Below are 72,089 nucleotides of genomic sequence, written 5' to 3' on the forward strand. Positions count from 1 at the left end.
TTAAATCGAGATGCTTTAGGGGAGAAGAAGAGGAAGACATTATATTCAAGGAAAGTCTTAGAAAAGCTAAATTTTCAGAAAATGAAAGGGAGTTAAGTTGAAACGCAGTTACTCCAATCCGGCCTTGTATAGGTAATATCTATATACATAAATGTGGCATCGTTTTCAGGATCCCAATATTTTCTCGGATCCCCATATTCTTTTTCTTTTTCAAATTCCAAAACTTCACGCGGCCTCCATTAATGTCTATTGGCACTTTAGGGGTTTCAAAGATTATTTTCGTCAAAGCCGATCTTGCTTTGCGGATTTCACGGAGTAACTTTTTCAAAAGCATCTCGAGAACCTCACAAATTTCAGTGGTTAATTTGAAATTCACCAGTTCTACCTATTCCTCTAATTTGTGTATAAATATGTTACTAACAAAATCTTCTTTGCAAAATACATCAATTTTTCTCCAGTTTTCTCCATATTTAGTGATGCAATATTCACTTGTTTTTCCTATCAGTGAGCACTTGATGTGCTTGAGAAGCGAGACTATCCCTGATCATCCATTCAAGAAGTGGGACTATCCTTGATCATGTTTCAGCGATTTGGGGAGCTATAGGGACGGCCATATGCTTTAATCTCCTGAAGTTCTTCTATGCTAGGAGAAATGAGAGTTTGTGGTCTGTTATCTCACTAGTTTCCTTCCCTGATTGCTTACCTACTCTGCAATCAATATCACAATTCTTTGTATCTTTTCTTTATTTTATAACTCTTTTTTCAGAAGGGATTTTATTTTTTTTAGAACGAACATTTGAATAAAGAATCCATGTAGTGATCCTAACACTGAGGGTTATTTTTTTATAGAGACAGAAGAATTGTGATTTTTGATCTTGCAGGATATAACTAGAACATTAAGCATTACATTGTATTTGCTGAGCCATATGAGCTTGAATGATATTTGAGCAAAGTTTCTCCCACCTAAGGATGTAAGCAATACTTGTGTTATTTCATGCTTGTACTCTTATTTTGATATTTGTACGACATCCTTAAAGGTAACCAAATGGGGAGATAAGGCCGTTCCAGAAGAACGCCATGCAAAGGATCATTCCAGAAGAATGACTTGCATTACAGATAGTTCCAGAAGAATGACTTGTATTATGACCATTCCAGAAGAATGGCTTGTATCATTCTGATATGTATTCATGAATTATTAATGCAAATTTCACAGATTGCAAGTTGAATACATTGATAATTCACCACATTGATTAAAGTCCCATAAGAACAGAACATGGGTATACCAGTGATTAATATGATGCACGCATGTTGAGTAGCAAATGATATGTATTGAAGTCCCGGAAAGACAATCCATTATCATGTCAATTCTAATACGGTGCACGCCTAATGGGTAGCAAATTATATGGTTTAAAGTCCCAGAAGGACAATTAATTGACATGTATGTATTAATCTGTGGCATGCCTGCAACATGACAGATATATGGGTTCTAAATGTTTCAACTCCCTGAATGGAGATTATCTACCCCCTACTGTAAAATAATGCTCCATTGGAGGTTAAGATCCACATTCTCAGATAATTCATCCTATAAGAGATGTCTGTCTGGAAAGAGACAATAAAATCCCCTTGAATGGCTTGGGTATCCAAAAGCAAAGAAATGCTTATAATTAATGCATGTGTATGCACATGAGAATGGTGGGATCATAAATTGATGAATGACAATTTTTAATTTTGGAGTAGCTATTCAAATCACCAATGGGTTGTGTTGATTGGAACCACGTTCTATTATTAAATGTCAACAACATCATTGGCCAAAAATGGAAAGAGGCAATTCCATTACATATGAGAACGAAAGTGAAAGAATAAACCCATAGTACGAACCCCAAAAGATGTTAACCCTGAAAGTTATACTTGGATGTTCGGAATAAAAGAGGAATATACTCAATTTATATGACACAATGTTTCTGGTAGAATGTTGAGGTTCTCCATATTTACAGATGCAATCGTGCATTCTTATTGCACATTTACAGAGACCAACGTGTTATCTTTAGGGGTTATTAAATGCACGGAGCATATCGCCAGAAGCGATTCCCTAAGAGATGTTCAAGCAGAACAAATAGCTGGATATAAAGCTATATAATGTGTCATGAAGTGTAATCTCTTAAATAAAATCCTTGAAGGATTGTAATTGCATGAAGCAAGTCTCTGAAGGGCATGTGCCTGGAGCACAAATTTTGTACTTAATATTAATATGTATAAATTGCCTCAGTGAGTACATTAATTATAATATGGTTACAATACATTACAACTCCTGAAGAGTTAATTGATTAAAACTCCTGAAGAGTTCAAGAAATATTTGTCTTGGCCTGAAGATCGAGACATTTTTATGTGGATTATCCGTTGGGCACTTAAATGATTTTTTTTGAAAATATACTGGACTGGACATTGCTTTTTCCAAATAGAGCTCAACTCCATCACCACCACTTTGGGATGATGTGAGACATATTTGATACTATCTCCGCATAAAACCATATACAGACATATTCTTTTCAAGTGAACTTACAAATAGCCCAGGTTTTGTTTGATTCGCGGACTCTGGAAATTTCTATGGTTTACATAGAAATAGCTCACTGGAAATATATTTGCTTACTCAATTACATGAATTGTTGATGGCTACATCATTCCCTCAGTACGAAAGATCTTGCCTCTAGAAAGACAGTCATGAAGATATCAGAGGGAGATATTGTTCAAGGACAGCATCCAATAGTGTTACAAGATTGACTCATAGTAGTAGTATCAGCTACTACATTCAGAAAGATGATCAACAGTATGGCTTAAAAGATATTTTGCCAAGCAATCAAATTAGAGCATGCAAAATCAAGGGGAGCATTCATAAGTCCTCTAACACAGGACATATGCACGTTGTACTATTTTTCCTTCTACTAAGATTTTTCCCACTGGGTTTTTCCTAGCAAGGTTTTAACGAGGCAACATGAGCCCATTTACATTACCCTTATGTCCCAAATAAAGTTGTACTTTTTTTCATTCGCTTAGGTTTTTTCCCACTAGGTTTTTCCAAGCAAGGTTTTAATGGGGCAACCAATCTAGGGACATGTGGTCTCTAAGGGGGAGTGTTGTAATGAAAGTGGTGAAGCCCACATAAAGGAAAAGAAGGAAATAATAGTCAAAAGCTTAATGATGATGTTGGAAGATTAGTCAAGAGCTTAATGATGATGTTGGGTAAAGAAGCCATCCAATTTGCCTATAAATATGCTTTCTCATTCAATTGTAGAACACACCAAAGGAGAAGAGAGGAAAGAAAGGAAGAGTGAGAGGAACAAAAGAGAGTGAGTCCTATCTGAGAGGAAATTCTGTCAGTGTAAACATCACAAGAGCAAATACAATTCTACTCCCAATATTCAGTGGTACTTTTTATACTCTATTATTTTATTTTTATAACAACCTATTATTTTCATGAAACACATGAAGACACCCAAACAAAGAAAAAGTAAAAGAAAGTAGGAATAAAGTAGGGGTTCGAAATGGGGCAAGCTTGAAGCAATCCCAAAAAAAGATGAAGATTCTTCAAAGCAAATTAGGCATTTCAATCTAAGTGATAACACACACAAAATTAAACGTTGTTATTTGTCTTCTTATGGTATCCCAAACCTTTTTTGGCTCTCAATAACTTACGCAGCTTCATCTATATTCAATTTCGAATCCATCTTTAGTCTATTGTTCCTTGTGAACGACTAAAAGGATTGACTCACAAGTAGAATCCATCTTCAATCACCTACAGCCCTTTCCTTTATTTTTTGATTTAAAATACCCAATTTTTTCAAATAAAAACTTATGACTAGGATCTAAGTAAGCAAGTTACCTAATTCGGATTCTAAAACTACCCCTATTTACAAGTTTATGTGTTATGTGGGTTGGGGGGGGTGGGGGGTGATGGTGTGGGAGAGGAGGGTGTGGGGGTTGGGTTGTAACTAATGACACAAGTTGAATTTGGAAAGATCTCCAAATGGTTGTAATGGATGTAGGAATTAATTTAGAAACTTATTTGAAATTAAATATTAAATTCAACATTAGCGTATTAGTAATCTATAGGTGATTAACGTTTTGGTTTATTTAAAAAAAAATTATGTTGTTTTCTTTTGATGAATTATACAACTAGTAATCTATTTTATTATAGTTTTATGAATTAGGGATTTGATTCTTATTGAAATTTCTAATTGACTCAATCTCTCCATTTAAGGGAAAGAATAGTTTCCTTATAGGGATTGTTCTTTGAAAAACCCTAGATGGACAAGAAAACTATAAATACATGCCTACATCACACTTACAAGATTCTTCTCACACCCAAAAAACCCTACACAAACACCTCTCTCTCTCTCTCTCTCTCTCTCTCTCTCTCTCTCTCTCTCTCTCTCATACTCAAGCCACCACCCACGGCTCCGGCCACCCGGCTCTCCCCGTGAGAGAAAACTCTGTCTACTTAGCTATTGTCGTATATTTTTCAAGATCCAATTGAATTAACTTAGGCATTGGAGGGCTTTGGCCAACATCCCTTGGGTGTGATCCGTGACCTAAATTTATTTTACAGGAACCAAGGGAGAATAAAGAGAAGGAAGTTCGAGAGTGGAAGAATCTACACACGAATATTCTCCCGTGAGAAATTTGCACAAACACAAATCATGAAGACATTGAGATAGGACGAAAGTGATTCAGAAGATGATGAAGGAGGTCCCATATTTGCTGTTTTTGGAGAGTTGACTAACAAGAGAATGGAGGCTGAAAAAGATGAGGGCGGAGATGGTGCTGCTGCGACCAAGGACGGTGACAGCCAACTTGGCACCCTTGAGAGAATAAAAACGCTAAAACGAGGCGGTTGATTTAAGAACATTTTGATGCAAATGTCGACTAAGTACTAACTGTTGAGCCTCCTGTATACAAGACGAAGATACATACAACAAAAAACTTACATAGATTAAAGTTTCTTCCTTTACAACCAATAAGAGAGTGAGAGAGAAGAAAAAAGCTTTCTTCCTTTAAAGACTGACATATATATTTCCTTCCTTTTCTAGATGGCTATAACTTTGTTACATGAAAGCTTTCTTCCTTTAAAGACTGACATATATATTTCCTTCCTTTTCTAGATGGCTATAACTTTGTTACATGAATAGAATGGAACTTTGAAAAACAGAAACAATCTGAAAAACAATAATTGTAAATAAAATGAATTACTTCTTGTAATACGAGGGGTCGTTTGGTACGGAGGACTATTATGGATTGGACTAAATTCTGGGACTGTTTTGAATGGATTGGCCTAAGCTGGATTAAATACAAACCTACATTTGGTGGTATGTCGAACTAAGAAGCTGGATTGTAAAAATAGTGAAGACCTATATTTGGTGTTGAGTCGGACTAAAAAATAATTATTTTAATATTTAAATTTAATAATTTTTAGATAATTAAATGTAATTTAATAAGATCTTAAAACTATGAACATACTTTCTAGATACCAAATTTACATGTAGATGTCAAAGTCAGAATTTCTCCAAAAAGTCATAACAAATCAACAAAGATAGCATTCCAAAAATGCCATGAAGCCCATTCATAGCGATTTACGAATGCCACTATATATGTAAATTTCAACACCCATTCAAGAATAAATAATAAAAATCAATACTCATGTAGGAAAATTTCATTTCACAATATAAGTGTGTTAGTATGAAAATTGTCTTGGTATTTCTAAGACTCTAGCATAGGTCGGGAATTAGTGTGTGAATATCTATTACTGGAAGTTTTGGAGCAACACATTCAATCTCGGATTTTCAAAGTGTGACTTGACTGATATCAGAAAACTGATTTCAGGTAAATCATGATATAATCACGCATTCATTATAGGATTCCTAGTTAGAGTTATTTTAACTCAAGTACTTTTTTGTTAGTCCTATTTTTAATAGGATTAGATTTTATCTCTTGAGATTACTTTCCTAGTTGGACCTTATTTTGGTTTATGTTAAAATATCCTTTTTCATCTTTGACTTGGAGAGCACGTTCTATTTGGTTTAATTATTTCATTATGTCTGCTCAGTTGGGAGGATGAATAGTCTCAAGTCATTCATGTAGAGACACTGAGACAGATGTGTAGGTGCTCTATAGAAGATGAAGTCCATTGAATGTGATCAACTCTAGAATTCTTGTATGGAAGTCTTACTCACAAGTGTCAAACAAAGAATTATAAGTTGTGATAATGCAAATTAATCCTTAGACCTGAGACATCACAGTTGTCTTGTGTACATGTTGTTTTTCTTTGAGAGTACTATACGGTCGTATCAAAATGATGTGACACAAAGGTGTTCTTCAGGATTCTCAGCGTGTACGCAGAGACAAGTGAATGTACAACAATGAATCTCTGCTCATAGTAAGAAGAGATAATACTCTAAAGATATGATTCGTGAATCTTTGGCTAAAGTATTGGATGGAAATTGAAACAAGAATGTTTGCAATTTCATCAAATTGAATCATATAATCAAGAGATGTCATTTTAGGGATTTTGACACAAGTTTACCATATCTCGAGAATATAACATAGAGTATTGAATTAGAGAAGGATCGAATTGCATTGTAATCACAAACTGACTAAGTTCTCTAAATGAATTCTTTTTAGCTTGGGTTGCCATGACATACTGCTAGGTGTCACTCATGGCTTGTGGAAGCCCTGTAAGAACTAATTATAATAGCCTTCGCCAATAGGGAGAATTGTATGGAGGGATACAATTCACACTTGATTCAGAGTGAATCATTCATACCTACTGCCTCGCTAATTAGAACCTATAAGATCGCACGCCGAAAAGGAATCGATTGGGAAATTATGAAGAGAATGAATGATTTTGTGACTTGGTCAAAGTCAATGTGAAAGTCAAAGGTCAAAGTCAAAAGTCAATGGTCAAAGGTCAAACGATTGACCCGACACTTGACATGGTCAACTAAGAATGACCAGGACCAACACACTCGTTAGACAAGTGAGTGATTGAATTAGTCAAGTCACTAGAGTAATTAAATTGATTAGATTAATTTAATTATTCAATTAAAGTTATGAAACTTTAATTAAAGGTCCCATATGACTTGAAATTCAAAAGGGATTTGACCATATGGACTTAGGCATATATGTGACACATTATAGGATTTGGACCAAGATAGCAAAAGATGACACACAAAAGGGGGGGTGTGGCTACACTAGGGCTTGGGGGCATTTTTGTCACTCTTGTGACATTTTTGATCCTAAGTGTGTAGCTATGGAATCCTATCATTCTAGGGTTTTTCAAGTTGGTGAAATTGGAAGAGAGAAAACATCAAGTTCTCTCTCCCTAACCCCTTGAATCTATCACATCAAGTGAAGGTGCTAGCACCACTCTTCACTTGTTGTATACTCATTCTCTCATCCCATTCAATTCTTGGTGAAGAGCTTTGGGGAGGTGCATATCTTTGTACCTATTTGGAGAGCTACAAGGCGGAGAATCAACATCAAAGGGACCACTCCCTCTACTTGAACACCATTCTTGGTTTTAAGATTCGCTCCAAGGGTATGAACATCTTATCCTTCTCTCATATAGGATTTAGAGAGTCTTTGGTGCACACTTTCATAGACTTATAAAGATTGGGACCAAATGAGACTTGCACGAATCCCTAATTTATTTAATGCTTCCGCTGTTACTTTGATTTCATATTAGATATGGCATGCTAGGTGATTTCTACTCTCAAAGTTTGGTTGTAGAGTTTTTACAAATCTCTACACAACACCATTCCTAGAATATTCCTTTCGCCAAGACCATGGTAGCGGTTTTCCTCCGGCGAGCTTGAAGCAATTGTGACCAGTATTGCATTCAATATAAAGAGTGTCGAAAGATCATCCCGTGACAAAAGTTAAGTTACGAAGAAGTCGGTAAACATTATCTAGAATGTGTCTAGAATAAGTGTGTGAGTACTTCTTGTAATCATCGTTCTATAGTAGATTTGTGTTGAACTGAGGAGTCCTGTGGATTTTCTCCAGATGTGGGGTTTTCCCACGTAAAATAATTCTTTGCGTGTTCTTTTATTTTATGCTCATTGCATTTTAGTATTGATAAGCCATATCAATCCTGCTACCCAAGTTTATTTTTTGTTTATTGATTATAATTATGCACCCCCTCTAGGCATTCTTAATCATCCTACAGTTAATTTCAAAGTGAAATACATATTTACTCATTTGCCCTTACAAACTACTAATGCTTGGGCGTAATTGTAACTAGCATAAGTCTAGTATTTTGCTAGTTCTCTTCAGAAGTCGTGATCCAAAAGTTCCATTCATTGTCAAAATATAAGTGCAAGCAATGTAAGCCCTTGATGTCTTCTTCAGTCACCAAAAGCCAACTACCAATGTGAAAGAAAAAAAAATCTATCTTAAGTATGTGATTACATTTCATCAGGAAAGCTCACAATATAAGTTAGAAACCTAGTCAATTATGATCGTCCATGGAAAGTAATTGAATACTGAACATAACAAGATAAAACTTTACTTCTTATTGCTTTGATTTTCAGTGAGGTCTGCATTTCTTTGGATTTTCACTCCATCTAAAAGTACCTGAATCCGGATTGTAAGAGACCAAACAATCAAAATCAACAAACTCATGTAAGGCTTAAAAGTCAATGTCAATTGCAGACATACAAAAAAATCTATCTCAATTTGAATGTTAAGCACAAAGTGTATGATTCATATCACATATATGACTAATGTAATGTGACGAACCTCTTTGCAGAGCATTTGATGACACCACATCTTGCAACTGAGCCAATTATAAGAGGCACTTCCAGCATCCAACAGAAAAGGGATTTACACTGAAGCAAGCACTAAGCTAACCAACTATGATTACACCATCAGCTTAAACTGTGAAATTATGCATGGTTGCCTACACAAATTGTTTTGACCTCCAAACATGGGAAAATCTCTCAAGCATGCAAGTACACATATAACATCTCAAGTCTCGTAAAATAGAACTTTGCAGCTAAACGAATAATGTAATATGTTTTTCTTTGCATTAGAGATGACAAAAATAAATTAAATTGTTGGATGTTTTTCTTTGCATTAGAGATGACAAAAATAAATTAAATTGTTGGATGTTTTTCTTCAAACATCCAATTGTTGGATAAATTAAATTAAATTAAATTTGGACCATGAAATAAAATTTGGCACCATATGAGATACATGAAAAATTCAAAAATTTGGTCTTGCATCTATTTATTACAAAACAGGGGACAAGTTATTTAAAAGATAAGCTAGACTACTCAACACAACCACAAAAAAGACTAAAATTTGGCATGTTTTGGTGCCAAACCCATGACTAAGCATGTCATTAGACCTCCAATGAAGCAACTCTTGAGAAACTCACCACTACCTTTGTCTCGAATGCCCATGTGGTAGCCAAGATCAAAATCAAGAATTGCATTACCACCCCATTGCATAACCCAACTGAGTGCCACATTTTAGCAAACAGTTGGAGTGCATGTTGTGCTCTGGACTCTTCAAAGATTGAAACCTATTAATCTTATGAACAAAACCAATGGACTCTGACCCAGCAATAATGACAACAAATTAAGACAAAGAAACAAGCAAATCTTATGTGCATTTGGGTTCAGGAATATGCGATGTCGCTGATATCCACAATTGAAAACCCACAAAGCCCACTTCATGTACAAACAGAGTCGTTCAATTGGTTGACGACCATGTTGTTCACATCATTCATAGACTCTGTAATTTCAGGTGGTCTGAAAACATCATTAGAAACAAGAAATTCACTCTTGCAATCAATTGTCGATATCTAGATTTGAATTGAGAGAATGCGATAATTTATTGAATGGAAAGTGGCTTTTAAATAGCCTTACAGAACAGAAAGCAGAAAAACACGATCCCATGACTAACAGTCCCTGAAGTCAAGGGATCCTCCTAAAGAAAAACTCAAACATTATCTACTTCCTTAAAACAAGGTTTATTGCAACTAAAACTAAACAACTTTAACAAATAGTAAATAACAACTTTTTGTTAAAATATGAATATGGTTTGAATGCATTAGGTTTAAATTATATTCTTCTCCATAAGGAGGTATATATAAAAGTTTACATGAGTGCTGTACAAGGAAATAGATACAGTAATCAATTGGGATAGTACCTCATAATTATACAAAGATTTGTCAACTAAATAAAATGGGAAAATAAATCCCTTAATTAATCAAGGAAATAAATCTCCTTGATTAATTAGGAGACTCACGTCAACACCCCTCCTCAAGTTAGTGCATATATGTCACCAATGCCCAATTTGGTAAGTGAGTCATGAAATATTCTGCCAGTTGATCTTCTGATTTTACGAATGGTAGGTGGATGATCTTCTTCTCAATCTTCTCTTTGATAAAATGTGTATTCACTTCAACATGTTTGGTTCGATCATATTGAACTGGATTATAGGTAATGTCAATGGCTGACTTGTTATCACAATGTAACTCAATTGGCTTTCCTGGCTTGAAACCCAATTTTGTCAACAGTCTTCTGTTCTATAGTAGTTCACAAACTCCGTGAGCCATTCCTCGATACTCTGCTTCTGCACTAGACCGAGAAATCACATTTTATTTTTTCACTTCGCTAAGTGACTAGATTACCTCCTATGAAGGTAAAGTAACCTGAAGTAAAGCATCTATCAGTAATGGAGCCAGCCCAATCAGCATCTGTACATCCAACAACTTCGAGATCTCTATTTTTTGAGAACATTAATCCTTTCCTAGGTGCTGACTTTAAGTATCTTAAGATCCGATCAATTGCTTTCCTATGGGACACACTGGGTGATTCATCTCGATGGGTGTATCAGCGGGTTTGCATCCAAACATTTCTGTTTCAGTAAGCAGATCTAATACATACTTCATTTGAGATAGAAATATACTAGTTGTGGACCTGGCTACTTTAATTCCTATAAAGTACTTCAGATCACCTAAATCCTTCATCTCAAATTCTTGAGACAAATACTTCTGCAGTTTCAGTGACTCTTATGTGTCGTTTTCAGTTACGACTATGTCATCCACATAAACAATCAATGCAGTAAGTCTTATTCCATCACGCTTCAAGAACAAAGTGTGATCTGCATTACTCTATATATATCCAAAATTCTTCATGGATTTAGTGAATCTGCCAAATCATGCCCTGGGGGATTGCTTTAACCCATATAATGATTTTCTGAGTTTGCAAACTTGACTCTCCTTGTCACGAGCTAATTTACATCCTGGTGGTAAGTCCATATATACTTCTTCTTCTAAGTCTCCAGGACTCTGATAGTTGTAATCTTGGCTACTGGGGCAAAGGTCTCTTGGTAGTCTATCCCATATCTTTGTGTGTACTCATTTGCCACCAATCTAGCTTTATATCTTTCAATGGATCCATCTACTTTGAGTTTCATAGTATAAATCCACCTGCATCCCATTGTTTTCTTTCCATGAGGTAATTGCATGAGTTTCCATGTACCATTCTTTTGGAGAGCTCGCATTTCTTCATTTATGGCTTCTTTCCATTTTGGGTCTTCCAGTGCTTCAGTTACACTGTTGGGAACATGTATGTCGACCAACTGTTTCACAAAGTGTACCTGTGACTCTGATAATCTGCTGATGGATATATAATTGTTGATGAGATATTTTCCTTTGGCATTAAGATCTGCTTCGTAGTGTACTGGAGGTTTGCCACGGTTCTTCCGTTTTGGAATCTGATATGCAGGCTTTGTGCCTTATGAAATCAAATTATCATGGGATATTTCATTAATGTTATCAGTTTCAGGACAAGATGTTACATGAATGACATTCTCAGCAGGTGAATGGTGTGGTACCGGAGCTAAAGAAGTCTCTGGAGTGGGCAAAATCTCATCAGTTTCCTCCTCCTGAGTTGGACAACAAGGAGACAACAGATTAGGTTGAGGCTGGTTTTCGGGGAGCGATCGGTCGCTTCCAAGCTGCGACTAGTCATTTTCTGGTACAGTTAGAAACGACCAGTCCTTATCAGGCTACGACTGGTTGCTTTCAACATGTGATCGGTTCTTTCAGGTTGGGACGATTCTGGAGAAAAAACATCGAAAATTTGAGAAGTGTTGGTGTCGCAATTTTCCTCATATTCAGCTGAAAAATATATGTTGTTTTCTCGAAACACAACATCCATAGAAGTATAGATTTTCTAAGTAGGAGGATGATAACACCGGTATCCTTTTTGATGAGGTGCATAGCCAATGAAAACATACTTTTCGGCTCGAGGATCCAATTTGCTTCATTGGTGATCATGTAAGTGGACAAATACAACACAACCAAAAATTCAGGGTTCTAGATTTGGGGTGGGAGGTGTTTGGATATGGTGGTGAAGTGTTTGAAGTGGTGTTTGATAATTTAAGATACTGGTGGGAATCCGATTGATAAGGTATGTTGTAGAGACAACTCTTCGCCCTAAAATTATTGTGGCATATTGGCACCAAAGAGAGAGGCACGAATGACTTCCAATAAGTGTCTGTTCTTTCTTTCAGCCACCCCATTTTGTTGGGGAGTGTAAGGGCATGAGCTTTGATGTATGATGCCCTGATCTTGTAAGAACTGGTTAAGATCATGGTTAAGAAATTCTCTGCTATTTTCAGAACGAAGAACCTGAATTCTGGTATGAAACTGAGTATCCACCATTTGATAAAATTGTTGAAACCTGGAACTGACTTCCCTTTTTTTTTTAGAAGGGAAACCCAAGTCATGCGTGTGTAATCATCTATAAATGTGACAAACCATTGCGCCCTTGCCGGAGTGGCAATTTTACCAGGTCCCCAAACATCAGAATGAACAAAGGAAAATGGAACCAAATGTAACACCCCGACTCCAAATTTAATTAACTATTTAATTTATTAAGTGAAATTACAAATTTACCCATAGGGTAAGGGTAATTTGGTCTTTTTTAAATCCCGAAGGATTTTGCGACATCGAGTGATATAGTGGCGTAGGTCATACTGAGATGAGTCCATAGACATGCGGTAGGCTTGAATCGGAGTTGTAACGAAGAAATGGCGACCAAAAGAAGTCCAGTGACAAACTTGTAAATATTTCAAATTTGGGAGTAGAAAAATCAGAAACCTTTTTTCTCTCTCCTCCATGCGTCTTCTCTCTCTCTCTCTCTCTCTCTCTCTCTCTCTCTTCAGCCTCTCTCTTTCTCCGACGTCCTCTCCCTTTCTCTTCGATTGTCTCAACTCAGGTCACGACAAGGGCTGGCGCTAGTCTTGTTCGAACCGGCTCGACCTCACCGTTCAAACCCACCCGTTTTCCTGACTGGAAAAACTTGAATCCTGCCGGCAATATCGACTAGTTCAATCAGAGATTTTTCCTGTTGTTGCGCCGCTGCCTCCGCCGCTCGATCTCGGTGAAAAAGGTGAGGGTTCTTCCTCTTTTTACTTGCTCTAGCTGTTTCTGGGGTAGGATTGGATCGATTTTTCGTGTAGGAGAATGATTTCGAAAACATAGGTTTTGGCTGAATTTCAAAGGGAAATTACAGCCGGTTGCCTTCCGAATTGGACCTCCTCGTAGTTGAATAAATTGATCCTCGCCTCGAGTAGTATCTAGGGTAGAAAGGGAGAATCACAGTATGGAGTTTTTCCGTCGTCGAAAATTACTCTACACACCCATACGCTGGCGGCGCTTGGGCAAGGTGATGAGGCCACATTTTTATCTTGTTGTAATCCTTGTGTTGTCACGAGAGCGTAGGTGTGCTCGGATTTCAATTTGGACGTCGTTTAACTAACGAAAGAATTTCGCATATTGTGCGTTATCCGGGTTCAATAGGTTTTGACCGTTGGATCGCTTCCAAATTAAAATATGTTAATTTAGGCTCTCCTAGAATCGTGTAGGATTTCGTGGATCGTGAATCGGAACCCCGGATGTTCCGTTTCAATAATTCAAAGTTGTGGTTTATGATAACCGTCATTTTCTGATTAAACTTTCAAGACGTAATTCCTAACTCGTAGTCAGACCTTAGAATACTTCGTTCGACGTGCACGCACTGGGAACATGGAGAAATTAGTATTTAATTTGTGGATTCTATTTCAAAGTGATTTTATATTAATTGAGGGTTCGTATCTCAAAATAGGTGCTCCAACCTCTCGTACCTAGCAGGCGGGACCCTCCCAGGGTCGGGCAGCTTGGGACTATTTGTGAGTGGGCTTTGTTTTCAATCATACGCATGGTTTTATTGATGAAATATTTATGCATATGTTTTAAATGGTATATGGGATATAATATATATTTGGTTGTTGAATTTGATGTTCTTATAAGCTTTGGTTATATATTTTGGGTTTCAACATATTTGGGTATCATGAGTATGTTTTTATGGATTTTTGGGAAATTCTATCTATATTGAATATGTGTGGGGTACTTGGGTTGTTGAGGTTAGATTGTGGAAGAATTTGAGTATGAGGGGTTGTTGAGAGGAGATGTATGATTACACCATGTAAGTACCATCCCTTAATTATTAGTCTCACAAGTGGCATTGGTAGTTCCGGCGTGTGAGACACTTCCCATATGTAGCGTTGGTAGTTCCGGCGTATGGGAACACTATGTACATTGCTTGGAATCATCACACATGGCATTGGAAGTTCCGGTGTGTGATGATGTAGTCTGTGCACGTAGGACTTAGTCATGGAGCTACACGTGGCGTTGGTATTTCCAACGTGTGAGTTATGGAGTTTCATCCCCTGGTTGGACCACTCATCCCTAGGCATAGGATAGCACCTGAAAATCCTGCGGGCTAGCCAAACAATCCCCCGGTTGGATTGTTTCCCCGGTACCTAGGTAGTGTGATAAGTATATTGTATATTTATATTTATATATTTATATCTGTATATAGGTGTGAGTGTAAAGCAATTAGAGTATATGTAGTGGGTTGGGAAGAGCAGTATAATTTTGGGAATGAAGTTTATGGATTGAGTTTTGTGGTTTTAAAAGGGTTTCAAAGATTAATGGTTTTGAATATTAAATATGAGTTATGAATCTGCATGCTTTGGGTATTATTTTTACACGGTGGGGTTATTATGTTGTTTTAAATGCAAACTTTGTTTTTGTTCACTCACATGTTTTCTGTTTTGGGCCCCCCAGACAGTAGTCGCTTAGAGGAGAATTTCAAGCCGTGTTCAAGACCTCGAATCGTGATCACCACTAGATTAGACTTCGAGTAATTTCTTTTTACTCAGCTGGTTGTCCTTGTAAACTAAATTCAGTAGATGCTCTGTTATTGCCCATGTTAGGTTTTATTTGTGAGGGCGGAGGCCATTTGGGGTTTATTGTAAAATGTTGAATGCATGCTGCTGGTTGAGATTATTTTGTGATTGTTATGTAGGTTTAATTTTGTTGGGTTTGTTCAATTTAGAGGGAAGACTCTACCAAAATTTTGGTAGAATGTCTCGGGTTTTTAGTAAGTGGGCTTGGCATCGGGGTGATGTCGGAATTAAGACGGGATTCATCCCAATTTCTGAGAAAATTCGTGGCGGGTCCTGTTAAGCTTGGTATTAGGGCCACTCTGTTGTGTGGTGCGAGTGTATCGACGAGGACGTCGGGCCCCTAAGGGGGTGGAATATAACATCCCACATCGACCAACGGAGAGGGGGTGATATGCCTTATATGTACATGCCCACCTCCATCTAGCACAAGGCCTTTTGGGAGCTCACTGGCTTCGGAGTCATGGGAACTCCGAAGTAAGTGAGTTGGGGCTAGGGTAATCCCAGGATAGGTGACCTATTGGGAAGTTGTTCGTGAGTTCCCAAAGACAAAACCGTGAGGGCAGAGAGGGCGGTCCAAAGAGAACAATATCGTGCTACAGCAGAGCCGATCTCGGGATGTGACATGAGATGTGATATGAGAAGGTGAGGAATTTGATGTATGAATTGGATTTAAGAGGTATGTGTATAAGATTTGAGGGTAGGGATTTGGATAAAAGGATTTGAGGACGTTAGATTTGAGGGATTTGGATTTGGGGAAAATTATGAGGAATTTGATTTAGGGTTTTGGATTTGAATATGAGAAATTTGACATAAGATCGATTGCTCTAACACCATGCTAAAATATGAATATGGTTTGAATGTATTAGGTTTAAATTATATTCTTCTCCATAAGGAGGTATATATAAGATTTTACATGAGTGCTTTACAAGGAAACCGATACTGTAATCAATTAGGATAGTATCTCCTTGATTAATTAGGAGACTTACATCAACAGTTTTCACCCTCCCTTAAATTGAAAAGCAATTAAGTTTTGAATTTAAAGACAAACTTCAACAGATCCTCAGCAATGTCCACATCTTTACGAATGCCTCCAACTTTAATGGCTTAGGATATTAGCAACCTGCATATTGCTTGGACAGTGCTCTAACTCAATTACTTCATTTTTGACAAGATCTCAAAGGAAATGGAATCTGACATCAATGTGCTTGCTCCTCCCATGCATTACTGGATTTCTGGATAGCTTAGTAATAGAGCTCTTGTCACAAAAAATTCACAGTAGGCCTATCTTGATTAAAACACAATTCTACGAGCAACCTTCTTAGCCAAACAACTTGACAGGCACTTGAAGTTGCAGCTATGAATTCAGCTTCTGTTGTAGAGAGAGTGACAACTTGCTATTTTTTCACTGACCAAGAGACAACTGTTGAACTTAGCATGAATACATATCCAGATGTACTTTTCCTATCATCAAGATTACCTGCATAATCACTATTGCTGAATCCAATTAGCTCACCCCCAGCTTTCTTCTTGTTTCTAGTTTCCTTCTTGTAGAATAGACCAAGGTCTGCTGTTCCTTTCAAATAGTGAAGCACTCTTTTAGCTGTCTGATAATGAAGTTCACTAGGTGATTCCATGTACCTGCTAATAAGGTTCACATCAAACATCAAATTAGGTCTGATAGCAGTTAAGTACATTAGGCTTCCTACTATCTGCTTGAAGTGAGTGCTATCGACTCTTTCTCCTCCCACATCCTTGTTAAGCTTTGTTCCTGGAACTATAGGAATTTGGACAAAATTGCAATCTTCCATGTGAAATCTTTTTGAGAATTTCCTCAGCATATTTCTTCTGTCCAATAAAGACCCCATTGCTTGTTTGCTTCACTTCAATTCCAAGAAAATAGTGCATTTTTCTAAAGTCTGTCATCTCAAATTCTTCCATCATGGACCTCTTGAATTCTTTGAACATATCTTCATTATTTCCTGCGAAAATTAGATCATCCACATATTACAATAAGAATCACACATTCTTTACCATGCTTGAGAAACAAAATGTGCTCGTATGGGCACTTGGTGAATCCAGCTTTCAAGAAGTGTGACTCTATACGACTATACCTGTAACAACCCGACCCAAATTTAATTTCTATTTTAATTTATTTAAAGTGAAATTACGAATTTACCCTTGGGGTAGGGGTAAATTGGTCATTTTTTTATCCGGAAGGATTTTGGGATCACGATTGGTATTTTGGGTAGGTTGTACTGAGACGAATTCGTAGACATGCGGTAGGCTTGAAACGGAGTTGGAACGAAGATTTGGCGATCAAAAGTAATTCAGTGGCAAACTTGTAATTATTTCGAAAAGGGTTAGACTAAAAATCTGATTTTTTTTCACTTTTACCTCACACACACTCTCTCTCTCTCTCTCTCTCCCGATTCTCCCTCTGCGCGCGACCTCCCCCTCCCCCGTTACTGTTCACTGAGACAGAAACCACCACATCGCCGCCACATCTGACCACCCCAGCCCTCGAGACCGGTCCCGTTCGACTCGTCGTGAAGCCACGAACTTGAACCACCCAAAGTCCCCGCCGAAAAACGCTAGAATCGTCGACAGCATCGACTGGTTCAAACCCGATTGTTCTCGACGTTGCGCCGTCGTCTCCGCCTTCCTATCCCAGTGAAAAAGGTGAGGTTCTTCCTCTTTTTCCTTGGTCTAGCTGACTGTTGTATAGGTTTGGATCGATTTGCTGTGTAGGAAATCGATTTGAAAACCTAGGTTTTGGCCGGATTTCAAAGTGAAATTCCGGCCAGTTGCCGTCCGAATTGGACCTCTCTGTAGTTGAATGATGTGATCCTGACCTCGAGTAGAAGCTAGGGTAGGAAGGGTGAGCTCGGGTGTAGAGTTTTTCCGTTGTCGGAATTTACTCTATACACCCACGCGCTGCCGGCGCTTGTGGCGGCGCGTGGGTGAGGTGGTGAAGTTGTACTTTGTCCCGATGAGATCCTTAGGTTATCACGAGTGCGTAGGATTTCGCGGATCTCAATTCGGACGTCGTTTGACTATCGAACGAATTTTCGCATATTGTGCGTTATCCGGGTTCGATAGGTTCTGACCGTTGGATCGTTTTTCAATTAAAATATGTCGTTCTAGGTATTCTTAGGACTTCACGGATTGTGAATCGGAGCCCCGGATGTTCTGATTCAATAATTCAAAGTTTGTGGGTTAGTGATAACCGTCCAATCGTGAGCGATTCCTAAACCTGCAACCGGACCTTAGGACACCTCATACAACGTACACGTACTGGGAACTTAGGGATTTAAGTATTTAATTTATGTTTTCCGTTTCGAAGTAATTTTATGTTAATTAAGGGTTCGTATCTCGAAATAGGTGCTCCGACTGCACATACTCAGTAGGCAGGACCCTCTCGTGGTCAAGCAGCGTGGGAATACTTGTGAGCGGACTTTGTTTTCAATCATATGCATGGTTTATTGATGAAAGATTTATGCATAATGATTTTAATGGTTTATTGAATATATTATATTCATGGGTTGAATTTGATGTTTGTATAACGCTTTGGCCTTATATTATAGGTTTGGCATATTTGGGTATCGAGAAAATGTTTTATATGTATTTTGGGGAAGTTATATATATATATATATATATATATATTGTCTATAGGTGGGATACTTGGGTTGTTGAGGTGAGTTTGTGGAAGAACTTGAATATGAGGGGTTGTTGAGAGAAGTTGTATGATTACACTATGTAAGTACCTTCCCCGGTTATTAGGCTTCCTACACGTGGCGTTGGATGTTCCGGCATGTGGGAAGAATAGGTTATCAGTCTCACACATGGCGTTGGATGTTCCGGCGTGTGAGACACTTTCCATACGCGGCGTTGGATGTTCGGGCGTATGGGAAGACTTTGTATATTGTTTGGGATCATCACACATGACGTTGGATGTTCCGGTGTGTGATGATCCAGTCTGCGCGCGTAGGACTTAGTATTAGAGCTACACATGGCATTGGATGTTTCGATGTTTGAGCTATAGAGTTTCGTCCCCCGGTTGGACCGCTCATCCCTAGACACAAGATAGCACCTGAAAATTCTGCGGGCTAGTCAAACGAGATTTGTTTTTGAATATTTAATTATGAATTGTAAACCTGCATGTCTTGAGCATTATTTTTACACAGTGGGGTTACTATGTTGTTTTAACTGCAAATCTTATTTTTGTCCACTCACATGTTTTCTGTTTTGCTCCCTCCCAGTCAGTAGTCGCCCCAGGAAGGTTGCAAGCAATGTTCGAAGGCCGAATCATTTACATCAGTGGATTAGGCTTCGAGTAATTTCCTTTTACTCCACTGTTCTTGTAAACTAAATTCAATAGATGCTCTGTTATCGCCCATGTTAGATGTTGCTTGTGAGGCCGGGGGCCATTTTGTATGTTTTGTTGTATGATGAAAGCATGCTGCTGGTTGAGATTATTTTTATGTTTGTTGCAGGGTGATATTTTTGCTGGGTTTGCTCAATTACAGGGGAGACTCTACCAAAATTTTAGTAGAAAGTCTCAATTTTTAGTAAGTGGGACGGGAATCGGGTGATGTCAGAACAACAAAAGGGTCCACTGCAGTTTCAGGGAAATTCCGAGGCAGGTCTTGTCAATACCAAGCTCTTGGAGCCTACTTTAGTCCATATAAAGCCCTTTTTAATATGTAGACCTTCTGTTCTTTCCCTCTTTGCACATATCCAGGGGGTTGATCGATGAACACTCTTTCATTGAGCTCTCCATATAAAAATGCAGACTTTACATCAAGTTGATAGATTGACCAATCATTTTGTGCAGCTAAGGATATAACCAAGCGTATGGTATCATGACGAATCATAGGGGCAAATACTTCTGAATAATCAATACAATATTCTTGAGTATAACCTTTAGTTACTACCTTGGCCTTGTATTTGTCAATCTCTCCATTTTCTTTGAATTTGGTCTTGAATATCCACTTCACTCCCATTGTTTTTTCTCCTTCAGGTAAGTCAATCAACTCCCACGTATCATTTCTTTCAATAGCTTGTATCTCCAAGTCCATGGCTTTTCTCCACTTTGAACTCTTCACAGCATCATCAAAAGTAGTGGGATCATTCCTACCAGTCAAAGCAATTTGAGCAATGTTCTCATTATCTGAGAGCTCATTACCGCTCACATAATCTGTTGTCCAGCCAGGGGGTCTTCTCTGCCTTGATACATTTGGTGAAGCTTCATTAATTCTTGGTGAATTGTGTCCATCAGGTTCATCTTCTACTTCCCTAGATGTGACTTCTTCAACACCATTCACTGTTTCAATTTCTTCAAGATCAACACCAGCTCTCTTTTCTTGTTTATTGTTCTAGTCCCAACCATTAGCTTCATCAAATACCACATCTCTACTGATTATGATTTTTTGAGTCTCTGGATTGTATAGTCTGTAGGCCTTTGACTCTTCACTGACTTCGAGCATCACACATTTTTTGCTCTTATCATCAAGCTTGGTTCTTAGATTGTCTGGAATGTGAACATAAGCCAGACAACCAAAAACCTTAAAATAATTCACTTGAGGTTTTTTGCCACTCCATGCCTCCTCTGGTGTTACACTCTTCACAGCATGAGTAGGACATCTGTTTAGGATGTGTGAGCTCCAATTCACAGATTCGGGCCAAAATTTCCTTGGCACCTTCATTCTTGCTAGCATGCTCCTTACCATGTTCATAATGGTACGATTTTTCCTCTCGGCCACACTATTTTGTTGTGGTGAGTAAGTTGCAGTTAATTGCCTGTGTATACTATTCTTCTCACAGAAATGAACAAAATCATTGGAAGTAAATTCTCCACCCCTGTTAGTTTGAAGAGCTTTAATAAACACACCAGTTTCTTTTTCAACAGAGGCTTTAAATTTCTTGAAAACTACTAGAGCTTCAGACTTCTCAGTAAGGAAATATATCCATGTTTTCCTACTAAAATCATCAGTAAAGGTTATGAAATACCTTTTGTTGCTGTTGGAGATTGGGTTGACAGGTCCACATATGTCAGAATGAACCAATCCAAGTATTTGTGTGGCTCTCCAATTGCTCTCCTTAAGAAATGGCTCACGATGTTGCTTTCCCACCATACATTCTTCACAAACTTTTGAAGGAACTTGCAGTGGAGGAAGACCTTTCACCATATTTTTTTGTTGGAGTGCTTTAAGACCATTGAAGTTTAGATGTCCAAATCTGTAGTGCCACAACCACATGTCCTCTTCTACTGTAGATTTGAAACACATTTGCTTCTCAGCTACTGATTCAGTTTTGAGTAAAAACATGCAATTGGAGGTCATATCAGCTTGAATGATCAAACCCTTTATTAGGATGATGAATCTAACAAGAGTTCTTTTGAATCAAAATGACAATTCCTTTCTCTTGCAACTGACCAAGACTGATCATATTGCTTTTTAATTCTGGAACATAAAATACCTCAGTTATACAGTGCTTCACTCCATTGACTTCAATCCTTATGTTGCCTCCCATTACACTAAGACTGGAGTTGTTTCCAAGCTTCACATTATCCCTGAAAGATTCATCCATTTTCGAAAACAACTTCTTACTCCCACTCATGTGATTGCTGCATCCAGAATCCAAGTACCAAGTGCTACTCATTTAATCACCTTCATCTTCAACATATGCCATCAGCAACATTTGTTCCTCAGTCTCTGCCACATTAGCCTTGTACTCCTTCTCCTTCTGAGGACATTCATACTGAAAATGTCCAAGTTCATGCAGTGGTAGCACTCCACAGTTGATTTGTCAAATGAAACTTGTCGGCCTCTCCCTCCTCCACGACCTCTGAAACTGCCTCAACCTCTTCCTCTTCTTGGTGAATAAGTCTCTTGACTAACCTTCAAGGTTTGCTCTTCCATTTCATGACAGTTCATGTACCAGCAGACTACTTTGCACTTCATCAATTGAAAGGGCATTAATATCCTTTGACTCTTCAATTGAATATACATCATAGTTATACTTAGGTGTCATAGACCTGAGAATCTTCTCAATCACAGTTACATCTTCCATTTTATCTCCATGTATCCTCATTTTACTTGCAACAGTTAATGTTCGAGCAAAATAGTTAGTGACTGTTTCTCCATTCTTCATTTGAAACATCTCGAACTCTTTGCGAAGAGCTTGCAGTTGTGCACGTTTGACTCTAGCCGTGCCTTGATACTTTTTCTTCAAGGAATCCCAGATATCCTTTGCCGTGTCCTTCTTCAGAATTATCTCCAAAATAGCTCGATCAATGGCTTGAAACAAGTATTTCTTGGCCTTTGAGTCTTTGAGCTTTTGATCTTTTAAGGTTTTGAGTTGAGCTTCTATCAACACCGTTCCTCCTGCATATGCTGTGATTCCATTCTCCCCGAGACTCCAGTATTCTTTATATCTCAAAAAATTCTCCATTAACATACTCCAATGGTCATAGTGACCATCGAAGCGTGGGATTGATGGTTGAATAAAGCTACTTCTTTCAGTTGACATTGATACTTGATACGACAAGAGTTGCTGCTTTTCTTTGCTCTTCAGGCCCCAATTTGGAGCTCTAATACCAATTGTCGATATCTAACTTTGAATTGAGAGAATGCAATAGTTTATTGAATGGAAAGTGGCTTTTAAATAGCCTTACATAACAGAAAGCAGAAGAACACGATCCCATGACTAACAGTCCCTGAAGTCAAGGGATCCTCCTAAAGAAAAATTCAAACCTTATCTACTTCCTTAAAACAAGGTTTATTTCAACTAAAACTAAACAACTTTAACAAATAGTAAATAACAACTTTTCAAGACCCACATGGATTGACAGGACCCGACCCAAATTTCATTTTGGAATCCGAGCCGAACCCTGCGCGTGTCCAACACCTGGGGAGTGCCGAGCAAAAATGACATGTTTGCCCTTCTATTCAAAATTCAATTTATTTCAGGTTTAACTTCTGCCGAAAATTCGGCAGAGTCTCCCCTGTAAATTGAACATTTCCCAAAATTTTCACATGTCAACAAACATTTAGATATCCCAATCATTCAGCATGCATAAAGTATACCCAAGCAAATCAAGCATCATATTATTCTGGCCTCAGGCCGCAACAACTCAAATAAATCAATTTGCTAATAAAATTCATCTCAACTTTCAGAACAACAATAATACATTAGCAATCTCAAACATTCTAACTCGTGGCTGTACCTTTTAACCATAGGCTGCCTACATACCCTTACTGAGGGATCAAGCCACACGTAGTTCTCATATTTCACACAGCTTCATGTTCCTAACTTCTTAGCATTACTCACTTGGCAATATATAATTAAATGAATGAATAAAAGTATTTGGATTCAGGTAATCGCACTTTGGTAGCCATAACTATCCATTTTCTCGTGACACCATTGGTGACACATCCTGCCCAGTAATCCTCGCTGGACTCAGGAGACAGCTGGTCAACCTGATCCGCAATCCTCGCTCCTACGGTCCAGATAACTCTAAGACTCGTGGGGCAAAATGCTAGAAAAACTCGAGCTATTTAATACTATATCAAATAATAAAAGATAAAGATAAATAAACATAAGAAAATAAAATAACATACAACAAGTTAAAAATTAACAAACTCCGAAGACCCTTGTATCCTTGTATTGAAACTCACATAAGGTTTATAAATAAATATATATATATATATATACATATTTACATATCAACAACTTAATTAGGATCTATATATATATATTTATTTCCATTCGTCACTAGTAAAACAAATGTAACACTTAATAAAATAATGGTAGCTGTATAAAATCCTGAATTTAGTTTAAAAGCATCTCAGAACTTAAATTATCTCCACCTAGGCGTACCCCCCATTTCTGATCCGTCAATTCCTTTAATACTGTCAATTCTATCCTCGCAGGTCTCGGAAATATAGAGTTAACCGAGCCTCATTCCTCGCAGGTCTCAGAGAGAACACTTCAATCTGAGCCGCAATCCTCGCAGGTCTCAAAGATAACACTTCAATCTGAGCCGCAATCCTCACACCACACGGTTCAAGAGTCCCTGAAACTCGTGGGGCACTATCAAAATAACCAAACTGTTTCAAAGTAACTAGGGGGCACCCTCATGGTGAGTTTGAAAATCATAACCCGTCATTTATATCAACTTTCAATAAACTTGTTCTCAACTAAACTTAAAATATATATACATTTATATGCCACAATCTGATGAAAGCCAAGTGCTATGATTCATCCTTTTCAACTAATGAATACACATATATTAAACACTTAGCTAGTATGTTAGCCATACCGATCTCTGATTAACAAACCGTTCAAATATTATATGAATAATCTTATGACATAATTAACCATATGAATATATAAGCATGTGATAAATTAATAGATAATTAAATACTCATCCTGAATTCACATAAAATCAAGAAATTTAGACCATAAATAAACCAATTGAACACTCGCACGCACATGAACTTTCTAAAAGCTTAAACATATTCTATGGAGCTCATCCTCAATATTTAATCCAAAATCCTAGCCCTGGGCTCCTAAAAGTGCGTGTATTGAATTGAAGGTCATTCTCAAGCCTATGTAAGCTTTTCCACTTATTAGGATGATCTATAAGTGCCTCGGGACTCAAAAAGCCATAAGTCCCAAAAAGTCAACCCTGGACCCCGTGGGGTCCACAACCTCAAAATTTGGATTCGAGAGTTCCTAGAGGTTCTAACATGCCTAGGACATATGTCTCGAGAGTCTGGTCTCGATCGGACGGTCGGACTACTCACGATCGCACGATCGGACGGTTATTGTAAACCTAGCCCTAGGGTTGGCCTTTTCGGATTATCCGGGATGCCGATTTACAATCCATCGAATCCTACACGATCCTAGAATTGTCTAGATCAACATATAAGAAATTGATTGAGATCCAATGGTTCAAACGTATCGAACCCAGAAATCGCACAATATGTGAGATCCGTTTGGGGTTCAAACGTTGTCTGAATTGAGATCCGTGAATTCCTAGGCGCTCGTGACAACAAAAGGATAATTTTAGAACATAATGTCGAACCATTACCCTGTCCACACGCCGCCACACGCGGCGGCAGCACGTGGGTGTCTAGATAAATTTTGGTGACCAGAAAACTTCAAGGTTGAAGGCCAAGCTTCCTACCTTACGTAAAACACCTTATTTGAAACCACTTTTGTTCGGACTTACCCCAAAAAGCGGCCGGAATCGAAGGCCGAAACTGGCCAAAAGTTCAATCGCTTAATCAACCAATTAAACGTAGAATTTTTTCAAAAATATCAAAATCAGAAGCTAGAACACGTTGAAAGGATAGAAAAACATACCAAAATTCGAAAGATTTGGTGGCCGGAGGCGTCCGAACGAGTTCCCGAAAGTTCATTAAAAAACTGACCAACACCGCTTGTTTCGGGGCTGATTCCGGCGACCACGCCAGTGGATCAAGGCTGGGACCGGTCGGGAATTGAATAGGGAAGTGAGGTGGTTCTAGCGGGACCGGTGCTGCCAAGAGTGGAGGTGTGCACTGGCGGTGGTGGAGGAGAGAAGTTGGTTGGTCGTGAAGCTTCCGAGGGGAGGAGAAAATCTGGGTTTTAAAACTGAACTTTGAAATATTTACAATTATGACACTGAGCTTCTTTTGATCGTAACTTCTTCGTTACAACTCTGATTTGAGCCCATTGTGTATCTAATGGACTCATCTCGACGTGCTCTATGCAACGGTACAACTGAAATTTCCAAATTCCTTCCCAGTCAAAAAGTCAACTTTTTCCCTAATAATTAATTCTATGGGCAAAATTGTATTTTTCTCTAATAATTTAATAATTAAAAATTAATTAAGGACCGGGTTGTTACATGGATGGCGCCTTCAGAGTGGAGAAATATTTCAAGTGCTTCTCACTCCTGCAATCAAATCCATAGTGAAGGTCAATGGCAGAATTGTGTGACAGAGTTGATACACGATGCACCAAGATATCACGACGCAGGTGAAGAAGAAGAAGAAACTGGTTTGCACTGTGTTGGACTCACTTGTTCTATTCAGCGAGAGTGCTATTTTGCGAACCAATTTTCAACCTCACTATATTAGAAAAGCGAGTGAGCCCATTTTTTAACCATTGGACTATACAATCCCATTGAAGTTAGTCCATTCTCAAATCAAACATGGATTTAAGTATTAGGCTAAATTGTAGCTATGGTCCCTGGACTAAACCCCAACTTTATTTTTCGTCCCTTACATTGTTAAATTGTTACTGTGGTACTTTAATTAGATCTCATATTGCATTATTGGTCTTTCTGTCAATTGAGTTAAATTTTCTGTCAAAATTAAGGGCAAATTGGAAAATTCATAATTTCTCTCTCTCTCTCTCTCTCTCTCTCCCTCTCTCTCTCTCTTTCCTCTGCGCTCTCCCACTTCCCCCTGATGATTTCTTCTTCCCCCAACCCTTGCACTCACGAATTGGGGAATTGAAACAGATAAATGGCATTGCCTTGCGATTAGGTCCAAGCTAGACGGCATTGCGTTGTATTTAGGGCTAGAGCCATTGTTGATGATGAACTCGGCTGATTTAACAAATATGGGGTTGATTGAGATCGCTAGAGGGTGCTGCAAATCACTTCCCCCCGATGATTTCTTCTTCCCCCAACCCAGCACCCACGAACCCAGAACCCTCAACCCTAGCCCGGGGCTGGAAAGAGAGAGAGAGAGAGAGAGAGAGAGAGAGAGAGATTTGATTTATTTTTATAATTTTTTGAGTGAAAGGAAATTTTTGCCCATGCCAAGTAGGTGTTGTCATTGCCATGTTATTATTTTTAACGGAAAAGTTGACAGAGATGACTGTTTCTGAAATTGGAGGCATAATTAAAGTACCACGGTAATAATTTAAGGCCCGTCTGGTAACGTTTTCGAAGAATGTTTTATGAGAATATTTTCAGAGAATGAAAACAAGAAAATAAATTTGCATTTTCAAGAAATGAAAATGCGTCTAGTAGATTAATTAGAAAACAAAAACAATGAAAACGTGTCTGGTAGTACAATTGTTTTTCAAGTGTATTTTTGCTAATTTCAGTTCTAAATATTTTTAAAATTTTGATATTTTTAGAGGCTAAAATTATTATAAACAATGAAAAACATTACAATGAAAATATGTCTGGTAGTACAAGTTGATAACAATATTATGTTAGTTATTTTTCAAGGGTATTTTTGCTAATTTATATTTTGAAAAAATATTTTTAAAAATGTATAATTTAACAAATAAAAAATTCTATTATTTTTTAAAAGATAAAACTATCTTTTATCTCCAGTCCCGATCAAGAGATTGTGGTCACTCACCGTTGGATATTAATCCAATGGTTCAAAAAAGTTTTCTAAAAGGAGTGCAAGAGTGAGTGAACCGTTGAATTTACATCCAACGGTGAGTGACCACAAATCTCTTGGACCCCTGTAGTCCAAGAGATCAGTACTGCTTTTATCTCCGTTCTTTTTTCATTTTTCTTTTCTCCTTTTTCTCATTTTCTTTCTTTCTTCCTCTTTTCTTCTTCTTTCCTTCCCAGACCCGTTCCTTTTTCTTTCCTTCTTCCTATTCTCTACTTTCTCTTTTCTTCTTCCTTCCCTCTTTTTCACTCTCACTCCTCCTTCCTTCCATGACATGAATCCCATCAACCCACCTCTCTGGTTCCACTAATTAATGGTTGTGGTGGTTAGATTGGGTGGTGATGGTGGTTGAGCTGGGTATGTGGTGGCTGGTTTCTCTCATCTCTCACTCTGCAACTCTCTCTCTCTCTTTTCCCTTTCTCTTCTTCTCCCTCTTTCTGATTCTTTCTCTTCTTCTTCCTTTTTTTTTTCCCTTTTCTTCTTCCTCTCTGTCTTTTTTTCTTGGTTGCAGATTTGTGTGACTATGAGTTTTTTTTTTTCTAGAAATTTTGGGGCTGATTATGGTTGGTTGGAGGAGATTTGATTGTTTTGGATATAATTTGATTGGATTGTTTGCTCATTTGATGGAGAAGAGTTGGCTTTGATTCAGATAGACTGAAAACAAAAACGCCGAAAACGAAAACGACTTTCTAGCGTTTTCAACATTTATTCATACTTTTATTTTCATTCTCAAAAAATAATTTCAGCTTGTTTCTCAAAATAACCCACTGAACACGTTTTCACGTGACAATAGAAAACAAAACAGAAAATGTCCCTTGAAAATGATACCGAATGGGCCCTTAATAATGTAAGGGACAAAAAGTAAAGTTGAGACTTAGTCTAGGGACCATTGCTACAATTTAACCTCAGTATTATTTAGCCCAATCAAATCCTGTAAGGCCTACCAAACATGGCCTGAGAGTTCTGGTCAAGCATTGGACGCCCATTGTTTAATTTTTGAGTTTGGCATGTTCACATGCCCAACTGTCATACGAAGAATGGGCATCGTCCAAGTCATTTGCCAAGTATTTTTCTTTTCCTCTTCTATACAACAAACTTTGAAAGAAAAGAAAAGAAAAAAAAAGCTTAGTAATATAACAATATTGGGCTGAGAGCCAACATTGTGATGGGCTACCATGGAATTTCTCAACAGAGCTTGTTATTTGTAGAAATGGCCCCCTCACCCACAACCCCTCAATTATAGTATGTCCGATTTAGGTTTGGATATTGGCTAACATTTTGTTGGTGAAAAGTTAAGAATTTGTATGTGAGTGAGAATCAGGATGTTCATTTTTCTTTCTTCTTGTGATACTTTTCGTGAGAAACATATTTGGTGGTTACTTGGTCAACATTACCAGAAGACAGTTTTTTGAAAATAGAAACTGGGACTTGGGTTTGCTCTTTATCATCATTATCACTATTTCATGATTTCAATGAACCACAAGTGTTTTTTTTTTTTTGGGGGTGGGGGGGTTAAAAGGGACTGGCGTTCCAAAGAGCCTATAAGAAAGGAATGGTTCTTTGGATTTCCTTTGCTTTCTCCTGCAGCAATGTTGAGAATTAAAGAGAGCCTACTGTTTTCGTGAAAGATGAAGACACCCAACAAAGAAAAAGTAAACGAAAATAGGAATAAAGTAGAGGCCCGAGATGAAGAAGGCTTGAAGCAACCTCAAAAAAAAAGATGAAGGTTCTTCAAAACAAACTAGGCATTTCGATCTAACACACACAAAATTAAGGGTGCATTTTTGCTCACCACTTTAACTCTAGGTGTACTCTCACCATCTCTCCAAAAAGTTGACACATGTCCATGGGTTTAACTATAGTTAATTCTTTATTTTTTATTTATTTGATGACATTATTATGAGAGAGAAACAATACTTCAATAAAAAATTTCCTAATTTACTCTTGTTCTAACCTAGCAAACTTTCCACTTTTCTAAATTAATTAACAACAACCCAAATAAATAATTGACACTTTCCACTTTGGTAGAAACATTAAGGAAACAAAAAATAAGGGTCTCAAATGCAACTAAAACCAATATCATATGTAAAAGTAAATAAGCCGAGCACTCAAAAGAAGCAGCTAAAAGTTACCATCTTTTGCAGATTTCTCTTCCAACCAAAATAAAGGTTTCAAACAAAGGCCAGTCAAAACCGTCTCTTGTAAACAAAATGAGACAAAACAAAGTGGTTAGAAAAGTGGAAAGTTTGCTAGGTTAGAATAAGAGTAAATCAGGAAAAATCTTATTGAAGTATTGTTTCTCTTTCATAATAATGTCATCAAATAAATAACAAATAAAGAATTAACTATAGTTAAACCCATGGACATGTGTCAACTTTTGAAATAGGTGGTGAGGGTACACCTAAGGTTAAAGTGGTGAGCAAAAATGCGCCCCAAAATTAAACGTTCTCTGGCTTCTTCTAGTATTGGTCCCAAATATTTTTGTCTCCCCAAACATTTTTGTCTCCCAATTTACATTAAATTTAGAGCTTCATCTATATACAATTTCGAATGGATGTCTATTGTTCCTTGTGAACGACTGAAAGGATTTATTCACAAGCAGAATCCTATGGAAAGGTCCTTAGTTTCTCCTTATACAATAATTAAAAAGAAAAAAAAAATCTTTCTAAATGGTAATGGTATCTGTAATTAATGGTGACGATAACTTGGATTCTTAAGGGGCTAGCTTATTTTAAGCCCATTTAATATTTTATATATTTTTAGAGAAAAATAAAATAAAATAAAAATATTTATATCTTAAATTATGTTTAATTATTTCATTTTTGTAATTATATATTTTAAAAATCAGTTTTTTGTTTATAAAAATGCTAAACAAATAAAAGGAAGTGTCATGAGCGCATGCAACAATCTTTGAAGTGTGCTTATTATTTACACCAAAGCATTGAAGATGCTCTAAACTCGACGAAATTTCCTGCACTCGAACTCTCTTTACTTCGTTACTTTTTTGGTAAATGTCTTTAATTACTATGTTAACACATGCCAGAAGGGCATCGTCGGGGTTTGCCTATATATAGTGTAAGCTAGCTCCAGCTCCGCAGATTGAACATGGCAGCTTCATTAGTTTCCTCGATTGCTAATCATCTTAACATGCTAAAGCCGTCTCCTGAAGAAGGTATATACTCTAATACTGGATTTTATGTTTTTGTTCTTTTTCAATTCAAAAATCGTGATTTACAAAATTCGACATATATAAATCTAAACACTGAAATTTTCATTTGCCAAAAATTGAAATGAGAGAAATCTACGTTCTGTCATTTTAGAATTCTATATAATTTTCAATTCCTTCATCCAAATAGAGGGCTAAGAACTTAGGAAAAAAAACCTTAAACTCAAATAATCAGGAAAAAGAAAAAATAATAATAAAATATATATTTTGTCATACCCACATTCTACCCTTTCTCTTCCAGCCACAACCTCCATTTCCCACCATAGTCACCAGCGTCGTCATCAAGGTTGGCACCTGCGTCCCTCTCCCCCTCCTACATCGTGGTGGTCATTTTTTTTTTCCCCTTTTCCCCCTTTTTTTTTCCCCCCCCCCCCCCCCCCCTCTCTCTCTCTCTCTCTCTCTCTGTGTCCTCAAAGGCGGGGGACATAGAGGAGCTGCTGAGGTGAAGTTTTTTTTTTTGAGCCTCAAATTTATTGACAGATGTCCATAGGTGATATTAGGTGGAGAATTTACTTGAATTAATAATTAAAGGATATTTTAGGAATAGAGGTGGGTGGAAAGATAGGATTGTTGTTTTTCAAATTTACATAGTGAGTGGGAAAATTAACCAGGACCACAAAATAGGTATAATATTGAGAGATATTTATTTTATTTTAATTGTTTGGGTAAATAGGTTCTGTTATTGATGGTGTAGCATTATTTTTCTCTTTAGTTTCAGAGTATATATCTGGGCATTTACTGGGGGTGGTGTTTTTCCATTTATTCTTTGTCAAGTTTATTTGTTGTCGCATGCAAGTAAAGTCCAGCTGTGAAACAGGGCATAATAATAATAAGAATGATGAGAGCGTTGTGAATGTGAAGTATGATCCTTTGTAGGGGATGTTAGATACGGAGAATTAGTATATATACATGTAATGTAAGCAAACGGGAAAAGGGTCTTTTTATTTTATGTTATAGAAATATGTTTTGATATATTTAATTTAAACAGGACGGCATAATTGTTATTTTTATGTTTGGTATGAAACAGGATTGCATAATAATAAAGATGAGAGCGATGTGAAGTATGATCCTTTGTACGATAGTTTGAAGCGTGGTGATTGGAATGCTGCAAAGGAGTTTATTGATCGACACCCCGGTGCACTAACATATAGAGGTTCATCAAGCGGTGGGACAGCTCTTCACGAGGCAATCGAGAGGAAGCAGTTACACATTGTGGAAGAGTTGTTGAAGCTGATGACAGAAAAGGACTTGGAAATTGAAGATGGCGATGGTTTCACAGCTTTTTTCTATGCTTTGCTAAAAGGAATGGCCGCAATAGTTGCCAAAATGGTTAAAAAGAACAAGAATTTAGTTACCAAGCGTTTTACCAACTCAAAAGATAGGACTCCAGTTTTAGTCGCTTGTGGTTGGGGCCACTGGGAAATAGCTCGCTTTCTCTATTCTCGCACTCCAATCCATGTTTTGACTCAAGATAAGAACGGCCGCGATGGTGCTCAACTTATTTCCTATTGCCTTGTCCACAGAAATAAATCGGGTAATTTTGACATCATTTTGAAATATATATATATATATATAACCAATTATAGCATATGTTGATTTGTGGTTGCTTATATGATGAACCAACTATAATATAGATATTGGATGGGATTTGCTTCAGAAGTATCCAAAATTGGCCCTTACTGAAAATTACTCGCTGGGGCACTCTCCTCTAAATACACTGGCTGGTTTGCATTCCGCATTTCCAAGTGAAGTTCCCCTAAGTTGTTGGCAGCGTTTGATCTATAACAGTTAGTATTTTGTATTCTATTCTCTCTTCTCTTTGTAGATCAAACTAAATTTTTCATGTTAAAGTTATATATAGTGAGATGTAGCAACAAAATATATATGTCTGATTTGATTTATTTTGTATTGCAAGAATAATCGATTTGAGACTGAAAAAAAAAAGTATATATTAATTACATTAATACGAAATGAACCTTACAAGAGTTTTCTATTTTTTCTCTATATATATTCATTAGATTTCATTAGATTTATTATGTATATATGAAGGAGTGCAAGTCTGAATATTCATTGGCTTTCATTGTTCACAAGACAGTGTCTTCACACACACACAAATATTCAGACAAGTAGGAAAATGTATTGATTGGATTGTGTTGCTTTCTCTTTAGATATACACGTACAACAACCTCAACCTGTTCCTATCAACTCTGATGTTTGTGTAAATTTTGAAGAACTAGAAGATGACAAAAGAAATCGAAGGTATCTCATTTCCTCAGGTACATACACTGTGTTCAAAGTGTTCATCATACAAAACATTTTTTTATTTTTTTATACAAAACATTTTCTTCTTGGTTTTTTATTTTGGTTTTCAATATTGCATCCTTTGTTATATTTTATATATATAAAAAAAGCACATGTAAAGTGTTCATCATACACGTACACATTTTTGTATGTTTTTGTTTTGCCAACATCTTTGGATTTCGCAATACAGTTACGGGTTTCTTCCAAGGAGTTGTTAAGAATCTTCTCAAACTGTTAGGTACGCTAGCTACATCCAACATTATTGATTCTTGATTTAATTCTCACTTTTGTAATACGTTGTAGATTAATATTTTTTTCACTGTTAACCTAGGAGTCCATGACTTGCATGAAATGAGATTGCACCATGTCGGAATGCTTGAATTTCTACGGCTCATGGGTGACGTGGTAAAAAGTAGAGATCTTGACTCGAAGCAAACTGACTTCGTGCTAAAGGCAATCTTCCGAGCTGTAGAACGAGGACAAGTGGAGTTCATTAAGGAGATGTGTAAGGCAATCCCACTAATGACGAGGGATGAAAGAGGCAGATCAATATTTCATTATGCCGTTGAATGTCGTCGAGAAAAAGTTTTTAATCTTATATATGGGCTCAGTGAATATGATAGGAATGCTATCTTAACGAGTGCAGATGACTTTAACAATACTATCCTACATGCAGCAGGGAGTTTATCTGCACATCTTAATCATATTCAAGGTGCAGCTTTGCAAATGCAAAGAGAGCTACAATGGTTCAAGGTCAGATTTTCTCACTTTATAACATATACGTAACCTTAGACAATTACTTTGTTACATATATACCTATAGGCTATTATTGTGATGTGAGTTTTCTTAATGAAATGTAGGAGGTGGAGAGTATTGTACCCCTGCCGGCCTTAGAAACTATAAATTTTACTGAGAAAATGACAGCACGAGAAGTATTCACCGAGAACCACAAAGAATTGGTGAAGGAAGGAGAAGAATCGATGAAAGGAACAGCAACTTCTTGCACAGTCGTAGGTGCCCTCATTGTTACCATTATGTTTGCTGCTGCATTTACAGTTCCTGGTGGAAGCAATCAAGATACAGGGTTTCCCATCTTCTTAGGAAAGAAGTTCTTTAGGGTTTTTCTAATTTCAGATTCTATATCACTCTTTTCTTCGACGACATCAGTGATGATATTTTTGGGAATTCTCACATCACGTTATGCAGAAGACGATTTCCTCAGGTCTTTGCCCACAAAAATGCTATTAGGCCTTTTCACCCTTTTTTTATCTATCGCCGCCATGATGGTTGCTTTTTCTTCAACTCTTTTTATTCTGCTTGAGGGAGAATCATGGGTATCTTTTCCAATCATTTTGCTTGCTGGCGTTCCAATCGCCTCGTTTCTGTGGATGCAATTCCCCGTATTTTTTAAATGATAAGGATGTTTGGTTGTCTTCCTTTCTTTCTTGCCCTTTTTTTTTTTTTTTGGGTTGATCTCTTATCTTTTAAAAATTGCACCTCTGTTGAAAAATTCTTAGGTCCGCCAGTGGAGGTATGTCTGAAGATTGAAGCTGATCATGTTGTTAAGATAGGAAGACTGAAAAGAAATATAGAGCAAAGAGAAAAGAAATAAAGCAAAAGCAGAGAGAATTTCAGAGATAGAAAAGAGACTTGTATTTCTCATTTTAAGCTCAACTTAGCACAATTACAGACTTTATATCAGTTGAGTTAAAGCCTTGTTCACATGTTTCTAACCTCTCTAACCTTCTCTTATCAATACTAATAGTTTTTCTAAACTGCCTAACAAGTCTAACAATATATAAACAACTTTATTATTTAATCTTCTGACACGTGACAGCACTGAGACCATTGATATCTTTACATCCAACATGTCCAACATTGTGCTTATATTTCCCGCACCTTCTCAACAAATTATAATACTCCCAACATCATGCTTATATTTTTCTACATTTTTCACTGATTAGCGAGTTGATTATTCTATCTTGTCATATATTCTTGCATCCTACTATCCATTGTTTAAAGTGAACTTGACCAAAAAAATGATAAGCTATATATGGAGGTCTAGTCTATGTTTCATTGACAATCCATGGGGCCTGCAACGTTGTTTACTTGTGTCAGGGGGTAGCTCACTTTCAATTAGCTCCCTATCTTTTTTTTTTTTTTATAGAAAATTAAGAATATGAACTTTCTTTTTTTTCGCCAATTTCCCCCTTACTGTCTAAATCCTCAACATTTCATCCAATTTGTCGTTAAATATGAGGGTAAATTGGTCATATCTATGTGAAAATGAAATAAAATAATTTAAAATTTGAAATAATAATAATAATAGAAATATAAGGTAAACAATCCAAATTCTGAATTAAACCCAACAAAATGCGTTCACAGATTCAAAAACTAGACCTACAACTGGATAGAAAGTAAACAACCCAAATTAAAGAGTATCAAACGAGTTTCAAAGATAAAGCAAATGACATAAAATACTTAACCTTGAACTTCACTTCATCCTTCACCTTCTTCTTTTTCTTCTTCCTCAGCACCTTCTTCGTCTTCATCGTCGCCCTCATAATTCAACCCATATCTCGCATTCAGATAATCTACAATCTCTGACGTCAGAATCAATTTATCCGCATTCAAAATATCAAACAAATTCAAAGTCCTCGGAGTCAACATCTTCAAAGTCCCAATATTTCTACGCGAAAGTCTCACATTGTCCGCGCTCGACCTCCCTCATCAAAAAGGTCGTCTTCTCGTTCGGGTCCAATCCCCACCTCTCTTCATCTTCGCAATGAACTCCTTCGTCTTCGAATTCTCGAACTCGTCGCTGAAATCCTTAACCACGATCGTGTTCTTTGCCGTGCTAGCTATCGTCATCGAAATCGCGAGCCTCTTCTGCTAAAATATGAAAACTATGAGAGAATATTTGTTTGTGGGAATTTTCTGTGTATTTTTCTCCTTGTAGAAGGTCATATTTATAATACAACGAAACCTAAATGGACAAGTAAATAATAAATTCCTAAATCTATTTACAGTAGGAAATCAGGAATTAAAGTAAATCAATTACAATTATAATAGGAATTCTTGGTGTGTAAGGAAAGTAAGTCAATATCTACAAGTCACGCCAACACTCCCCCTCACGTTGGTGCATAGATGTCGCAAATGCCCAACTGATCCAGTGAATTGTGGAATGCTTTACTGGAAATCGTCATTGTCAAAATATCCGCAAATTGATCCTTGGATTTCACAAAAGGAAACTGAAACACTTTAGCCTCAAGCTTCTGTTTAATGAAGTGTCGATCCACCTCAACATGTTTGGTACGATCATGCTGAACCGAATTCTATGCAATGGCTATAGCAGCCTTGTTATCACAAAAGATATTCATTGTGGATGTAGGTTTATACCAAAGTTCAGTAAGCAACTTTCTTAACCAAAGAAGTTCACAAATCCCTTTAGTCATGCCTCTGAACTCAGCTTCTGCACTGGATAAAGCTACTACATTCTGTTTCTTGCTCCACCATGTCACCAAATTACCTCCCACGAATGTGAAGTAACCTGATGTGAATTTTCTATCTGTTACATTACCTACCCAATCTGCATCTGAATAACTATCAATATTTAGATGACCATGCTTTGAGAACATAAGTCATTTTCTAGGTGCAGACTTCAAATATCTAAGTATCCGAAGAATTGCATTCATGTGGTCTTCACTTGGAGAGTGCATAAATTGACTGACAACGCTCACTGCATAAGCAATGTCTGGTCGAGTATGTGACAAATAGATCAATCTTCCCACTAACCTTTGGTATCTGTCTTTGTTAGTTGGAACTTGATCTGGATATTCTCAAAGATGATGATTCTGAACAATAGGAGTGTCCGCAGGTTTGCAATCTAGCATTCCTGTGTCTGTAAATAAGTCCAAGACATATTTCCTTTGAGAGAGAAATATGCCTTGCTGCGATCGAGCCACCTCAATCCCCAAGAAATACTTGAGTCCGCCTAGATCCTTCATCTCAAACTCAATAGCCAAATAGTTTTGTAGCTGTGATATTTCATGTTTATCATTCCCAGTAATAATCATATCATCAACATAGATTATTAATGATGTTACCTTCCCTTTTCGATGTTTCAAGAACAGAGTATGATCTGAGTTGCACTGTTTGAAACCACTGTTCTTCATTGCCATGGTGAACTGTCCAAACCATGCATGTGGTGACTGTTTCAATCCGTACAATACTTTTCGTAACATGCAAACTGTTCCAGTTTGAGTAATATTATATCCAGGAGGAATGTCCATGTACACCTTCTCCATGAGTTCGCCATGTAGAAAAGCATTCTTTACATCAAACTGGTGCAGTGGCCAATCCAAATTAGTTGCAAGAGACAATAAGACTCTGACGGTGTTTAACTTTGCAACTGGAGCGAAGGTTTCTTCATAGTTTATACCATAGGTCTGTGTGTACCCTTTTGCCACAAGTCTTGCCTTGTATCGCTCGATAGATCCATCTGCATTGTGTTTTATAGTAAACACCCATCTACATCCGATATTCTTTTTTCCTCGTGGTATAGTTTCCAATGTCCAAATCTGATTTTTCTCAAGAGCTTTCATCTCCTCTTTTATAGCTTGGACCCACTTAGGATCTTTCAATGCTTCAGAGACCTTGGTTGGAATATGGATAGCAGACAACTGATGCACAAAAGCCTTGAGTGGTTTAGACAGCTTCTCAGTTGATACATGATTTGCAATTGGATACTTAGATGTCTTGCCATTATCAGGTGAATAACAGTTTGGTGGCTTCCCACGATTTTGCCTGAAAGGTAATTGATATCTAATAGTTTTATCCTCTAAATGCACAAGTCTAGTAAGAGTAGTTACCTCAAGGATATTCTCATGAGATTGGTCTGTTGGTACTGTTGAGTTAGAGAGGGGTCTTCATGTTGTTGTTCTGTATTGTCTATAGGTGTGAGACTCGGATCATAAATATCTTCACATGGATCTGATAGGTCAGGCAATTGATCGCTATGAATGGGCGATTGATCGCTTTTCAGCAGAGAGTAATCTCATACTCCAAACTCGGGATAATCGATCATTTCTGTACATAGGAGAATTTCTTCGTTTTCTAAGTTGCTCCAATTCTGCTCTTCACTTCGTTTCTCCCCCTAAAGCGTAGAATTAGATGATGGGTCATGAAAGAACAATTCAGATTCTAGAAAGGTCACATCCAAAGTGACATAGGTACGTCGAGTAGGAGGGTGATAACAGCGGTAGCCTTTTTGATGAGTGACATAACCCAAAAAAATACAACGAAGCGCACAAAGATCAAGTTTGCTACGTTGATTTTTGTAGAGATGAACGAAAGCCACACATCTAAAGATTCGGGGTGTGAGTACCAAAACAGAGGGCAGAGGTCTGTGTTGCGCAAGCACTTGTAAGGGAGTTTTAAAGGTCAATACACTAGAAGGGATGCGGTTGATTAGGTGAATGGCGATGACAATAGTGTCATCCTAGTGATGGCGAGGAACATGAGTGCCAATCAGAAGTGCTCGGGTGGTTTCAAGAAGATGTCGATTCTTTCATTCTGCAACACCATTTTGTTGGGGTGTCTGAGGACAAGTCGTCTCATGGATAATTCCATGTTGTTGGAAGTAAGTCTGAAAGTCATGATTGACAAATTCTCAAACATTGTATAATCGAAGAATCTGGATTTGAGCATTAAACTGAGTTTTCATCTGTTTGTGGAAGGACTGAAAACCAGTGTTGAGGCCCCAAAAAGTCACAGGAAGCCGAAAGACATTTAAAGCCCAATATAATATATAATTTCGGTCATGAGTTAATCCAAGCTATATTTTGGGATTTAATTCATTAAATAAATATAGAAATATTGTACATGCCATGCCAAACTAATAAAAATTCTTTATATATATATATTTTTTAATATTATAGGAATTGTATATATAGTATAGCGTGCTGAGTATTTGCACAAGAGTGTGTCCGGTGAGGTTGGCTAGAGCGCATATTCCTTTAAAAAAAGGGCAAGAGTTCGATCTATTTGCCTATTTTTATATTATTTTTGCATTATAATTATAACTACAAACTTTACATAATTATAAAAATAAAAATAAAAATAAAAATAAAAACAGAAAGCCTTTTAAAAACAGGAAACATCGAAGCTCAACTGCAAGAGTATATATATCCCCCAAACTATCGTTCTTAAAAATTAATATATATATATATATATATATATATATATGTTTCTCCTCCAAGAAAAGTACTTTCTTCATTTAAAAAAAAAACAAAACAAAAAACTTCATGGCTTATTCTTTCTCTTAAACTCTGATTTTCTGGTAAATAATCATCATTATTCATCAATCTCTCTTTGGTTCTTTTTCAATTCTTTGACAATTTTTGTTATTCTTTCAATTTCAAGAATTTCAACACCAAAAAGAGAAAACCCTAATTCCTAAATTCATAAAGACCACTCAAAATCAAATAGTCATATTCAAATCTCAATTTAAATTTAGGTATGTATCTAAATTTCAATGTATTCTATTTATTACATGACTTATTTTATTAAATTATTATCATGTTGATGATTGGTTATATGAGAATATAGTTTGTAGAAATATTTATCTATTTCTTGCTGGAGTTTTCTTCCAGGTTATAGGGTTTTGGAATTTTTCTTTGTAATCTAAATATGCCACCTACTAGAAAATATGTTTCTGGATATACAAACGACTTAGAAAAAGAAAATTCGAGGAATTGACTCAATCTCAAAGAGGAGCTCTTAAAGATTCATTGTTGCTTTTGTGTTTAATGCAATTTAATCTAATTTGTTAATGACATTTGTGTGCAACTACTCTTTAATTTGTGATGAACAATTTTTTTTCCTATTAAACACATATTTCTTATTGGAGGCAGCAAGGGACCTTATAGGGGCACAAGAAGCTTATTTTTGTACCAAACATTTTACTTTATCAAATGTAAACATTTAAATTTTTACTAATTTGATTTCTGATTGTCATTACATATTTATTGATGGTGACTTTTAGTTATAAAAAAATTGTTTATGACATGAAATTATGGCAAATTTTTATTTATAGTATTTTCATATTAGATTATGTGAGGTTCCAATTTAAGTTTCGCATAGGGCCCTCAAAATCTCAAAAACGGCCCAATTGTTTAATTTTTGAGTCTGGCACGTTCACATGCCCAACTGTCATACGAAGAATGGGCATGGTCCAAGTCATTTGCCAAGTATTTTTCTTTTCCTTTTCTATACAAGAAACTTTGAAAGAATTTGTATGTGAGTGAGAATCAGGATGTTCATTTTTCTTTCTTCTTGTGATACTTATCGTGAGAAACATATTTTGAAAGGATCCGCTCCGAATTTTCTCAAAACCCTAGACGAACCCTTTGGAATTCCTGACATTACCCCGATGCCAGGCCCACTTACTAAAAACCGAGACTTCCTGCCGAAATTTTGGCAGAGTCTCCCCTATAAATTGGACATTTCTCAAAATTTATACCTGCATAAAAACGCATTTAATATTCCCAACTGGCAGCATGCACAATATAATTTCATGCAATTCACACAAATGGCCTTCGGCCTTCCAATAATTCTTAACCAACTACCAAACAATTCAAATACCAATTATGACTAACATTTAATCTGCGGCTGCACCTAATAACCTTAGGCTGCCTACGTACCCTCCTTGAGGGATCAAGCCACACGTAGTTCTTTCATAAAATCCAATTCCACACATCGGCGATACCTTATTTCATTTCTTTGTATTTCACATATTCTCCCCATACGCCGGTACAACCAACGCCACGTATGGGGCCTGTCAACACGCCGGATAACCTACGCCACGTGCGACCATGCCATACTATCATTATATCTCCTCATACGCCGGTACAACCAACGCCACGTATGGGGTCTGTCTCAACGCCGGATAACCTACGCCACGTGAGACCTGCACATCATATCACATAACTTCCCATACGCCGGTACAACCAACGCCACGTATGGGGCCTGTCCCAACGCCGGATAACCTACGCCACGCGGGACCTCAACATCATATCACAAATCTCCCCATACGCTGGTACAACCAACGCCACGTATGGGGTCTGTCGACACGCCGGATAACCTACGCCACGTGCGACCTCAACACAATATCACAATATTTCTCCATACGCTGGTACAACCAACGCCACGTATGGGGCCTGTCTCAACTCCGGATAACCTACGCCACGTGAGACCTGAACATCATATTACAAATCTCCCCATACGCCGGTACAACCAATGCCACGTATGGGGTCTGTCCCAACGCCGGATAACCTACGCCACGCGGGACCTAATTTTTACTTGGTGGTGCTTGTAGTGAATCCAAAATCCGGGGAGGTACCTAAGGTAGTGCGTATAGCACTCCAAACTGACATTCTAGACTCTTTTGTACTCTTGTACAAACTTATTATAATTATAATAATAAACATTAATTCTAATATTGTGTAACCCTCCACAATAGTCTAGCACCCGATAATCTCCCCTGGAGAGGTGAGACTACTTCGGGTGACTCACGGTCAACCAAGGGTCAAACTACTCTAACCCTGGTCAAACGGACCTGCGGAACCCACGACCTCCAATTTCCGATCCGGAAGTCCCTATGGGTTCTACCAGGTATAGGACACTTGTCCTGCGAGTTTGGTTTAGATCGGACGGTCGGATTGTTCACGATCGCACGATCTAACAATTAATATAAAATATAAACTTTAAAATTATTATTCGGAACATCCGGGGCTCCGATTCACAATCCGTGAATTCCTACACGATCCTAGAATTACCTAGATTAACATATATTAAATTTGGGACCATCCAACGGTCCCAACCTATCGAACCCGGATAACGTGCAACATGCGAATATCCGTTCGATAGTCAAACGACGTCCGAATTGAGATCCGCGAAATCCTACGCACTCGTGACAACCTAAGGATCTCATCGGAACACAGTGCTACTTTTTCTACAGTTCCCAGGTGCTTCCGCATGCGCCGGCAGCGCGTGGGTGCTCAAAGCGATAACGCTTCGCCGAAAAATCTCAAAACCACGGCTCCAAACTCCTACCCTAGGTATAACACCCTATTTGGAGCCACTTTTGTTCTTGAACCCACCCCAAAAACTGACCGGAAGTGGCCGAACACGGCGGCCGAAGTTCGGTCGATTTTGAATTCGAAAATCGAATTGTCTACGCTAAGAATCGATCTAATCCTACCCAACCATCAGCTAGAGCATGCAGAAGGGATGAATTTCCATACCTTGATCGCCAGAAATAGCGGCCGGAGGAGGGAGATCGGCGGCCGTGAAGATCGGGCGACATCCGGGTGAAAATCGCCATTTTCCGGCGACTGGAGCGGCGGCCGATGTCGGGGAAGGGCCGGGTCGTGACGCCGAGGCCGAGCCGGTCCTTTTGGTACCGGCCCCGTCCGCAGACGCGGCCGGTGGCCGGAGTTACGAGGAGAGAGAGAGAGAGAGAGAGAGAGAGAGAGAGAGAGAGAGAGAGAAATCAGATTTTATAAAAAATTCTATTTTGAAATATTTACGATTATGCCACTGGGCTTCTTTTGACCATAACTCTCTCGTTACAACTCCGATTCGAGCCCACTACGTGTCTATGAACTCGTCTCAGTACGACCTATCCAAAAATACAAGTCACGGTCCCAAACTCTCTCCGGTTAAAAATATGACTAAAATATCCTTAAATAATTAAATAATTAAATAAGGGTTAAATTTGGAGAAATTTGGGGTCGGGGTGTTACATATTTGGTGGTTACTTGGTCAACATTACCAGAAGACAGTTTTTTGAAAATAGAAACCGGGACTTGGGTTTGCTCTTTATCATCATTATCACTATTTCATGATTTCAATGAACCACAAGTGTTTTTTTTTTTTTTTTTGGGGTAGGGGGGTTACACGGGACTGGCGTTCCAAAGAGCCTATAAGAAAGGAATGGTTCTTTGGATTTCCTTTGCTTTCTCTTGCAGCAATGTTGAGAATTAAAGAGAGCCTATTGTTTTCGTAAAAGATCAAGACACCCAACAAAGAAAAAGTAAAAGAAAATAGGAATAAAGTAGAGGCTCGAGATGAAGAAAGCTTGAAGCAACCTCAAAAAAAGATGAAGCTTCTTCAAAACAAATTAGGCATTTTGATCTAACACACACAAAATTAAACGTTCTCTGGCTTCTTCTAGTATCGATCCCAAACTTTTTTGTCTCCCTATGTACACTAAATTTAGATCTTCATCTATATTCAATTGCGAATTGGTGTCTATTGTTCGTTGTGAACGACTGAAAGTATTTATTCACAAGCAGAATCCTATGGAAAGATGTTTAGTTTCTCCTTATACAATAATTAAAAAGAAAAAGAAAAGAATAATACTAGTCTTACAACATTTTTATACCACAATTTCATACCACATGATGTGGCATCTGATGTGTACATACCACATCATGTAAAATACTAGTTTCTATTTTTCTAATTTTATTTATTAAAATACACTTCATTTATTTTATTGATGTGGCATATGATATGGACATGCCACATCATGTGGTATAGAAATGTGGGATAAATATGTGGTAAGTGTAGCATTACTAAAAAAAAAAAATCCTTCAAAATGGTACTGGTATCTGTAATTAATGGTGGTATACGATAACTTGGATTCTTAACAAGCTAGCTTGTTTAAAGCCCATTTAATATTTTATATATTTTTAGAGAAAAATAAAATAAAATAATTATATTTATATTTATATCTTAAATTAAGTTTGATTATTTCATTTTTGTAATTATATATTTTAAAAATCAGTGTTTTGTTTATAAAAATGCTAAACAAATAAAAGGAAGTGTCATGAGCGCATGCAACAATCTTTGAAGTTTGCTTATTATTTACAGCAAAGCATTGAAGATGCTCTAACGTCGACGAAATTTCCTGCACTGGAACTCTCTTTACTACATTACTCTTATGGTAAATGTCTTTAATTACTATGTTCACACATGCCAGAGGGGCATCGAGGTTTTGTCAAGTCCTTTGCTGATCTGTCATTTTTTATTTATTACTGATTTGTTGTCTATAGATCAATTCAGAAGTAAGTTTGTCTATATATAGTGTAAGCGCACATATAGATATAGTAGGGAATTTACAAGCTAGTTCTTGCTCCGCAGATTGAACATGGCAGCTTTAGTTTCCGCGATTACAACTCTTCAACTTCTTAACCAGCCAAAGCCGTCTCCTAAAGAAGGTATATATAAACTCATACTGGATTTTATGTTTTCTTCATTTTGAATTCAAAAATCGGAAGTTGATTTTGTTAGACCAATTGAAATCGACCTTGTCGTCCTCCATCGTTGCTAGCGCGCAGAGAGAGAGAGAGAGAGAGAGAGAGAGAGAGAGAGAGAGTCGCTGACTAGAGAGAGAAAAATAGATGGTTTGAGTTGCAGGAGAGGAGAGGGAGCTATGAGAGAGAATGACTGGGTTTTGAGTTGCAGAGGCGGTGGACACAGAGAGTAGCGACTGCGGTGAAGGTTTTTTTAAGCCTCAAATTGAATGACAGCTGTCCATAAGTGATTGCGTGGAGAATTTACTTGAATTAATAATTAAAGGGTATTTTAGAAATAATGGTGGATGGAAAGATAGGATTGTTGTTTTTAAAATTTATATGGTGAGTAAGAAAATTAACGGAGGTGCAAATAGCAGCACTCTTTTTGTTTTTGTTTCTCAGTTCTCATTCTCAAAACAACCAACTCACAAAATAGGTATAATATATGATAGGACAAACTACACAAAACCCCCTAACTTATAGGGTCATTACGAGTTTATACCCGATTTTGGAGATATTTATCAGTACATACTCAACGTCACGAAAACCCTACAGTATGCCCCCTTCATTAGCCAAACCGTTAGTGAGTCTGTTAAGTGCTGTTGAGGCCCAAAAAATCCACGATTGGGGCCAAATAAATTCTCAGCCCAATACGACACCTTATTAAGAAAAGACTCAATTTGGAGCACACGAAAGAACGCCATGCACAAGTCACAGTTCACGTGCCATGCCAAATAAATAATCTGTCATGCTAAGGATTGAAATAAAGATCATAAAATACACTAGCTCTACGAGCCCATGCTAATTACCCCGTCAAGCATCATGATAAAAAGCATGCCACGCCATGCGAGAAATCATTATTTCCCACCCCAACCATGCTACAAGCCTAAGTAGGCCCAAATCACTCAAATGTCTAGGGCTTGCTTGAGTGGGTTGTGGTATGGATGGTAATGAATTGACATGAGGCCCATTGATGGGCCGAGAAATGGAAGTCCCAGGTTGCTTGGGAGCTCCGGGACTCAAGCCCATTTCTTAGGCCCAAACATGTGGGTGAGCATAGAAGAGAAAGTAGTCCATCATTTCAACCAAAATAGCCCAACAATTGATGAAGTTAGCCCATTTACTTGATAAACCAACTTATTGTCCTAGAAGGCCCAAGCAACCCAAGAAAACATCTGCAAATCTCCAGCACCTAGCTGAAAACAAAAGCCACGATGAAAGCCAAAATATCCATGTGTGTAAGTTGCTAGGAGGCTCCAGCACATGGGGGAATGAATCTGAACGTAAGCCATCAGAAAAACCAAGGGATACTTGAGCAAAACACCATTCAAACCAACGTACATACCTATTTCTTTCACCCCACTAGATCTAGCCATAGAAGAGGGAAGGAAAGAAGGAAAGAAGATGGTTGGGAATAGGAGTTCTCCACTGAGGCAGCTGCAGGAAGAGCATTGATCTCCAAAAATTCCTGTTTTTGTGCAATTGGGCAAAGAGAATTTCACCAAATAGGATAAGTCAGAGGAAGGGATGAGAAAGGAAGGAAAAAGTTTGGCCAAATTGGATAGAAACCATTAGGGTTTCTTGGAAAATAGTAGCTTCCAGCGGCTATAAAAAGGGTCACCTCCTACCCAACACACAAGACACATCCAGAGAGCAAGTTTTATCTCTCATCTCTGAAACCTCTGCAATTTCGAGCATCATCCTTCCATCTCTCCCCATTTTCCCTTTTGGTAAACTTTTTCAAAGTTTGATAGAGTTTTTGTCGAGCTGCCAGAAACTACCCAGCACACCCACTACTTCATCACTAGCTAAAACAACTACATCCAGAGAGCAAGCTTCCTCTCTCACATGCAAAACCCAGCAAAATTGAATTAAAAAATATTTAAAATATTTATGACTCAAAGAGTTGAAATTTTATAAAGAGCTCATAAAATAGTTTTATAGTGTTTTTAACTAAATTTTAACTAAAAATTTAGAGAGCATGATTATGAATGCTCATGTGTTAGCAAAAAAGTAACCCACGTGTTAGCAATCCCCATATATTTATTGAGGATTTTTTGGAAGAAATCCTCTTGATCAATTATAGTTATAAATGATATCAAATTGAAAGAAAAAAAAATTCAGAATCTCCAGAGAAATAGTTTAATGTATATCTTGGATTGTGTTGTTTTCTTAATAGGTATGCATATACCTTTTACGGGCAGCTACTATGATTTTCGTATGAATGTGCAACCTACAGAACATGATCAAAATAATCAAAGGAGTCCGATCCGCTCAGGTACATATATATGTATATACAGAGCTTTTATTGAGGGATCCCTCAAATATTATTTGAGGGACACCACTTGAAGGGCCCACTCCGGATTGTATTTCACTAATCCAAACAGTCTATTTTGTAGATACTCATTCAAAGATCATCTCTACAAAAAATCACTTAAATCCGATATCATTTGACCATTTAATTGAGTTATTAAAAATTTAGTACTTTCTTGAAGCACCGTGTTCATTAATTTTGTAGGACACAATTGGATGTCAAAACAGTTTTTAATTTGTCTAATTTTTTGTAAGGATGATCTATGAATGAAGACCTAAAAAATAGATGGTTTGGATCATTGAAAAAAAAATTATAGAGTACCCTAAACCGTCCCTTAAATAGAATTATTTAAAGGATCTCTCAATAGAAGAGGACTGTATATATATATATATATATAAAAATGTTCCAACTCTGAAATGTCGCTTGATTTGCGCTCCAGAAACCTTTGTTTTAACGTCATAAAACATCTTTTACTTAAGGTTTGTTTTGTAATTTGTATGTTTTTGGTTTTTAGTTTTTGAATACCAAAAAAAAAAAAATGGCAATAGTCACTATTATTTGGTGACATTTGCTGGGAATAATGGTGACTGTTGCAATTTTTTTTTGGTAGTGTTTTTTTGAAGATCGAGGAAAAATAGATATATAAGAAGAAAAAAAACCACTTTTTATTATCATTTACTGAAAATGTGCGGTGTATTTTGTATCCTGTTTTATATGTTCTTTTGCAACGCAGATATGGGTTTAATGCGACGACTAGTTACAAATCTCTCTAAAATTTAATGCGACGACTAGTTACAAATCTCCTTAAAATTTAATGCGACGACTAGTTACATCCACATTGTTGATTTCTTTTCCTTCACCATTTTCCTCTCAATCAGGTCTTTTACAACATTGTTAATTTTGTAAGCTTCTCGATGTCGATGAAGGAATCAAACGCACATATGACATGAAAGTGACAAGTCACCGAATCTATGAATTTCTACGTTATATGTCCAAAACGACGAGGTTTTTTACTGATGTAAAAGAAATTAAAAGTTGGGTGCGTACAGCGATCTTCCAAGCTGTAGAACGAGGGCATGTGGCGTTTATTTCTCATATATGTGCTGACAATTCAAACCTCTGGCGTATCACTGATTCAAAAGGCAGGACCATTTTTCACTTTGCAATTGAACGTCGTCAAGCACGGGTTTATAGTCTTATATATCTGCTCCATGAAAACAAGAGAGAGCTTATAGCAGGTGCTGTTGATAAGCTTGGAAACACACTGCTAGATTTAGCAGTTAGTTTCTCCCCTTCTACACTGAAGGTTCAAGGTGCAGCTGTACAAATGAAAAGTGAAATAGAATGGTTCAAGGTTAGAAATTCTGATGACTCGTAATGTTTTGCAAGTTACTGTTGAAATTCATACTAAATAGAATGGTTGGTTCAAGGTGCAGCTTTACATACTAAGTTGAAATTCATATCAAACCAATATATGAGAAGTTGCATATATAAACTGCCATGGTCAAATTAACTATCCAGTATATATGTGGCTTCAAACTCGGTTGGGATAAGTATGAAGTTCAATATTTCTTTTATAAAATCACATTGAAGACAGTATTCCTTCATAAACTAAACTAAACTTTAAGCATTATTAACCAAAAATAAGCTTTCTTTTGTTTTTAGTTGACAACTGAGTCTCACTGTCAAGGTATGCCGGACAAGAATGTTAACTGTACCATAGCAACCGTGGCCTTAATCCCTTTCTAGTAGTCACAGAAAAGTCGTAACACAACAGAATCTGCAAAATTAAACTTCGAACACCAGAAAATGAATCGTTAGATTATTTCTAGAGGAAGGACAAAGACTCAAAACAGGCAAAAAATAATTTGTAATAACAAAGAGTTCATGGCGATATAATCAATTGTCTTCTTGTTCAATGAAATGCAGGAGGTGGAGAGTATAGTACCTCTCAAAGTTCGTGAGGCAGTGACTGCTAAGTGTGGATTAACAACACGAGCTATTTACCAAAAACCACAAGGAATTGATGAAGGAGGGAGAAAATTCAATGTAAGGGGCAGCAACTTCTTGTACAGTTGTAGGTGCTCTCATAGTTACCATCATGTTCGCTGCAGCCTTTACAGTTCCTGGTGGAAACAATCAGAACTCAGGTTTTCCCATAATTTTTATAGTTTCAGATGCTATCTCCCTATTTTCTTCCACGACTTCAGTAATGATATTCTTAGGAATCCTCACATCACGTTATGCCCAGGACGATTTCCTCAAATCCCTACGCACAAAAATGTTGTTAGGCCTTCTCACTCTTTTTCTGTCTATCGTCACCATGATGATTGCCTTTTATTGTTCTCTCATCATTTTGCTTCATGGAAAATTTAGGATTATTCTTCCACTTATTCTGCTTTCTAGTTTTCCAATTACCACATTTTTATGGATGCAATTCCCCTTCCTTGTTAAGAGTTTCAATTCTACTTATCGAGGGGAATTATTTTCCAGGCAAATTTGGTTAGGTCAATTAAAATTCCTTTCGTAATCTGGTGTTTGGAATTTCTATTTGCTACGTTTTAAGAAACTTGTAAGAAAATAACAATATTTGTACTTGAATTTTACAATAAAATCGAACTGCAATTTATTTTTGTGTTATTTGCAAGTAAATCCTTGGGGCTCTTAGATATGGGTCCAATTTGAAGAATACAGTTTGATTGCAGGATAGTAATTGTTACCTATTTATTCCACTCCTAAAGCCCAGTCATGCAGCCACCTAAGCAAATAGTGTGGCCACAAATTTTAATTTATTTACAACTACTGCCATTATATACAAACGGAAAGTAGAAGGTTTCACCAAATTGCATATCTCAGATCCCCCAAATCGCAGAAATTCCAAAAGTGATCCTCTGTTTTTGCCAATTTTCACTGATTTTTTGGTTCCTTAATGGGAAGATTTGTGGGTTCCTTCTAATAATTCACGATTACATATGGAATAACCCAAATTTTTTGGGTTATCAAAAACTGTGGCATCAATTGAAGTTTCTGTATCCCAGGTAAATTCTCTCATTCAGGGTATGTCAATTTTTTGGATTATCAAAAACTGTGGGTTCCTTTTCTGTTATGGTTTGTTGGAGGGAGGACTTTTCATCTCTTTGAATTGTTTGTTAAGAGTGGAAATATAAAGAGGAGATAAAGTCAGAGAGATTCTTGTAAGACCATCGTCGGTTGATTAGGCGCTACCATGCTAGTTTAAGTCGGTTTGCAGTGATGATCTCTTTCTTTGATTGAAGCTTCCTTGATCTGTCATTTCAAATGTTATAGTTACAGAATGACTGATGTTCCCAATTTTGTAATAGAGAAATATCATAACTGGGTTTAATCATCATCTAAAACCTCTAACAGTGTACCAATGGCGCAGGTACTTTACACAGTGGCTTAATATGGGACTTCACGGAGAACCTAGCCTACAGGTAACTTGTGAAAGTGTACCTATGACATAGGTATTTGACACATTGCTTGGGATTATCTTCTTCGATGTTTGGCATATACATGTGACCTAGGTACTGTGTCGGCGATTACCTATACGACAGGAGCTTACCTATACAATAGGTTGTAAACCCAGAACAAGAGTGAGAGCATAACTTTTTTGCCTTTTTATTTATGAATCTAAGTTATAGGTAACATACGCTTTACCACTTATCTTTTTTATGTGCCGGAGATATATGTAGCATATACTGTCCGACTTATGTTTTTATGCACCTAAGTTATAGGTAATTTAATATTCTGCTTGTTTATTTTTCCACCTTACTTATAGGTAAGATGTTTTGTGGTTTGTTCAGCCTATGATGTAAATATATTATCCCATGGTATAGATATATTGTCCTATTGTCCATCGTATAGGTATAATATGTGGGTTTGTCTTTTATTGATTAAATGGTATATATTAGGTAAATATTAACAAGGAAAGAATTCAAAATTCAATTTCAAGGAAATTATGCATTAAATTTAGATTTTCAATATGTTTTTCTTATTTATCTCAAATGATAAAATTGACACAACAAAAAAAGTAAATAAAGTCCAAGGACCTACATCTAAAACTAAAACGCGTGGACTAAATCCAATACTAGCTAATCATTTTGGACCTAGATCTAAGAACTATTTTTTTGTTTGCTAAGAAACAGGGCATAATAATAATGATGAGAGCGATGTGAAGTATGATCCTTTGTACGATAGTTTGAAGCGTGGTGATTGGAATGCTGCAAAGGAGTTTATTGATCGACACCCCGGTGCACTAACATATAGAGGTTCATCAAGCGGTGGAACAGCTCTTCACGAGGCAATCGAGAGGAAGCAGTTACACATTGTGGAAGAGTTGTTGAAGCTGATGACAGAAAAGGACTTGGAAATTGATGATGACCTTGGTTTCACAGCTTTTTTCTATGCTTTGCTAAAAGGAATGGCCGCAATAGTTGCCAAAATGGTTAAAAAGAACAAGAATTTAGTTACCAAGCGTTTTACCAACTCAAAAGATAGGACTCCAGTTTTAGTCGCTTGTGGTTGGGGCCACTGGGAAATAGCTCGCTTTCTCTATTCTCGCACTCCAATCCATGTTTTGACTCAAGATAAGAACGGCCGCGACGGTGCTCAACTTATTTCCTATTGCTTTGTCCACAGAAATAAATTGGGTAATTTTGACATCATTTTGAAATATATATATATATATATATATAACCAATTATAGTATATGTTGATTTGTGGTTGCTTATATGATGAACCAACTATAATATAGATATTGGATGGGATTTGCTTCAGAAGTACCCAAAATTGGCCCTTACTGAAAATTACTCGCTGGGGCACTCCCCTCTAAATACACTGGCTGGTTTGCATTCTGCATTTCCAAGTGAAGTTCGCCTAAGTTGTTGGCAGCGCTTGATCTATAACAGTTAGTATTTTGTATTCTATTCTCTCTTCTCTTTGTAGATCAAACTAAATTTTTCATGTTAAAGTTATATATAGTGAGATGTAGCAACTAAATATATATGTCTGATTTGATTTATTTTGTATTGCAAGAATAATCGATTTGAGACTGAAAAAAAAGTATATATTAATTATATTAATACGAAATGAACCTTACAAGAGCTTTCTATTTTTTCTCTATATATATTCATTAGATTTCATTAGATTTATTATGTATATATGAAGGAGTGCAAGTCTGAATATTCATTGGCTTTCATTGTTCACAAGACAGTGTCTTCACACACACACAAATATTCAGACAAGTAGGAAAATGTATTGATTGGATTGTGTTGCTTTCTCTTTAGATATACACGTACAACAACCTCAACCTGTTCCTATCAACTCTGATGTTTGCGTAAATTTTGAAGAACTAGAAGATGACAAAAGAAATCGAAGGGATCTCATTTCCTCAGGTACGTTACCATTTTCTTCTTGGCTTTCAATATTGAATCCTTTGTTATATTTTATATTAAAAAAAGCACATTGAAAGTACACTGTGTTCAAAATGTTCATCATACACGTACCACTAGTATATATAGAGTATAGCAGTCGAAGTAAAAAAGTTCTATAAACATTTTTGTATGTTTTTCTTTCTTTTTTGTTTTTGTTTTGCCAACATCTACTGATTTCGCAATGCAGTTATCGGTCCAAGGAGTTGTTAAGAATCTTCTCAAACTGTTAGGTACGCTAACTATATGCAACATTATTGATTTTTGGTTTAATTCTCACTTTTGTAATACGTTGTAGATTAATATTGTTTTCACTGTTAACCTAGGAATCCATGACTTGCATGAAATCAGACTGGGCCATGACCGAAATCTTCAAATTCTACGGCTCGTGTGTGACGTGGTAAAACGTACAAATCTTTACCGGAAGCAAACTGACTTCATGGAAACGGCAATCTTCCGAGCTGTAGAACGAGGAAAAGTGGAGTTTATTAGGGAGACGTGTAAGGCGAATCCAAGAATCCCACTAATGACGATGGATGAAAGAGGCAGATCAATATTTCATTATGCCGTTGAATGTCGTCAAGAAAAAGTTTTTAATCTTATATATGGGATTAATGAATATGATAGGAATGCTATCTTAAAGCATGCATATAGGTTTAACAATACTATCCTACATGCAGCAGGGAGTTTATCTGCACATCTTAATCATATTCAAGGTGCAGCTTTGCAAATGCAAAGAGAGCTACAATGGTTCAAGGTCAGATTTTCTCACTTTATATTACATATATGTAGCCTTAGACAATTACTTTGTTACATATACCTATTGGCTACATATGTGATGTGAGTATTTTTTAATAAAATGTAGGAGGTGGAGCGTATTTTATCCCCCCGGGACTTTGAAGTTATAAATTCTACTGAGAAAATGACAGCATAAGAAATATTCATCAAGAACCACAAAGCATTGATGAAGGAAGGAGAAGAGTCGATGAAAGGGACAGCAACTTCTTGCACAGTCGTAGGTGCTCTCATTGTTACCATTATGTTTGCTGCTGCATTTACAGTTCCTGGTGGAAGCAATCAAGATACAGGTTTTCCCACCTTCTTAAGAAAGAAGATCTTTAGGGTTTTTCTAATTTCAGATTCTATATCACTCTTTTTTTCGACGACATCAGTGATGATATTCTTGGGAATTCTCACATCACGTTATGCAGAAGATGATTTCCTCAAGTCTTTGCCCACAAAAATGCTATTAGGCCTTTTCACCCTCTTTTTATCTATCGCCGCCATGATGGTTGCTTTTTCTTCAACTCTTTTTATTATGCTGGAGGGAGAATCATGGGTATCTATTCCAATCCTTTTGCTTGCCGGCGTTCCAATCACCTCGTTTGTGTGGATGCAATTCCCACTCTTTCTTGACATTTTAATGTTTACCTATGGAAGAGGAATATTTTGCAGAGCCTGGGAATAAAATCCTGATTATGCTGTGTGATGTTTGTTAATGTATGCATTTTGAGTTATTTCTTTTGGCTTCCCTTGACAATTTTGTAATAGGATTTTTATTGTTTTTATCAAGCTCAAGCTTGGTTTAAGAATAGCTTCTCTAGGTGTTCTTAAACTAACATCTATCCTATGGAGGTTCAAGCAATTTGACAAAGGTAAGTATGCATTACATATCATGGCATTAAAACTGTTTTCATAAAATGATGACTAGTCATCTGTTTCTCGTATGACTAGTCATCCTTGCTCTGTAGGAATTCCAGCTGGATAACAAACCTTTTTGTCCTATTCTCCTTTCTCTCTCAGCTGCCATGTAGGCATTATGACCTAAGGGAATTTCTGTCTATATAGGCTAGTTGTTTCCTATTTTGGCCGCCGTCTCTTTTGGGGTGGAAGTTTTGTACAGAGAGCTTGCAAGCTTTCTCTTCTTCTTGCTCAAAAGAGAACCACGTTTTTATGACATCTATGAGTTTTTCCGAAATGATTTCTTCCTTTTGAAAAACTGCATTTGTCTTTGAATCTCCTCTAGCTGCATAAATCACTCTCATTTATATCTAGGTTTGATTCAAGACTAATTTCTTCAAGAGAATGGTTTCTTGAGGAAATTGGTCATTCTCTTTTGAATCCAAATTCTGGTTTCGTTTTTGAGTTGGAGCTTGAAAGCTAATGCCATGGGATGAACGAGCTGAGAAGGAGCTGCCATTACCATGATGAACTCAGCTTCAAGCTTTGCTAAGTTGGAGAAGAAGATTGCACGAAGGAGGTATTGCTCATCTACCTAAATAGACCTAGGTGTTTCTTGAGCTTGATTGTGTTTCCTTTGTAAGAATCTTTTTCTACTTAGTGGATTGCCTGGTCGGTTGATGACCCCCAGTTTTTCCCAATGGTGGGTTTCTGGGTGAACAGTTTCTGGTTTCCATCTCTGTAAATTTTCTGGGTTTGTGTTCTTGATGGTTGACTAGTCATCTGAATTTGTGCGGTTGACTAGTCATCTTTTTATGCTGTTTTGTGTTTGCTTGATTATGCCGTGTTCTTGATTGAATATCTTTTAAATTTACCCCTCGTCACCTAAGTACCAATTTCAATTGGTATCAGAGCACCAGCTCTTAACATAAATAGAGAGATCCTTTGGGTGCTAGTTGGTATTAGGTGTGCAAACATAAAAATGGATCAAATTGCTCCTTGCATTCATGATGAGCTTGCCTTGTTTGTTAAGAATTATAGAAGGGCTGTCAAAGATAAAACCAAAGTCACTAGGAATTGTCAGAATCTTCCTAGTTCGTCTACTTGTGTGTCTCAAGACAATGTTTTTAAGGAGATGAATGTTTTGGACTCTTATGGCTTTAGGGAGGACAAAAGTTTGAAAGGTCTTGTAAAGTGCTATCTATGTGGTGGTGCTGGTCACATTGATGTGGAATGTGCAAATAACCACATGACAAAGTTTAATGGGAGAGAAGAGTCAATTAGTGCACAATGGAGTGATAATGGTAGTGATGATTCCAATAACTATATCACTTCATCTTATGAAGAGGCAAATAATTTTGCCCTTGTTGGTTCTGTTCATAACTCTAGCCTTGCTAGAGTTCATGTAGTTAAGGAAGAATCTGTGTCTAGAGATGATATGCAAGATGACCAGTCATATAGAGAACAAGATGACCAGTCATACAAGGAACAAGATGACCAGTCATACAGGGAATTATGTGAAAAGTATGATATGCTTTTCAATGAAACCTGTAATTTCAAAGAACATAATCTCATGATGGAAGAAAAGGTCAAGGAACTTGATGAACTGAATGAAACTCTCAAAATGGCCAAAAAGAAGTTGAGTGATAGCTTGTATGAGAATGAAGTTGACATGTATGAATTGTATCATAAAGTTAGCACTCTTGAAAAAGAAAATTCTGAATTGATTAAGAAGTTGACTGTACTTGAAAATGACAAATCCTTGTTTCTTCATAGACTGATTTTATTTGAGTTTGAAAAGTCATTAGTTGAGCATGAAAATGTAGTCGTGCATGATAAGTTTGTGGTTGAAAATTCTGATTTGAAATGCATGTTATTTGAGAAAGACATTGAGGTTCAAAACTTGCTTGAGATGTTAAAATCACTTGAAAACAACATGATTAAAAAATCTGAATCTTTTGATGCTTTATAATTTGAAAATATAAGATTGGAACATGAACTTAAGTTGGAAAAAGAAAAGATTCAAGGTTTAACCATTGGTGCTGGAAAGATTGATAAAATGCTCAATTTTGGAAAATTGTTCGGTGATAAAAGAGGTTTAGGATATATAAATGAGTCTTCTACACCTTCATCATTTGAGACAATCTTTGTCAAAGATGTGTCAACTCAAGAAGCTCCAAAATTTGTTCATGGTCTCAAATTGGGTTTTGATTCCACGAATATTGTTTCTAAGGAAAAGCTGTCTCTTCCACAATCCAAATTTGTGCCTACCTGCCACCATTGTGGTGTGAAAGGACACATTCGACCTAGGTGTCATATCCTTAGGATTGAGTCTCAAGTTTCCAAAGAAAGTGAGTTTAAGACTCATGTGTCATCTTTTAAGGGGTATGCAACTGTAAAGTCTGTGGTTTGTACAAGAGATAAACATTCTTCACTTGCAAAATTTGGTTTCCTACAGCCAAAAAGGTTCATTCCTATATGCCATCATTGTGGCACATTAGGACACATTAGACCAAAGTGTTTTGATTTTAGGAACTTTGAGCAAAAGCCTTTTGTTCATTTCAAGAAAGTACATGATGACTCACTTCAAACTCAAGTGCATGATTTTCTTTATAAAGTTGTCAAAATTCCTAAGGTGATCTCTTTGCCTCATAAAGTCTCAAAAGTGAAGCAAGTTTGGATCAAGAAGGAAGACCATGTTCTTCCTCATGTTGGTGACTAGTTTCTTTATTTTATGTATCTAGACCATTCTCTTATTTGTGTGTGCTTCATGGTGTCTAGATACATTGTCATGCATTTGCACCGTGTTCTTTTGTTTTATTACTTTTAAATGTGGTCATTGCATGCATATCTTTCAATCATCTCTCTCACAATGCTTTGAATCTTGGGTGATCAACAAAATTTCATGTTCTTTTGAACTTGTTCACATTTATCTTGTTGGTCTTGTCCAAACATTTTCCCTTGGTGGCAAGGAATACATTCTATCCATTGTAGATGACTTCTTTGGATGTATTTGGGTCTCATTCTTGCTTGAAAAATCAGAAATCTTTCAAAGGTTTAAATCTGTCTGCCATCTTTTACAAAAAGTGCAGATGACTAGTCATTTGCCTCTCGTTAGAATTAAAACAGATCAAGGTTCTGAGTTTGAGAATTCTCAGCTTCTGAAATTTTGTGAGGTGATGAGAATTAAGCATGAGTTCTTTGCACCTATTCCTCAGCAAAATGGTGTTGTGAAAAAAAAAATATATATATATATATAGAGTTCTTGTTGAGATGGCTAGGGTGATGCTCAATAGCAAAAATTCTGCTAAACATTTTTTTTGGGTTTACATCTCAAACAAGGTGTTTTTGAGGTATGGTGCCAAACAAATTCCCTATGTGCTTTGGAAAGGTAAGAAACCTAATGTGTCTTATTTTAGAGTCTGTGGTAGCACTTGTTTTATCTTAAGAGATTGGGAACACCTTGCTAAGTTTGACTCTAAAAGTGACAAAGGAATTTTTCTTGGGTATTCCACTTCAAGCCGAGCCTATAGAGTACATAATTATAGGACCGGAACCATCATGTCAATATTGATGACTTTGCTGCCTTTACTGAGATAGCATTAGATGAGGATGATCTTTTATCTTCTATTCTTGAGGGAGAATCTCCAGGTCTGGATCTACTGGTTGACCTGTCAACCTTTAGCAAATTGGTTGACCAGTCAACTCTTGACAATTCTGTTCTAGTTGACCTGTCAACTTGTCATAATCAACCTCAGAATCTCAGCTCATCTGTCCCTGTTGAAAACTCTCTATAGAAGCAAGATAGGAAACCTTCTCTACTTGACTGCAAGTAGACCTGACATTTCCTATAATGTAGGAGTTTTGTGCTAGGTTCCAAAGTGATCCCAAAGAGTCTCATTTGTTTGTTGTCAAAAGAATCATAAAATATGTGAGTAGAACTTTTGAGTTTGGGTTGTTGTATACTTATGACACTTGTGTCAATCTTATTGGGTATAGTGATGCAGATTGGGCAGGTTGTAGTGACAGTAGGAAAAGCACTTCCAGGATGGTCTTTTATGTAAGCAACAACCTAGTTGCTTGGCATAGTAAAAAACAGAAATCTATCTCTTTATCCATTGCTGAAGCAGAGTATGTTGCAGCTGGGAGTTGCTGCACTCAACTCCTTTGGATGAGACAAATGTTGGAAGACTATGGTTTTGCTCAATCATGCTTTCTAATCTATTGTGACAACATGAGTGGTATAGATATTTCTAAAAATCCTATTCAACACTCTAGGACTAAGCATATATACATTAGGCACCATTTTATCAGAGATCTTGTGGAAGACAAAATTCTATCTTTGGAATTTGTTCCCTCTAAGAAACAGCTAGCAGATATACTCACCAAGGCTTTGGACTTTCAGAAACATGTCACACTTAGATAGTCCATTGGCCTTTGCTCAATTGATTGATTAGCTTGTCTGTTCCTTATCTTCAGCACATTGCAAAACTGTTGACTAGTCATCTTCGTTTTAGTTGACTAGTTAAATATAAATTTTTGTTTACTTGATGTGCAAATGTCAAAAACATCTGTTTCTTCTGATCTCTGATAGTGTGAAGTTTGAATCATTTTATGCTTTGCCTGATTTGTGCATAATTCCCCCCTTCTAGTTTGGAGCCATTAGATGAAATTTTTTGGTGTTTTTATGTCTTCTTGGTGAGACAAGTGTTGTGATCCATTGTGGACAATCATTGTTATAATCTCCTATCTTATCTCACTCTCTTAGGCAATTTGTTTATAAATTTAAAAAAAAAAAACAAGAAAAAGAAAAAGGGAAGTGTGACCAATGTAGTCACGACTCTAGGAAGGTATAAGGTGATTTGATTGAAGAATCTAGAGCAAGAGCCGCAAAATTGGGCCACTCATGCACTTAAGTCTGGGATGTGCAAATAAAAAACATAATAAATGGCCAGATTGAGTGTTGAAAATCAAATAGGTTGAGTCTATACTTTGAGTATGTCTTGAAGGCTTATTATATACTTGTCTCTCCAAGAGCGATATTTCTTCATCTCTTGTGTTTTTCTTTTGGCTCTGAACCTCCTCTGTCCATCTTGATTTATCTCTGAGCATGAAATCTAATTCATATTCTATCTATCAGAGTTAGTTGAATTATTTTGTTTGCACATGTGGTTATCTTCTCTCTCTCTTACTTACTGTGCTTGAAGACTTGGACTAGGCTATAGTAGCTAATACATCGTTGATCACTTGATATATTTGCTAGTTCATGTTTGTGTTTTTAAAACCAAAATCATGTCTTCTTCAGGGTCAATACTAAAATTGCTGCTTGCTATGATATTGCTTGAGTTCACTAGTCAACATATGCTCATACTGATTGTGGTTGACTAGTCGTCTGCTTAATAGGGATCTTGTGCCTATTGGTGAAATTAATTTTCACTCTCTAAGAACCAAGACCATTGGTTATGACACAAAACACAAAGGCTCACTTGTCTTCTCCTTATCTCATTTACACCTTCTGTTCGAACATTGGTACTGTGTTTATGTATGATCGTGTTTAGATGACGCCATTTTGGTCTATGACCAGTCATCTTAATAAGGTGTGTTCCCACATTCAATGATTTAGCCTAACATAATTCTTGAAATCCTTAAGAGTCTACCTTGCTATGAGTTTTGGATTGTTGGCTAATTTATTTTGTTGGGGGAGTTTCTTTGAGATGCATGTGTTTTGGCAACATTCTTGCTGGTTGTTTTTATCATTTTCATACATCAATGTTGCCTTCCTAAGCCTTATCTCTATTGATTTGATCTCTTTGTTCTTGGCTGTGTCTATGAGGTTGTTGATCTTTTGATGCCACCTCAAATTTAGACATGCGTGACTAGTGCATTTCATAGTCCACTCTCTTCTCCTTGTGCTTGTTGGAAGCTATGTTGTGTTTTTTGGACAACCTAGAGACTTATTTCTTGTATTCTTTCTCACATGTCCTCAATTTTGAGCAAAAATTTAGGGTTCATCTTGCATGGTGCTTTCTTCAAATTTGACATTGATTGATGCCTTAAATTTTGATATTTTGGTGCTTTGTCTTGATTTTGCACTATGGTGTGTAAAGAAAAATTCATTGGTTGTCCCTTGTTTTGATAAATATGTTGCTTAAACTCTGTCTTTTTAGGGGAGTTTCTTTATGTGTAATGTGTACACATTGAGCCACTTGATTTTAATTGCTTTTGGTATGATTCCTTGCAACTTGTGCTCCATTTCTTATTCTTTTTAGCCTGATGCATTTTTGTGTTTATTGGCTATTTATGGAAAGTTTGCTGAATCAGTACGTCAAAGGTTAATTCTTTTATGCTATATGATACTCAGGGGGAGTATGTTTTCCAAGGGGGCGTTTTGCTTTAGGGGGAGTTTCTATTTGTGTAGTGGTTTTAATCTTGTACCCTCTGTAGGTTGATAGGGGGAGTTGTCTTGTATTGTTTTGAACAAATGTTGTTTGTGCTTTGTAATCAAACTGTGTCATGTGCTTATTGTTCAAATCTGATTATGTGACTTGTGTTTAATTCACTTGATTACTGTTTCTCTCTATTTGCCTTTTTGCTCTTTCCTTATCAACAAGGGGGAGAACACTCTCAACCCCATATTGCACATATTCACATATTGCATATTGCTTCAAATTTCTGTGATATAATATGCTTGTCTTGTGCCTGGGAGTTTGGTCGTTGTTTTGCAGGTACTTCATTTAATCATCTCCCTAGGTTCGATTTTGGGTTGAGTGTATTTAGAGAGTGTGTTGTCAAGGAAAGCCAAAAAGGGGGAGATTGTTAATGTATGCATTTTGAGTTATTTCTTTTGGCTTCCCTTGACAATTTTGTAATAGGATTTTTATTGTTTTTATCAAGCTCAAGCTTGGTTTAAGAATAGCTTCTCTAGGTGTTCTTAAACTAACATCTATCCTATGGAGGTTCAAGCAATTTGACAAATGTAAGTATGCATTACATATCATGGCATTAAAACTGTTTTCATAAAATGATGACTAGTCATCTGTTTCTCGTATGACTAGTCATCCTTGCTCTGTAGGAATTCCAGCTGGATAACAAACCTTTTTGTCCTATTCTCCTTTCTCTCTCAGCTGCCATGTAGGCATTATGACCTAAGGGAATTTCTGTCTATATAGGCTAGTTGTTTTCTATTTTGGTCGCCGTCTCTTTTGGGGTGGAAGTTTTGTACAGAGAGCTTGCAAGCTTTCTCTTCTTCTTGCTCAAAAGAGAACCACGTTTTTATGACATCTATGAGTTTTTCCGAAATGATTTCTTCCTTTTGAAAAACTGCATTTGTCTTTGAATCTCCTCTAGCTGCATAAATCACTCTCATTTATATCTAGGTTTGATTCAAGACTAATTTCTTCAAGAGAATGGTTTCTTGAGGAAATTGGTCATTCTCTTTTGAATCCAAATTCTGGTTTCGTTTTTGAGTTGGAGCTTGAAAGCTAATGCCATGGGATGAACGAGCTGAGAAGGAGCTGCCATTACCATGATGAACTCAGCTTCAAGCTTTGCTAAGTTGGAGAAGAAGATTGCACGAAGGAGGTATTGCTCATCTACCTAAATAGACCTAGGTGTTTCTTGAGCTTGATTGTGTTTCCTTTGTAAGAATCTTTTTCTACTTAGTGGATTGCCTGGTCGGTTGATGACCCCCAGTTTTTCCCAATGGTGGGTTTCTGGGTGAACAGTTTCTGGTTTCCATCTCTGTAAATTTTCTGGGTTTGTGTTCTTGATGGTTGACTAGTCATCTGAATTTGTGCGGTTGACTAGTCATCTTTTTATGCTGTTTTGTGTTTGCTTGATTATGCTGTGTTCTTGATTGAATATCTTTTAAATTTACCCCTCGTCACCTAAGTACCAATTTCAATGTTTGTCTTCTGATGTCATGTGATGTTCATCTTTGGTTTTGTCAATGTACTTATGTGTTTCTATTTCATTCAAATAAAACGATCCTTATAATTAACTTTGATGCGTACTTTTTGTTTGAATACTTTATGAATTACGTAAAGAAAAGACAGTATATCTTCTTATTTTTAATGAAATGCTTCGTTTGGCTTTACCTATGGTTCATAAATCTAAACTATAAAGTATTTAACATCAAATTAATGTACTTGTGGGGTTTGTCTGAAGATTGAAACTGGATTGAAACACGATGATTAGTTCTAACATGTCCAACATTATGCTTATATATCCGGAACCTTCTTAACAAATTATAGGACGGGTTGGTTTGGGCCCATCTTCAGATGCACATTTATGGTCTCACATTTTTTATTATAATATTTATTATTTAGAATAACTATAGAGAGAAGGGAAAAGAGCCTTAGTTAGTAAGAAAGATTCCATCCATATATTTTTATTAAATTATCATTGTAAATATTTTATTATGAAAAAGATTATCCTCTTATATTTTATTACATTATTACTATTCATATGTAATAATATCACCAAAATAAATTAGTTGTTGTAAAGAAGAATGGGTGAAGCCCACATGCTCTAACATTCAAACCACACACCCACCAAACCAAATCACACACCCACCAAACCAAGCCATTTGCTTTGCCTATAAATAGGCATTATATTTGCTTGTAATGGAAGATGAAAATGAGAGAAGATGAAGGGAAGAAAGAATGAGGGTGAGTGAGTTGAGAAGAGAAAGAGAGCAAAGAGAAATTCTCCTAGAGAGAAAATTCAGTGAGCATACATATTGTAAACACTAAAGTTGTAGCCATATTATTTTATATAGTGAAAGTTACTGCTGCTGCTCTCCGAGGACGTAGGCATAGCCGAACCTCGTTAAATGCTGTGTCTCATCTACTTTACGTGCAGCTCAATATTCGCACATATTCCAGTTATTTTACAACATTAGTTACTTATAAAAATGTGACTATTGCTTTCTTTTTTCAATCAACCAAGACAAACAGCTAGAGAGGGGAAAAGTAAAAGCAATGGGGTTCCCACCTCAGTGGTTGCCAGTAATTAATCATATACGAAGACAAACAGCCAGCAATCAATTTGTCTGCCAATCAACCAAAGATAAACAGCGAAAGCAACCAATCAAACAGCCACCTACCTCAATAAATAACCCAAAGTGTGTTCCACATTTCAGTATTGTTTGTCTATATATATAGTAGGGGAATTTACAAGCTAGCTCTAGCTCCGCAGATTGCATATGGCAGCCACAGTTTCCCCGATTGCTAATCTCAAACTTCTTAACCATCATAACTATGAGTATTGGAGTTCCCGGGTGAAAGTGTACCTGTTAGCTGAAGATGTTTGGGACCTTGTGGAAGCAACCACTGAACCACCTAAACCAGAAGATGGTGAGGTTGCGTTTAAGGCTTGGAGGAAGAATAATGCCAAGGCTTTACTTGCAATCCAGACGTCTTGCGGGGATGATACTTATCCTATAATCGAGGGCATTACCGGAGCCAAAGCTGCCTGGGATGCTTTGGCTGAAGAGCTAAAGCCTTCTGATTCTGATAAAGAGCTAAAGCCTTCTGATTCTGATAAAGAGCTAAAGCCTTCTGATTCTGAAAAGCTGAAGCCTTCTGATTCTAGAGAAGGTATACTCATACTGGACTTCATATTTTCTTTTTCATACATGGTGTTAAGGTTGAAAGATTTAATTTAATTTTTTTTAGAAATATATTTATATGTTACCCTCCTACATGTAAAAATAAAATCATCGCTCCGCAACTGATGATTGTTTTGGGTCTCATCCTCAAAATTTCATAATGCCCGTTTTACCCTCCAGCAGCAATTAATTTTATGTACTCCTTAATTACTGCATGTATATTACTGGTTTTATTTCTATGGTGGGTTTTTTCAGTTTTGAATTTTGAGGTTTGTTTGTTGGATTCTTTTCTTCTTTTATTTTCTGTTGCCTTCTGTTCTTCTTTTATTTTTGTTTACTAGTTTTCATTCTCCAGTCAACCGTGCTCATAAAATAGGTATAATAATATATAATATTGCGTGATATTTTGTTTAATTTTAATTTTTTGGGTGTTGCATTCTTTTTTTTTTTAGTTTGAGAGTATACATCTAGGTATTAAAGGGAGGTGATTTTCTTACTCTCATTTTCTCCACTTACACTCCATTTTGTTTTAATACTTTTTAATCAATATTGTTCTTTTTTATTCTTTCTCTTTCTTAGTCTACCCATACCCTACATTAATGTTTTGATAACTGGAATTAAGAAACGTTTATAGAAGATAAAACAAAAAAAGAAAAGAAAAGAAAAATGGCTAGAAATGTGAGTATTTGTACGCCAAATTCGTAGTTTTTTTTTACCAAGTATGTGAGTACTATTTATCTTTGGGTTTGTTGTGGTTAATAGATAATAATTTTTTTGGGCTAACATATGAATATGGTAGCAGAACCAAAGAATGCTACTAACAAAACTGTCATTAGGAGCTTAGATATGCAGAGATAAATATAGTCTCAGATTTTTATTCTGTCATAATATTAGTAAGTGATTGTACATGTTTATTAAAGAGAATTGTAGGGTAAATGTAGAATAGGAAAGAGAAAGAACAAAAAAGAAAAAAATTGATTAAAAAGTATTAAAAAGCAAAAGGGAGTGTGAAAATCAACTCCCTTAATTTACTGGGGTGGTGTTTTTCATTTATTCTTGTCAAGTTTATTTGTTATTGTATATGTGGGAGAAATTATTAAGTAATAGAGACATACCACAGGTACGCAAGTAGACAGTGGCGGAGCCACTCCTAGACCTGGAGTGGCCCTGGCCCCCCTAAATTTTTATCTCTTTCTCTATTATATTATATATAACATATAGAATTTGTAATAAACTACTTATAATTTAAGTTAAAGTTCCCTCTAAAACAAATTAGACATGACTAAAATAGAAATGTTTTGCTCTAAACATGTAATTATTGAATACTTAGATATTTTATATACTTGTATTTTTTACTTTGGCCCCTCTGACTTTACAATTCTAGCTCCGCCTCTGCAAGTAGAGTCTAGCTGTGAAACTGATGCCACATATATCTCTTTGTCAAAATAAGTAGAGTCTGCCTGGGATTTTTATTTTTATGTTTGCTAAGAAACAGGGCATAATAATAATGATGATGAGAGCGATGTGAATTATGCTCCTTTGTACGATAGTTTGAAGCGTGGTGATTGGAATGCTGCAAAGGAGTTTATTGATCGACACCCCGAGGCACTAACACATAGAGGTTCATCAAGCGGTGGGACAGCTCTTCACGAGGCAATTGAGAGGAAGCAGTTACACATTGTGGAAGAGTTGTTGAAGCTGATGACAGAAGAGGACTTGGAAATTCAAGATGACAATCGTTGCACAGCTTTTTTCTGTGCTTTGCAAAAAGGAATGGCCCCAATAGTTGCCAAAATGGTTAAAAAGAACAAGAGTTTAGTTACCATGCGTTTTACCAACGTAGCAGGAAATACGACTCCAGTTTTAGTCGCTTATGCCTTCGGCCATTGGGAAATAGCTCGCTTTCTCTATTCTCTTACTCCAATCCATGTTTTGACTCAAGACAATAGCGGCCGCGATGGTGCTCAACTTATTTCCAATTGCTTTGCCCACAGAAATAAATTTGGTAATTTTGACATCATTTTCAAATATATATAAATAACCAATTATAGTATATGTTGATCTGTGGCTGCTTATGTGATGAACCAACTATACTATAGATATTGGATGGGATTTACTTCAGCAGTGCCCAAAATTGGTTCTTACTGAAAATTACTTCGGGCACTCCCCACTAAATACACTGGCTGATTTTCGTTCCGCATTTTCAAGTGGAGTTCCCCTCAAATTTTGGCAATGCTGGATCTATAACAGTTAGTATTTTATATTCTCTTCTCTCTTCTCTCGTCTCTCTTCTCTTCATAGTATCAAACTAATTTTTTCATGTTAAAGTTATATATAGTGAGATGTACCAACTAAATATATATGTCAGATTTGATTTATTTTGTATTGCAAGGATAATCGAATCGAGACTGAAAAAAATAGATATATTAATTACATTAATACGAAATGAACTTTACAAGAGCTTTTTATTTTTTATGTTTCCTTCTGATTTGATTTATTATGTATATATGAAGGAGTGCAAGTCTGCATATTCATTAGCTTTCGTTGTTCACAAAATACAGTGTCTAAATTCACATATATATCATTAAATAGAAATAGAATAATACTAAATGTATTGATTGGATTGTGTTGCTTTCTCTTTAGATATACAAGTACAACAACCTCAACCTGCTCCTATCAACTCTGATGTTTGTGTAAATTTTGAAGAACTAGAAGATGACAAAAGAAATCCAAGGGATCTCATTTCCTCAGGTACGTACACTGCGTTCAAAGTGTTCATCGTACAAAACATTTTTGTATTTTTTTATACAAAACATTTTCTTCTTGGTTTTTTATTTTGGTTTTCAATATTGCATCCTTTGTTATATTTTATATTTAAAAAAGCAAATGTAAAGTAACGTATCCTTCTAAGGCAAAGCTTGATGGTACGGATTTCGCAATGCAGTTACGGATTTCTTCCAAGGAGTTGTTAAGAATCTTCACAAACGGTTAAGTATGCTAGCTACATCCATCCACATTATTGATTCTTGGTTTAATTCTCACTTTTGCAAAACGTTGTAGATTAATATTGTTTTCACTGTTAACCTAGGAATCCATGACTTGCATGAAATGAGATTGCACCATGACCGAATTCTTCAAATTCTACCGCTCATGTGTGACGTGGCAACAAGTAGAAATCTTGACTCGAAGCAAACTGCCTTCGTGGAAAAGGCAATCTTCCAAGAATCCCACTAATAATGGGGGATGAAAGCGGAGTTCATTAAGGAGATGTGTAAGGCGAATCCAAGAATCCCACTAATAATGGGGGATGAAAGCGGCAGGACAATATTTCATTATGCCGTTGAATGTCGTCAAGAAAAAGTTTTTAGTCTTATATATCGGCTCAGTGAATATGATAGGAATCATATCTTAACAAGGGCAGATAATTTTAACAATACTATCCTACATGCAGCAGGGAGTTTATCTGCACATCTTAATCATATTCAAGGTGCAGCTTTGCAAATGCAAAGAGAGCTACAATGGTTTAAGGTGAGATTTTCTCACTTTATTACATAAATGTAACCTCAGACAATTACTTTGTTACATATCCCTGTAAAGATTTCAGAAAGGCATCGATGTTATTAGGAGTGGAACCATTTATTATATTGGACTTTCTATTTTGTTAGGTTTCCGATGTGGAACTCGTATATTCTTTAACAATCCCTATAGGCTATATATGTAATGTGAGTTTTCTTAATGAAATGTAGGAGGTGGAGCGTATTTTACCCCTCCAGTACTTGGAAGCAAGAAATAAGACCGAGCAAATAACAGCGCGAGAACTATTCACCAAGAACCACAAAAAATTGGTGAAGGAAGGAGAAGAGTCAATGAAAGGGACAGCAACTTCTTGCACAGTCGTAGGTGCCCTCATTGTTACCATTATGTTTGCTGCGGCATTTACAGTTCCCGGTGGAAACAATCAAGATACAGGTTTTCCCATCTTCTTAAGAAAGAAGTTCTTTAGGGTTTTTCTAATTTCAGATTCTATATCATTCTTTTCTTCGACGACATCAGTGATGATATTCTTGGGAATTCTCACATCACGTTATGCAGAAGACGATTTCCTCAGGTCTTTGCCCACAAAAATGCTATTTGGCCTTTTCACCCTTTTTTTATCTATCGCCGCCATGATGGTTGCTTTTTCTTCAACTCTTTTTATTATGCTTGAGGGAGAATCATGGGTATCTATTCCAATCAGTTTGCTTGCTGGAGTTCCAATCGCCTCGTTTGTGTGGATGCAGTTCCCCCTCTTTCTTGATATTTTGAAGTTTACTTATGGAAGAGGAATACTTGACAAGAAATGCAAAGCCTGGGAATAAAATCCTGATTATGTGGTGTGATGTTTGTCTTCTGATGTCATGTGATGTTCGTCTTTGGCTTTGTCACTTTTAAGAAATTTTTATGAAACATGTAAAGAAAACACAATGTACGCGTGTGTTTCTATATATCTATTTCGTTCAAATAATACCATCCTTATAATTAACTTTGTTTGAATGTTTTATGAATTATGTAAAGAAAAGACAATATGTTGTGATTTCTATTGAAATGTTTCAGTCTTGTGATTAGGATTTGTAATTCGTCTAGGGTAAATACCATACTCCTAGGGTTTACATGCTTGTTTGCGGTTTTCATTGATCTTAATGAGTTTCTATGTGTTGATATTTGACCTAAATACCTTAGGCGAATTGCATGTAGGAAAATATGAGTTAGCCTAAATACCATAGGTAATTCATGAAGAAGGAAAACTAAGCGGCGACATCAAATTGTTAGTTAATAGGAGGCTAGATCGGATTACTAGTGGTGAATTCATTGTCCTAGTGCTTTTATCAATTTGAATTTCTCATCCTTATGTTTCGTGACTTTCTACTTATTTGTCTTTTAATTTCGTTGTTAATTAAATCATTCTTTCAAAAATCCCTTTCATGTTTACGTGAGTATGCTACGTGTTTAATTTCTTGTTTATATAATTAGAGTAGTTAAAATATTTTGTGAAGTAAATTAGGTTAGACTAATTGGAAGTTGAACTCAATACAATTGCAGCTTTATTATCACAATACAAATCCATGGGTTTCTGGGGTCCAAACCCAAGATCTCTCAACAATCTTCTCAACCAAAGTAACTCGCACACACCTTGAGCCATACCACGGTACTCGACCTAGGCACTAGACCTAGACACCACTTTTTGCTTTTTACTCCACCAAGTAACAAGATTTACCACCAACAAATGTGAAATACCTAGACGTAGAACGTCTATCAGTGACTGAACCATCCCAATCAGCATCCGTATACCCTTCCACATATGAATGACCATACTTGCAAAATATTAACCCCTTTTCAGGAGTTACTTTCAGATACCTCAAAATGTGCATCATAGCACCCATATGATCTTCACTAGGAGAATACATAAATTGACTCACTACACTCACTGCATATGTAATATCAGAACGTGTACGAGATAAATAAATCAATTTCCCCATACGTCGTTGATAACGCTCTTTATTTATAGGGACTTGATCAGGATACAAACACAACTTATGATTCTGTTCACTAAGGGTATCAATTGGTTTACAATCCAACATTCCAGTTTCTGCAAGTAAATCCAGAATATACTTTCTTTGAAACAGAAAGATACTATGTTTAGATCTGGCAACTTCAATCCCAAGAAAGTATTTCAAATCATCCAATGACTTCATCTCAAACTCGAAAGCTAGAATTCTAAAGATTTTGCATTTCTGTTTGATCATCTCCAGTCACAATTATATCATCAATATAAATAATTAAAGCTGTCAATTTACATTTATGACACTTTATAAACAAAGTATGGTATGAGTTACTCTGCACATACCCAAATTTCTTCATAAATGTTGTAAATCTCCCAAACCACGCTCTTGGAGACTGTTTCAATCCATATAAGACTTCCATAGCTTACACACAACACCTTCCTTAGAGGTTACAGGAATACCATGAAGGAGATCCAATTAAATCTCCTCCTTGAGGTCACCATGTAGAAACACATTTTTGACATCAAATTGTACTAAGGGCTAATCGCAGTTAGCAACTAGGGACAATAGTACACGCACAGTATTGAGTTTTGCCACTGGAGTAAAGATCTCCAAATAATCCACTCCATAGGTCTAAGTATAACACTTTGTTATCAATCTAGCCTTGTAACTGTCAATGGAACCATCAGCTTTATGCTTAAAAGTAAACACCCATCCGCATCCAACAACTTTCTTCCCTCGTGGTAAAGGAACTAAATCCCATGTTTTATTCTTGTTTAAGGCATCCATTTCAATATTCATGGCATCCATCCATTTGGGGTTAGATAAAACATCCTGCAGTTTAGTTGGCACACATACACTAGATAATTGACAAAAATATGATGCATATGAGTTAGACAAATGATGAGTTGACACATAATGGCTAATGTGATTTAGGCTTGGCATGTATATTAAGAGAATATTGTAATTTAGGTTTCCCACGCGTGGTTCGTGGGGGTAACTAATAATTTGACACATATAGATCATTAGAAATTACCTCACTTAATTCACTATCACAAGTAGATTGGGGCACTGGTAGGGCATAGGGGGTATTGCATTGAACTCATCCATACAAGAATCACTGTCATTATTTTCATATACAAGCGACTAATCACTTGCTTCAATGTGATCAATCGTTTCGACACCGAAAGCACCCGCTTCATCTCCAAATATGGGCGATCGGTCGAGTTCCAAAGGGCGATAAATTGTTTCTTCATAGAGACCACAAGTTTCATCTTCAGATATAGGCGACCGGTCATTTGGTTCAGTGCGACAGGTCGTTTCCTTCCCGAGAGCAGTATCTTCAAACACATCATTCTCCAATCTAAGACTCTCCAATTCACTCCCATTTTCCCCCTCAATTGGAGAGGAGGGAGAGACATAATAGGGCACTTCTTCATGAAAAGTCACGTCTAAAGTAACATGCACCTTCTGGGTAGGTGGATGATAGCACTTATGACCCTTCTGAGTAGAAGAGTAATCAATAAAGACACATCGCAGAGCACAATGATCAAGTTTATTCTGTTGATGAGAGTAGACATGAATATAGGCAACACAACTAAAAACGTTAGGGGGCAACTTGGAGACTGAGACAGAGGAAACATGGTCACCAAACACATCATGCGAAGTCTTGAAATCAAGTACTCGGCTAGGAGTACAATTAATCAAGTAGGCAATAGATAAAACAGCATGCCCCCAAAGATGATGGGGAACATACATGTCCAACATAAGGGAGCGGGCAACTTTAAGTAACTGACGATTCTTATGTTCAAAGACACCATTCTGCTGAGGAGTAAATGAGGTTGTCATTTGGTGAATAATACCTTGAGCACGGAAGAAAGATGTCAAAGTGTTATTCACATATTCGCCTCCATTATCAGTCCGGAATACTTTGACCCGAGCATGAAACTGAGTAGACACCATAGTACAAAACTCTGGAAGGATGAAAGCAACATCATGTTTATTTTTCAACAAAAAACCCAAGTGAGTTGAGTACAATCATTAATAAATGTGACGAACCAATGAAATCCGTTCGAAGTAACGCGAGCTGGACCCCACATATCAGAATGCACTAAATCAAAAGGCTTTACAGCTTTACTGTCACTCAAAGGGAACACAGTGCGATGACTCTTGGCCAAAATACATGTCTCACACTTAAAACTGGACTCATCACAAGAGCGGAATAAAGATGGAAATAGATGCTTAAAGTAGCCAAATGACGGGTGTCCTAAGCGACGATACCATAACCAAATTTGCTCTTTGTCTTTGACACTGCAACTTTGAACAGTATTAATAACACAATCACGAACTGGTGCAGAAGGCAATGTCAAATAATATAACCCTTTATCCGCTTACCATGCCCAATTGTCTCGTGAGTCTTGAGATCCTGAAAAGAGCATTGTATAGGATAGAAAGTAGCAGAAGCATTAAGTATATCAAGTAATCGATCAACAGATAACAAGTTACAATGGATACTGAGAACTAGTAACGCACGAGAGAATGACAGAGTAGGAGTGAGAGAGATTGTGCCTTCACCAGTAATTGGAGAGGGCAAGCCATTAGTACTAGTTATGTATGGGTCACAGGTGTTACTAGACAACTCCTCAAAAAATTTAGTGTCATAAGTCATATGATCAGAAGCACACTCCTCAAAAAATTCCTGGTTCCACATTGGGCACAAGATATTTAGACTAAGGCTTCAATCTGGTGCTTTAGGATGTATACTAACATACAACCTGTAAATTTGGCTGTAACTGAAACAAGATGATTCACGCTTGCATTTCAATTGAATTTGAGCAACATCTGCAACATTTTTATATTTCTTTTTTGTTTGACACTAAAAAAAATTTATTTTTG

The 72,089-nt window shown here is 36.8% G+C and overlaps 5 protein-coding genes across 6 annotated transcripts; 4 read left to right on the forward strand and 1 right to left on the reverse strand.

Annotated features, from left to right (window-relative positions):
* On the reverse strand, nucleotides 21,961-22,830 carry LOC109948146. Its single transcript, XM_020560096.1, has 2 exons — nucleotides 22,240-22,830; nucleotides 21,961-22,059 (listed from the first exon to the last, which is right to left on the reverse strand). Exons 1-2 carry the CDS (start codon nucleotides 22,828-22,830, stop codon nucleotides 21,961-21,963), a joined length of 690 nt encoding a protein of 229 aa, XP_020415685.1.
* On the forward strand, nucleotides 30,819-34,655 carry LOC18782790 (ankyrin repeat-containing protein NPR4). The gene is made up of 7 exons (XM_020560097.1): nucleotides 30,819-30,885; nucleotides 31,967-32,473; nucleotides 32,574-32,726; nucleotides 33,108-33,215; nucleotides 33,431-33,478; nucleotides 33,572-33,993; nucleotides 34,101-34,655. Exons 1-7 carry the CDS (start codon nucleotides 30,819-30,821, stop codon nucleotides 34,653-34,655), a joined length of 1,860 nt encoding a protein of 619 aa, XP_020415686.1.
* Nucleotides 49,761-53,854, forward strand: LOC18783966. The gene is made up of 8 exons (XM_020558761.1): nucleotides 49,761-49,952; nucleotides 50,318-50,528; nucleotides 51,081-51,584; nucleotides 51,689-51,841; nucleotides 52,221-52,328; nucleotides 52,555-52,597; nucleotides 52,691-53,121; nucleotides 53,230-53,854. Exons 5-8 carry the CDS (start codon nucleotides 52,293-52,295, stop codon nucleotides 53,296-53,298), a joined length of 579 nt encoding a protein of 192 aa, XP_020414350.1. The 5' UTR covers nucleotides 49,761-49,952; nucleotides 50,318-50,528; nucleotides 51,081-51,584; nucleotides 51,689-51,841; nucleotides 52,221-52,292; the 3' UTR covers nucleotides 53,299-53,854.
* LOC18782140 lies at nucleotides 62,911-66,906 on the forward strand. The gene is made up of 6 exons (XM_020560563.1): nucleotides 62,911-63,643; nucleotides 65,144-65,659; nucleotides 65,754-65,903; nucleotides 66,298-66,405; nucleotides 66,599-66,646; nucleotides 66,743-66,906. Exons 1-6 carry the CDS (start codon nucleotides 63,250-63,252, stop codon nucleotides 66,886-66,888), a joined length of 1,362 nt encoding a protein of 453 aa, XP_020416152.1. The 5' UTR covers nucleotides 62,911-63,249; the 3' UTR covers nucleotides 66,889-66,906.
* LOC109946246 (ankyrin repeat-containing protein NPR4-like) lies at nucleotides 66,884-68,176 on the forward strand. Of its 2 annotated transcripts, XM_020560565.1 has the most exons (3): nucleotides 66,884-67,182; nucleotides 67,401-67,623; nucleotides 67,747-68,176. In XM_020560565.1, the coding sequence occupies exons 1-3, from the start codon at nucleotides 66,898-66,900 to the stop codon at nucleotides 68,010-68,012; spliced, it is 774 nt and encodes a 257-aa protein (XP_020416154.1). In that variant the 5' UTR covers nucleotides 66,884-66,897; the 3' UTR covers nucleotides 68,013-68,176. The 2 variants fall into 2 exon arrangements, with proteins under 2 accessions (XP_020416154.1, XP_020416153.1); XM_020560564.1 differs by having other exon boundaries at nucleotides 67,401-68,176.

This window comes from Prunus persica, chromosome G3, assembly GCF_000346465.2.
Source record: "Prunus persica cultivar Lovell chromosome G3, Prunus_persica_NCBIv2, whole genome shotgun sequence".
Taxonomy (NCBI): domain Eukaryota; kingdom Viridiplantae; phylum Streptophyta; class Magnoliopsida; order Rosales; family Rosaceae; genus Prunus; species Prunus persica.

What these genes read in the sequence shown, in the direction of transcription:
- LOC109948146 (XM_020560096.1), bottom strand. Translation starts at nt 22,830, where the DNA reads ATGTCAACTGAAAGAAGTAGCTTTATTCAACCATCAATCCCACGCTTC. An exon ending in AAGTGCAAAGTAGTCTGCTG is followed by an intron (nt 22,060 to 22,239) that starts GTACATGAACTG and finishes GGACATTTTCAG; the next exon opens with TATGAATGTCCTCAGAAGGA.
- LOC18782790 (XM_020560097.1), top strand. Translation starts at nt 30,819, where the DNA reads ATGGCAGCTTCATTAGTTTCCTCGATTGCTAATCATCTTAACATGCTA. An exon ending in TGTCCACAGAAATAAATCGG is followed by an intron (nt 32,474 to 32,573) that starts GTAATTTTGACA and finishes ACTATAATATAG; the next exon opens with ATATTGGATGGGATTTGCTT. An exon ending in GAATCTTCTCAAACTGTTAG is followed by an intron (nt 33,479 to 33,571) that starts GTACGCTAGCTA and finishes CTGTTAACCTAG; the next exon opens with GAGTCCATGACTTGCATGAA.
- LOC18783966 (XM_020558761.1), top strand. Translation starts at nt 52,293, where the DNA reads ATGACAAAAGAAATCGAAGGGATCTCATTTCCTCAG. An exon ending in AAGGGATCTCATTTCCTCAG is followed by an intron (nt 52,329 to 52,554) that starts GTACGTTACCAT and finishes TTCGCAATGCAG; the next exon opens with TTATCGGTCCAAGGAGTTGT. An exon ending in GAGAGCTACAATGGTTCAAG is followed by an intron (nt 53,122 to 53,229) that starts GTCAGATTTTCT and finishes AATAAAATGTAG; the next exon opens with GAGGTGGAGCGTATTTTATC.
- LOC18782140 (XM_020560563.1), top strand. Translation starts at nt 63,250, where the DNA reads ATGGCAGCCACAGTTTCCCCGATTGCTAATCTCAAACTTCTTAACCAT. An exon ending in GCAATGCTGGATCTATAACA is followed by an intron (nt 65,904 to 66,297) that starts GTTAGTATTTTA and finishes CTTTCTCTTTAG; the next exon opens with ATATACAAGTACAACAACCT. An exon ending in GAATCTTCACAAACGGTTAA is followed by an intron (nt 66,647 to 66,742) that starts GTATGCTAGCTA and finishes CTGTTAACCTAG; the next exon opens with GAATCCATGACTTGCATGAA.
- LOC109946246 (XM_020560564.1), top strand. Translation starts at nt 66,898, where the DNA reads ATGAAAGCGGAGTTCATTAAGGAGATGTGTAAGGCGAATCCAAGAATC. An exon ending in GAGAGCTACAATGGTTTAAG is followed by an intron (nt 67,183 to 67,400) that starts GTGAGATTTTCT and finishes AATGAAATGTAG; the next exon opens with GAGGTGGAGCGTATTTTACC.